Source organism: Rousettus aegyptiacus, unplaced genomic scaffold, assembly GCF_014176215.1.
Source record: "Rousettus aegyptiacus isolate mRouAeg1 unplaced genomic scaffold, mRouAeg1.p scaffold_m13_p_8, whole genome shotgun sequence".
NCBI lineage: Eukaryota > Metazoa > Chordata > Mammalia > Chiroptera > Pteropodidae > Rousettus > Rousettus aegyptiacus.
In genome coordinates, this window is record NW_023416311.1 from 25,571,926 (window position 1) to 25,632,518 (window position 60,593).

General features: G+C 50.8%; 1 protein-coding gene across 1 annotated transcript; it reads left to right on the plus strand.

The window, feature by feature from the left end:
• Positions 1-6,773: 6,773 nt before the first annotated feature.
• CASTOR2 (cytosolic arginine sensor for mTORC1 subunit 2) lies at positions 6,774-56,355 on the plus strand. The gene is made up of 9 exons (XM_016153210.2): positions 6,774-7,129; positions 37,619-37,689; positions 43,430-43,623; positions 44,311-44,443; positions 44,975-45,098; positions 46,075-46,185; positions 46,637-46,719; positions 50,327-50,421; positions 50,503-56,355. Exons 1-9 carry the CDS (start codon positions 7,017-7,019, stop codon positions 50,566-50,568), a joined length of 990 nt encoding a protein of 329 aa, XP_016008696.1. The 5' UTR covers positions 6,774-7,016; the 3' UTR covers positions 50,569-56,355.
• Positions 56,356-60,593: the final 4,238 nt, after the last annotated feature.

The window sequence follows — 60,593 nt, forward strand, 5'->3', positions numbered from 1 at the left end:
AAAAAGGCTGAAAGGGCACAGGCTGAGTAGTAGGTATGAAGGTGGAGGAGACAGGAAGAGGGTATGCAAGGAAATGATCCAAGATAGAGAGAGGGAGACGAGGGAAAGATTTAGTGGCCTCTTGTCCTGCCCTTGCCCTGACCAGGGATGGCACCAGAAAAGGAAGGGGGCTCTTGCTCTTACACCTAATGTTTACTCACTGATTCAACCAACAGGCATTCCTTAAGTGCATCTACATGCTCAGTCCTGGTGTAGACCATGGGGAGACTCAAGAAAAGTTGTGTCCACAGGCTACTCTTCTGCTAACCTCCCTTAGCCTCAGTCTCCCAGTCTGTACTGTGGGCACATGAATCCCGATCTCTCCAGAAGATCAAACAACACACTTGGGAGCACCCAGGAAAAGGTCTGGACAGACCTATTTTCTTCCTCTCCTCCTTCAGTGAGGGGAACCACACAATCCAGGAAGGAGTAGAGAGTAGGAGCCACAGAGGGAGTCTGTCCTTAGGGGCCAGACTGACAAAACTGCTTATCCATTCATTCTTTCATTCATTGGACAAATATTTACTGAACATCTGATGTATGCCAGGAACAGCACTGGATTCTTTAACAGAGGCATTCTTTCATTTAATCTGCATGCAGACCCATGAATGTGCGCACACACACATACACACAAGCACATGGGCTTCAGCACATGCACATGTACATATGCACACATACCCACAGATGCACACACTTGGGCAGGTACTCTCACATGCATGCCCTATGAGAGTGGCACCATTATACCCATTTTACATACTTAACTTGCATAGAACAGAAGGGAATAGAGGCTAAATTCACACCAGGCCTCGCTTTCTAAGATGCAGAGTTGGTTGGTTGGTCGGTCGGTCAGTTTCCCACAACTCACACTGTCTATTGCAGTGGGGCCAAGTGATGCCTGGTGTCTCTGTCTAAGTGTGTATCTAGTATCTGGGGGGCTCCTGGCAAGTCTGGACAGGGAAGGAAGGCTGCCTTCAAGATCAGGATAGTGACTGGTGAGGATTAAACTGTGACTACTTACATCAATTCAGTCCGTTGTACTTTGGGTACCAGTAATCCTTTCCTGTAGGAGTATGGGGAAACATGCAGGTGGGGCATCATTAGTAAGGAATCAGAGAAATCTCTTCCTAGAGCCCTGTGGAAAAGTGCGGAAAAGGGAGGTGGCTGAGGCCTAGGATCCCTTGGAATAGACCAATAGAGCATCCTTTTCATCAGGCTCCTCCCTTGCTCACGAGCCCTCTTTGACTCCCCATGGCCATCACAGGTGTTTGTCAGATTCAGGGAAGGAGATTCAAGGTCAGCTCATCTGGGGACTAGATAAGGATCCAGAAAGAACGAGATGCCCCAAGGCCGAATAGAATTCTCCTGACCATCTCCTCCTTCTTCTTTTTCCCACTCCCACCTTGTCTGAGCAGCCCATGCTGATAAAGCCCACACTAGGCTTTAGGAGGCAGAATGAGAAGTCCTGCCTATCTCTGGGCATTGCTTTCTTGGGTCCCGAGACTCCAGACTTAAATGGAAAGGGGTTTCTAGAGTACACATTTCCCTATCCCATCCCATCTCATCCCATCCCATCCCATCCCTTACCATCCCATCTCATCCCGTCCCATCCCATCCCATCTCATCTCATCTCATCCCATCTCATTGTAACAGGATGATTGAGGCCTGGGGAGACCATAAAAAAAGAGAGGCCTAGGCTTCTGGAAGCAGGATAGGGCCTGGGCCTGAGTATTTTTATCAAGTGCTCTTGGTTATTCTGACACCAACCAGAGTTTGAGAACCACTGCTCTACAGCTGTGCTGTCCAATGAAAAAATAATGCAAGCTATATGTCATTTTAAAAATTTTTAAAAAATGAACTTGATTTTGATAATATATTCTACTTAACCAAATATCCAAAATATCAGCATTTCAACATGTAATCAAAATAAAAAATTGAGATATTAATGAGATATTTTACGTTCTTTTTTCCACACCAAGTCTCTGAAAGCCAGGGTATATTTGACATTTCTAGCTCATTGCCATTCAAATGCTTTATTTTCATCCACAATACTTGATCTATACTTAGATTTCATAGATTTCCACAACTACGCTGTTTCAATGTAGTGGGACCAACTCATCCCAGTTTACTCAAGTTCTGGTTTTAAAACCTCAGTTGCAGGAGAACCAGGACAGTTGGTCATCCTATTCCAAACATACTTGAACAGGTTCTAATAACTGAATCAAATATCAGTTTTTAAATTTAATTAAAATAAAGTAAAAGTAAAACTTCAGTTTTTCACATTTCAAGTGCTCAATGGCCATGTTTGGCTAAAAGTTTACCGTATCAGATCAAGCATCCAAGAAGCCCCTCCCCTTTTACGTATGACCAGCCATAAAGGATCTGGTTTCTTAAGAAGACTAGTTTCTTCATGGCCCCTAAATGGCATTAACTAGAGGAGTAATGAAAATAGGGCCACAACATTGAACAACTATCCTGGCAACATGAGGAAGATGAAATGGGTGTTAGGAGGCCCCTGTAACCATTTGGGACAAGGGACTTATGTCCTGACACGGGATCATGATGATCAAGTGTCAGAACACCCTTTCCTGGACCAGCTTGCAAGGCCATGGGATGGAGAGGAGTAGTATATGTGAAACAAGCCGAGAGGAGTGGAACTAGAAACAAACAAATAGGGCCTAAGCAAAGAGTGTCTACCGCAACAGTAGGAAGCCTTCCTGGGGGTGGTAGAAGGTAAGCTGTGTGCCAAGTAATGAGGAGAGAGAAATGGATTATAGAGGTGTGCAATATATAAAATCATTGAGACTCTATGATTGATTAATTAGATATGGGGAGAGGGGGCAGGAAGAAAGAGGTAGCAATAATTCCCAGGTCAACCTAATATGATTCCCTGGTCAGCCTCCCCCAACCACCACTATTAGGTTGATTCCAGGATATTTCAGTTATCTTTTGCTGCTTAGTAACCAGCCCCAAATGTAGTGGCTTAAAACTGTCAGTGTTTTATTATTATTTCTCATGGTTCTAGAGGCCGACTAAGCTCAGCAGAGTGGTTTCTGTTTAGTGCTCCTCTCATGTCTGTCACAAAGGCTTACTCACCATATGCCTGCTGGTGATGCTGGTTGTCAGCTAGAACCTCAGCTGGGGCTGTTGAATGGAATCTGTTATGGACCAAATTGTGTCCACTGGCCTTTAAATTCATATCTTGAAGCCTTAACCCTTGGTACTTAAGAAAGTGATTTAATTTGGAGGTAGGGTCTTTCAAAAGATAATTGAGTTAAAATGAGATCATTAGGATGGGCCCTAATCCAATAGGACTGGTGTCCTTATTAAGAAGAGGTGATAAGGACACAGATATGCATAGAGGATATGCATATACATGAAGACCATGTGAGACACAGGGAGTAGGTGGCCACCTACAAGCCTAGGAGAGAGGCCTCAGAAGGAACCAAACCTGCCAACACCTTGATGTTGGACTTCTAGCCTCTGAAATTATGAGAAAATAAATTTCTATTGTTTAAGTCCCCCAGTTTATGGTACTTTGTTATGCAATGCAAATGCCTACCTGTATTCTTTCCTGTCGCTCAGGCTTCCTCACGTCATGGCAGCTGTGCTCCAAGATGAATGTCTCAAGAGGACCAGGTGGAAGCCATGTTACCTGTTATGACCTAGTTTCAGAAATTAGGAACATATTCCCATCTCCTAATGGGATGATTATCAATATCATGTTGCAAGAAAAGCACGTAGAACAGAAGATCTTGTCATGGACATCTTGGAAAATACAATATGTCAATACCACATCAGTAATTTGAGGGAATAAGAATGGTGTCGCTAACCAAGACAGGGATTATAGGAGGAAGTGGAGGTGATCTGACCTGGGCTAGATGATGAGATTTAACCAGGTTGGGTTGGTCAAGCCTGTGAACATTTAGGTGGACATAGCTAACCACTAGGAAGTTAAATGTGTGAATCAGGACTCAGAAATACGTTCTGAGCTAGAACTGTCAATTTGGAGGCCATCAATATATTGTAAGTCAGAGACTGGGTATACTCATTGCATGAGAGAAGGTGAGGATAAAGGGACTGTATCAGCTATTTATTGCTGAATAATAAACCACTACAAATGTTAGTGGCTAAAAATAATGATTTATTATTTTTGTTTATATAAATTGGCTGGGTAGTTACTCTTCTAGTTTTACCTGGCTCACTCATGTCACTGCACGAAACTGGACAGTGAGCTGGAAGATTTGAGATGGTCTGGCTCACATGTCTGGTAGTTGGTGCCAGCTGTCATCAGGGGGCTGATGAGCAGGAACATTTGGCCCTCTGTCTCCGAGTGGTCTTTTATCTGGGCTTCTTTACAGCATGATGATCTCAGGGCAGCATTCTCAATGGACAAGTCCCAATGCATAGGACTTAGCAAGCACATTTGCTAATACCTCGTTGGCTAAAGAAAGTCACATGGCCAAACTCAAAGTCAAAATGAGATGTCTTACCAGAAGGCATGATTCACTGGCAGCTATTACTATAGAATACACTACAGGAAGGATCACCAAGTGGGCCTCTACTCATTTTAGGGTTGGGCAGAGAAGAAACCAAAGATGGAAACCCAGAAGAACCAGAGAAAGACCAAAGGGAGCAGGAATTAAGAGGGGAGTGAATTCTACCAGGAAAGTGCCAAGCAAGCACTTGCATGATCTTGAGAGTAAATGGCTCACCCTAGTCTCAGGCTGAAATCATCATCTGGATTTGGTGACCCAGAAGCCAGTTTCTTTAACATCCCAACATTAATTTCAGTAATCAGTTTCACAAAAATTTTGAGCACCAAATATAACTCTATGAAAGCAATTCTGGTCAAACCAAAAGGGCCCAAATTTTTTAACTTTACGATGGCCTGGCTTGATTAAATAGAAAAACCACGGTGTTTCCAAAGGTTTTTGACCAAGACTCACAGTAAGAAATACCTTGAAATCCAGATCCAGTATGCATGCACATACACGCACACACACACATCCATATATGCACACATGTACACATGTGGCCAAAATGAAAGTTTCCTGAAACAGAAAAAATAATAGCAACTTATCATTACTATATGCAAAGCTCTGTGCCATTCTCCGTTCTTTTTTTTTTTTTTTTTTTTTTTTTTAATGCTAGTCATGCCTGCTAAATTGATTTCACCATAAACTCATGGGTCATGCCATACAGATTGAAAAATACTGACTTGGCCATCTAGAGTGGAAGGCAGAAAACTGGCCAATTCCTGCCTTTAGCCTTGTTTGTTTGGTTTCACCTGTTGGATGTTTATTTAAAAATTGAATTTTATAACTTCAGGAAGGTCTCCCTTTTATTGTATCATTTCTGACTGTCTGATACCACACTGCTTCTCACTTTTATGTTACTTGCCTACCCCCTGAATCCTTTTTTGTTTGAAATCGCTAGATCTCTAGATTCTAAATTAATAGATGTATGCATTTATGCATTCTATTAATATTGAATGCCTGTTTCACACAGGCCAGTCACATTGCAGGTACTGAGAATACAGCAGGGAACAGACAAAAAATCACTGCCTTCATAAAATTGAAATTATGGAAGAGGAAAGCAGACAAGGTCCTAAAAAGTACATATATTCTTTATTAGAGGATAATAAATCCTTTAATGTAATAAAGAAGAAGAGGATCAGCATGCTCTAAGAGCTACCAGATTGCAATCTTCACACCCTTTTGTGAAAATGAGGGAGCCTATTATGTTCCCACCTAACAGAAAGGCTGAGAGAATGAAGGAGCACAGCCAAAATTTCCCTCAAAAAGAGAGTTCCCAACTTGCCCCAGCATGTGTAGACCTGATCCATCATATCTCCAAATTAATATGCCAAAATAATTTTAAGATGGAAATTTTCAAAACCGGTCAGCCAATCGTGGGATATGGTTATTGGTACATTGGCCCTGGCATGGTAAGCCCTTCAAATGTATTTCAGACTTTTCCTCAATTTGGCGTTCCCAGTGCCCATCACCCCCGCTTTCCCTCGGGATAAACGGCCCCTTTATTAGCTCTGCACACATGACCCCTCTCGACCGGACTCCTGGTGACTGTGCCTGCCTTATCTCTGCCTCTCCTCCCTCACATTTTCCGCTCCAACAAAGCCAAACACAGCACCGTGGAGGCTTTCACGCTTCTGTGCCTTTGGACACGCTGTTCCTTCTGCCTGGAAGGTCCCTGGCCTCCAACCCCGCGCGCCCCCGCTCCGCTCCTCAGCGAGCTCCCATTCATCCTTCAGAACCCAGCCTGGACGTCCCCTCCTCCAGGAAAACCCTTTAGACCCCACGACCTCATCACTGTTTCTAGCACCCCTCTATATTTTGCTTCTCTGCACTGTAATTACTGGTTTCACCAAATCTCTTCCCTCCCAGATTTGGGCCTCCTCCAGCGCTAGAGTTGTAGTGGCTACTCATTTTGCACCCCAAAGCTCCCTTTCCTGAGCTCTAAGACAGAGCTTGCACCTAGGCTCAGGCTGGCTCAAAAGCCCCTATTTCTGCCCTCCGCCTCCCCAGTGACCCCGCGGGGACCCTCACTCATGCCTTTCTGGTGCAGCGGGCCGACCCCTCGCGCGGGCGCCCACCCCTGATGTAAGCAGCAGGCAGCGCCAGGCGGAGCGCGACTACAAGTCCCGGCACGCCCCGCCACGGCCGCGCATGCCCAGCGGGCCGGCGTTTGAGTGGCAAGTTGTTTGTTACAGCGAACACCAGCTGCTCTCCGCGCCGGGCGCCGTGCGCCGCCGCTCCGCCAGAGCTGCCGCCCTCACCCGCCGCCCGCGGCCCCTCGCGGCTTGGCGGGCCTTCCCTTTGTCCGCCCGGGCCCGCCCGCCTCCCAGCTCCCGGTTCCCGGGCCGGCTGCCCGCGGCGCTCGGTGCCGGCTGGGCGCGCAGGGGGCGGGGGCCGCGGCTCGCCCCCCGCGGATGAGCCGCCGCGGAGCGCGGGCGGACGATGGAACTCCACATCCTGGAGCACCGGCTGCAAGTTGCCAGCGTCGCCAAGGAGAGTATCCCGCTCTTCACCTACGGCCTCATCAAACTTGCCTTCCTGTCCTCCAAGACCAGGTGAGCGCGCGGGGACGCGCCGCCGGCCGGGGTGAGACAAAGAGGAGCACCCGGGCGTCTGTCCTCATCGCCGCCGCTCGGAAAACAACTTCGAGCCCCGGGGAGCGCCCCCGCCCCGCTGGTCTCCTTGTTTTTGACAAAGCCACCCAATCTGCCCTCAAACAGGGTCCTTCCACCTCGATCCCTCCAGATGCACGCCTGCCACTGTCTCCCCCCCCATCTCAGCCTCCTCCCTCTCAGCCCCTCCCTGAGATCCGGAGGGCTGGGGAGGCTGCAGTGGCAAATCCGTGAATGAATGAACGAACGAATGAATGAATGAATGAAAAACAGGTGTGGGGACGCGGCAATGGAAAAAACAAACTACCACCTCCCATCCCCCAATCCCTCGATTGGGCCGGCCCCCGTCCCCAGAGCGGTGGGGAGGGATTCTGCTGAGCGCGGCTACCCAGAGCAGAAAATCATAAAATCATTAGTGGGTGTTTATCTCAAGGTGCCGGAGGATTGCGGACGGTGCCGGGGAACTGGGGGAGGGCAGGAGACGGGCTGCGGGTGAGCGTCACGGTGGTTCTTAATCCTCAGGGTCCGGGAAGGACGGGTTGGGGGGGGGGGCGGTTGCCGAACCGTGGAAGGAGGAAGAGCAGTCGTGTTTATGGCTCTGCCTTAAGGCTGGGCTTGGATGCTGTAGGGGGAAATTAGTTAAAGGCCTTGGGAGGTTGAAAAATAACAAGTTGGATTTTCCCAATGCCAGGTCAGATCTGACTTTGTGAGCCCCGGTAGATGCTTGCATTAAAGTGTTTTTTTGTTTGTTTTGGTTTTTTTGTTGTTGTTTTTTAAGGTGCCCTAGGCCAGTGGGGTGTGAATGAGAGCTAGCCTCTGTAACTTAAATCCCTTGTTTGTCCACCATTGTGACTATTCAAAGGGATGAAGTTGTTGCTGGTTGGGTTTTTCAGAGACTGGGGCGCGGAGGTGGTTCTCCCTCCCTGCAAAATGAATGAATAAATTAGTGGGCAAGGTTAACGTTAAAATGAGGGGGCCCGGAATCTGCCCTCTTGGACGCTGAGCTCAGAGGAGCTCCAGGGATGCAGGGAAATAATTCAGTTTGAGCCTCTTATCTGGTAAAGTTCTTGCCTGGAAATCTCACTTTGATGTGTGTGTCAGAGCCAGGGAGCTCAGTCCAGCCATTGTTTTCCAGATGGAAGGAGATCTGCCAGTGGCATCTTGTTTACTTTCTTTTCCAGTGGGGTATGAAGGGTTGAAATCCTTGTCTTTGCTGAGCCCTGGCTCCTTTGAATGCAAAGGTAATTATTAAACAGGTTATTTGAAAACAAAAGCCCATAGCTCAGATTCTGAATCTCCCCTTCCCCCTCCCCCACAGCCCCCTCTGGCTGTTGACACCCACCATCCTAAATCTATCTACCTGCCACCTGCCCCCCCCCCCCATCCCCACTCCCAGCCTGTTTTGAGTCCAAGGCTGGAGTAAGAAAAAGCGACCTCTTTTTCCAACCCTTGGCCCTCAGCCCCAGGCAGCCCCCTAGCTGGCTGATTTCTCGGCTACCATTCAAACCAGGATGATGACTCAGGCTGCGGCTGTGCAGGGCCTGGGTGCCAGGAGGAAAGGGAATGGGGGGCTTCTTGGAAAGACCGCAAAGGGCCACTCCCTCTGCCCCTATCCCTTTGTGAAGGGACTGGCCCTCTTCCAGCTGCACCTCAGGTTCCACTTTGGTGGGCTCATAGATAGGCATGGCCTAGGGGTGAGCTCCTGCTGATGTGCCCCTCGGTGGATCCCACTTTTCTTTCTCCTGCTGGAGGCAGCTCGCCTGAGGCCCAGGTGACCAGTCCAGTCCCAAGATGACTCAGAGTTCAAAGGTCATCTGCATGTCTCCAGGGTCTGGCTGAAGAAGGTGCCGAGTTCATTTATCAAATGGCTGAAGGTTGCCTCCATGGCATTCTGGGCTAGGACACTGACTTCAGGTTGTGATTAGCCCCCTCACTCCCTGTGTGACCGTGGCAAAGTTCCTTTCCTTCTTTGGCTCTCACTTTCTTGGTCTGTGATGAAAAGAACAACCATTTGGCCCACTAGTTTTCACAGAGCTGCTGTGTGTATAGCATGGAATGATTGTGGAAATGGGCTTTTTAGCAAATATAAGACATCGTGGGGTGTGGACATATTGTGTAAGCTATTCTCAATAATCAGTCACCCAGGTAGAACTTTTGGTCCTCTTTGATTCTTCCATTAGCATCTGCCCCCAAGTGGTAGCCCATAGCCCTGTCATTTCCCCCTCCTACCCTCAACCTAAGTTCAGCACAAATTTGTGTAGCATCCTCCACCACCACCAGGGTCTCTGTGCTGCCTTTTTACAAGTTTTCAATCACTCACTATAATAGGGTGGATCTGGATCCAGAATCCTCCTCTTTAGCCACTCGCTGGCAAACACTTTGGTGACCTACTATCTACTTTATTCTTCCCTTCACACCTCTAAGCTTTAGTGCTTTCATCTCTACCTGGAACCCCCACCCCAGTAAATTCCTATTCAATCCTCAGGATCTAGTAATATCACCCTGAAACTTTCCTGAACCCCGCCTTTCCTCCACCCCCAGCAGTCTTAATCACTTTCTCCCTCTTGTGTCTACCTTGGGGAGGAGTATAGCATTGAAAGATACACACTGTGTAGGGGCGCATCTGGGTCCAAGAGATGCTGAGATCTCCTCCTCCTCCCTCTTTGAAGCCCAGAGCCTGGTAGGAGAGAAGGACAGAGGTGATCACAATACAGCAGGTGGAATCAGGGAAGGGAGTCCGGTGGGGTGGGGGAGACATTGAGGGACTGCCTACGGGAGGCAGGTAGGGTTCCTACAGGAAGTGGCACTGGGTCTTAGGCCTTTAAAATTGGAATTAGCTAAGTGGGAAGGGAGATCCTGGTCCCAGATCCTGTGTATACCATGGTACAACTCTGTGAATTAGGTTTTACACCTGCTTTGCAAAAAAGGACTTTGAGGGTCAAAGGTTAAGTGACTTGCTCAAGGTTACATCAATGAGTGGTAGAGCTACGACTCGAATCTGCATCTTTCCTGCTTAAGCTCAGAGATTTGCTATTTCAGGTTGCAAATGATGCCTGTATTCAACAGTTATGTCCAGTCTTTCTATTTGCAGCCCACTGTTCTAAAGACTTTAGGAGGACAGAGTGGTACCTGTAGGTCTTCTGTATTCCCTCTACCCTATCTTCGTGGGCCTTTTTTTCCATCAGGAATATTTGTCCCTCATCGCCCCTTCATCTAGACTTTCTGCATCCTGCCCCTCCAGCTCAGATGCATCTTCTGCTAAACCTTTCATCACTTCTCAGCTTTTGTCCATAACAGTATATTGTTTGCTGTCTTATTCTCCCTCCTAGATTATAAACCTTATACTCAGGCAGCTTTTTGTGCATCTTTTTATCTACTCACCCCCAGTACCAGAGATAATAAAGCCACCATCTATCACAAAGAGGTGAAGAGGTGAAGACACTGGGTTTAAAGAAGTAAAGTGGCCTGTTCAAGGTCACACAGCTGGAAAGAAACAGAATTGGGATTTGAACCAGATCCTCTCACCTCTGTGCTTAATACACTGCTTTGTAGGCACTTAGTAACTGCCTGTTTGATAGATGTCCCACTCGTGCACAGAGTGACCCAGATTTTAGCCAGAGTCTCTTATGAGTACCCTGGGGGCTGGAAGAGGCAGAATCACACCTGGAGAAGCAAGGCCCAACACCCCTGCCTCAGCTCTCTGCCCCAACTCAGGGCAGTATCTGGGTGTGACCAGAATAGGGGGCAAAAGGCCAGCTGAGTGCACTTATTGCAGGTGTAAAGCTAGATGGTGAGACCCTGGGTGAGCAAACCAAAGGCTGTCCGCGGAGCTTTTTCCTCCACCCTTGTGATCACCTGAAGTTCTGTATCCCACCCGCCCTTCTCTCCAGCCTCATCTCTCATGGCTCCCAGCCATACAGACCCACACAGCCATACACCCTATGGTTTCTCTAGCTTCATGCTAGTTCTCTTTGCCTGGAATGTTACCCTTTGCCCTACCCCCTTTGTCTAACTGCTCATTCTTTTAAATTCCATTTTAGCCTCACCACCTCCAGGAAGTCTTCCCTTACTGCACAGCTGAGCTCAGACCCTTCCTCTGGTATAATGGGCATAATCTCAAGAAGATGAAATGCGACTAACCATGGAATATTAGCAGGATGCTTGGGGCTGCAAATAACAAATAACCATGACTTAACTGTCCTAAACAATAAGAAGTTTGAATTTTGTATGACAAGACATGAGTCGGACTGCCCTAGGGGTTGATAACTTAAGGATTGATGGTGTCATCAAAGACCCAGGTCTTTCTATTTGGACATCCTTGGCATGACAGTGGCTCCCTGTAGAGTGGCTAAGGCAGCTCCAGGTCTTATGGGCAGTTGGGAAGAAACCTAGTGGAAGGAAAGGGCTGTTGCCTCCAGTTGTCTCTGAGAAAACCTTTCTGGGAACATGCCCAGCTCCTGCATAGACGTCCTCATCTCACTGATCAGACTGGGTCTCGTGAGCATGCCTGCACCAATCACATGGACAGGGAATGAGACCATCACAAACCAGTCAGGATTCACCACTGTAGGTGGGGCTTGTGGCCACCAGGTGATGGAGGCTAGTGTAGCCCTTCCTGTTCTCAGACTTGCTCTCTGTGATCCTGTCAGGCAAAATGGAACAGTTAGTAAGCATAGAGTAAAAACGACTATGACAACTGCAAGTTGTCTGGATTATCCCTTTACAAATGAGGGAACCAAAATACTTGAATGCCCAAGGACACACAGAATTGACAGAACTGGGATTTAAACCCAGGAAGTCTGGTTGTAGAACCTGTCTTGATGACCGCTAGGCTAGGCCTAAAAGCACACCAGTTTGGGCATGCCTTTTCCAGGAGCCACTCAGCAGGGGTGACTCCTAGAGGCCATAGCACCCCTCCCCCGAGCAGTGAAGGGGAGTGTGGGGGCAAGATCATTATCCCGAAATGTGTTCAGGTGCAGGAAGCTGCAGCACCCTTTTTTTGGCAAGGGTTGGGGGGTGGGGTGGGTGTCAGTGAAATGTTCTTTAAATTCCATCCTAGAAAGTCCATTTTGTTTGAGTGGCAAAAAAAGCACCTAGTTGAGTATGCAGTAAGCTCATATCCACAGAAATCTACGCTGCCTGCCTGGGCAGATCCACTGTCTGCTGATCCCCAATCCATCTATCTCCATGGCAGTGCAAATAGTTAGCTCAGCCAGAACCCCACAAGGCAAGGCTTGGAGGCTGGAAAGAGAAAGGTATATGCAGAGTAGAGTACAAGCTGTGACTGTGGCAGCTGTGACCACAGCCTGGGATTGGTGCAAATGGGTTTGTTTTATTCACACAGAAACACTGCTGCATGTACCTGCCATGTTGAGGGCCCAGTTGGAAACACAAAAGAAGCTTCTGTCCAGTGGGAAGAAAAAGTGTGTATCCACCAAAGGTAGAGGGTAAGAGGCCCAAATGCCTGGAGGTTAGGGACAGCTGGTACTATAGGGACTAAGTGGAGACCATGGGGACCGACTTGGGGTGTGTCATGGTTCACTCCAAATCCCTGAACACAGCTCTGCCTTGCTCAAAGCACTTCTCACACTGTACCCTGCTCCTGGCTCGCTCTCCTTACCTGGCATTGTGAATATTCCTTGATCTGACTTCTGTCCTCTCTGGCTTTGTCCTGTCTCTATACCACTCATGCCCTATTTTTAGAGTAACTGGTAGTTTTTAAATATCTCGAATTTTTTGACACTGTTCCATTCAAAAGCTGGAGCTTCCCCTGCCTTTAAGGGAAGGCAGGGTCAGTGACTTCCTTCTAACAAGGAGAAGGTGGCAGAAGCGAGGCTGCCAGGCTTCCACCAGGCATTTCCACAGCAACTGCACCATTTAACGTACCTGAGGAGTAGGAATTTGAATCCAGAGCCTCTGGCTGTAGAATCTCTGTTCGTAGAGCAGTACACTATCTGCGTGTGGGTCGGAGCCTGGAGGCCCTTACTAGCTGAGTGACCACAGTCCGGATTGCTGAACCTGTGGGAGACTGAGATTCTTCGTAGCAAACAGGGTTATAGGGAAATGATGGCTTGGATTAAGAGCCTGGCCCACTGCATGCTTCTCCCATAGTCCTCCTGTTATGGAGAAGGCAAGGAAGTGTCATGTATGTGTGGACTCTGGTGGCTCCTGGGGCCTTTGGAGACTGCTCCTGGGTACCTCCTATTTCTCACCCATCTTAAATAGGTGGTTGCTAGAATGGTGGGCTCTAGGAGGTATGTCAGCACTGTGGCAGCCACACCTGGAAGCCCTGATGAGGTTATCGGTATCCTTCACTGGCGCAGCCTAGGCTGTGGCCGCTTGATCTGAGCTGAGGCTACCAGGAGACGAATAGCCCTGGCAGTGGGGAAAGGAGAGAGGGAGGACAGGTGGGCTTCTCCTCCTGGTAGGCCCCTTGCCCTGGGCAACAGTTATGTACTCGTTCTCAAGGTGGGGTCATTTTCCCCTCAAAGGCTGGCTTTCCACTGACACCAGGCTGGGCCTCCTGGATGCTCACCTGGACAGTTCTCTCCACCCTCAGGGCCTCTGAACCAGGCCTGCCTTCTGTTTGATCCCCTCCCCACACCATGATTTATTCCGTTTCTTGAGCAGAAGAGGCAGTAAGTGGAAATTTGTTGTCAAAGTTCAATCTTTCTCCTTCAGAGTTCAAAAGGTGCTGATGCAATGACTGATATGATGGATTTAGAACAAACAAAGCTTAACATCGGACACCTTTCTTAAAAGCCTACTATGCACCAGGCCACCCTGAGCCTTTCCATCATTTTACCCTCACCAGGGCTCTGTAGGAAAGACAGATTGTCCACCGAGGCAACAGGGTAGACAGCTTCTCAGTAACTCGCCCCAAGTCATGTGGCAGACACCTAGCAGATTGGAGTTCATGCCAGCTCCCCATTCCCGGCCCTTCTCTGCATGTGCCCCATTCTGCTCATTCCCACTGTTAACTCTAGACAGAAAATCTTATGCCAAAGGCCCTTTCTTGGGAGATGTGCACATAACAGTCAAGAAAATGTGTTTTATCCAAAGTCCACCGCTTACCAGCTGTGTGACTGTGGACAAGTTTTTAGGAACATCAAAGGAAGCTCAGTTTCTTCCTCTTTAAAATGGGTATCATAATATTGATCTCTTTGGGCTGTGGTGAGGATTAACTGGGAAATTTTATGTCAAGGACTTAGGTGTCTGACACACAGTGGGCAGGTCACTCATATGAATTCAGCGTATGTTTATTGAGGGCTGAAGTGCCCTGAGCTGGGCAGCAAGCATTGGCAAGGGAGAGGTGGTAGCCTCTGCCCCCATGGCACTGACAGTCTATCCTGCTTCAGACTCATTGGAAAAGTCGATTGGATGGTTGTAGGATGAAATGACTAATTCTGAGTTTTACTTGACAAGGGTCCCCCCACCCTCCCCCCGATTGGGAGATCTGCGGGGACTGATTTAGATTGCCCAAGGTCCTGGGGACGGGGAGGCCAGCAGGGGAGGAAGGGTCTGTGTACTTGCAAGCACACAGACCCAAGAACACTTGGCTAGGAAGGTGGCTGCTGTCAGAGCAGCTGGTTAGAACCAAGCGCTCTGGTGTCCTCTAGTCAGCCTTTTAAAGGTGTGAGCTCTGTGCTCCCAGCAGGGTCTTAGGGGCCAGTGTCTGCACCCTACACTGGGGAGCTCTGCCTCACTGATCCTTGGATACCCTACACTTGGCATGTTCCAAATGGTGCTCCCACCCAGACGTGCTCCCACCCACATCCAGTCCCCACATCCACCTCTTTCCTTCACATCCAGCTAATCTCCAGTTGCCCTAATCCACCCCTCCTCAGCACACTGAATGCTTCCCGTTGGACCCCTTCCTTCAAGCCCCTCCCCTGACGTTGGAGCCCTCTTGCGCCCTCTAGGCCCTCTTTCTTGGCAGGCGGGCAGCTTCAATCTGCACAGAGGTCGAATCCTATCCTACCCATGTGTGAACTGCTCTGGGTTGAAGTCCAGGCCCTGAGTGTAGCTCCCAAGGCCCTGGCCCCTGGACTTGGCCTCCCCAAAGCCCTCCCTGCCTTCTCTTCTTTCCTACTTTGTTCTTGCTACACCTACCCCTGCAGCTCCCCTTACCCTCTTCTCTGACCAGGATACCCTCTACTTTGCTGCAGATGGTCTTGCCTTCTGAGTTCGGTGCCCCAGCTCTGCCATGTATGAGCTGTGCAGCCTGGGCTGGTCACTTCCCACTTCTGAGCCCTGCCATCCTGTCCTTTCTGTAAGATGCGAGGCAGTTGCGTTTGTGCAGCCTGGAAGGTTTGGCCCAATGAGAACAGGTGTCTCTGAAAGCCAGGCCTGACAAGGGTAGGGGCTGCGTCTGCCATCTCAGTGGGATTGAATGTGAGAGGCTCTTAAATGCTCATCCCTCCCAATAGTCCCCACAGGGAATGGCCCTTCTCCATGGTCCTCAGGGCACCAAGAAGATGTCCATTCTGTATTTTCTCTGGGAGAGTTTAAGTCTGACATCAAAGGCCTCAGGACAGGTACAGAGTTGTCATCCCAGCTGTGTGGTGTGACAGTGCCTGTTCTGGAGTCTGAGCCATAGAAGTTGGAAGAACCCCACCCCACCCCATTCTCAGAGTTAAAGTCGAGGCCCAGAATAGGATCTAGAACACTGAAAGGGGGTGGGGAAAGTTTGAGAAGGATCCTTGGACCCACCCCTCCTTACCTGCCTTAGGGATGAGACTGGGACAAGGCTCTAGGGACAGGAGAGTTCCCCGTTCCCCGCCTCCTGTGCCCCTCCTTGCCAACAAGGAGGTGGGACCTGTCTCTGATTTCTCCCCTTCCCTGGAGCAAGGGAGCCTCCTCCCTCCTTGTTTGGCCCTGGGCCTTCAGGTAAACTGTCCCCGCTGCCCAGGGCCATGGCAGGTGCACTAGCATGGGGAGGATCCTGTGGTGGGTGAACTAATTAGGAAAACTCATGCACTCACCCATTCTGGACCCCCAGAGCTGAGCAGTCCTTTGGGATAGATAGTCCACACTGTGTCACAGTTGGGAGTGAGAGGGCCGGAGATGTGTTGGGAAGGTCATCTGTAAATGACAGGGTGCCCCAGTGGCTCCTAAGGCAGGTTTTGCAGGCCCAAGTGGGTAGCCCAGGTGTAGGGAGCGCCGTGCTTAAGGACAGTGAAAGCACGTTTCTTTTTTGATCTTTCCTTTTCTATATACTTTTCAGTGTAGTTCTATTCAGAGATTTCCTCCTCTGCTTCCTTCTAGCCATTCCCCTCCCCCAGTGCCTCAGTCCCAGTTAGCCCCATTGAGCTGCCTTTAGTTGTCAGTTTCCACTGAAAAACAGAGAAGGCCTAACACCTGAATCCTAGGGCTGTCCCGTGGCTTATATGAGATCATATAGATAAAGTACTAGGTCAGTGCCTGTTCTGGAGTCTGAGCACCGTAGAGGTCGTAGGGCAGGGAGACGGTGGCATTTGTGATTCCACAGTGTCCCCCTGCACTGTGGGCCTCACTCCGTATACCCCTTGTGCTGTTAAAATGTCCTGTGAAAAATCAAACCATTGAAAAACTGCCCATGTTAATGCCCCAAGGAGTGCTGGCTCTCCAAAATCAGGATCCTTGAATCCTCACGTAGAATGAAGGTTCTCACATCCCACTCCCATCCCCCCCACATCCATCTGTCTGTCTGCCTTGCGAAGGCAGGTTTCCTCCATACCTCCTCCCTGTTTCCAAGGAGCATTTCAGACAAGTGTATGATCCATCCTCCCAAGGGCTTGTTCATCACCCCGAGAAAACAAATCTAGGCCAACAAGAATGAGAAGAAAGTTGAGGAGTGAGATATTGCCGGGGGTAGGGAATTGTCGGTGAGAAAGAGCATAAATTCTGGAGTCTTGACAGATCTGAGTTTGAATCCTCACTGTGCCACCTGTGTTAGTCTGCTTGGGATACAGTAATCAATACCACAGGTTGGGTGATTTAACAAGAGAAATTTATTGCTCACAGTTCTGGAAGCTAGAAGTCCAAGATCAAGGTGCCGACCTATTCGCTTCCTGGTGAGGGCTCCCTTCCTGGCTTGCAGATGGCCCCCTTCTCTCTGTGTTCTCAGATGGCTTCTCAGAGTATGCAGAGAGGGAAAGCAAGCAAGATCTCTCTCTTCCTCTTCTAAGGGCACTGATCCCATAATGGGGGTCCCATCCTCATGATCTCCTCTAAACCTAATTACCCCCAAAGACCCTGCTTTCAAATACCATCATATTAGGGGTTAGGGCTTCAACATGAATTTGGGGAGACACAGACACTCAATTCATAATGCCACTTTTGGAAAATTATTTCCTTTTAGTAAGTCTCAGTTTTCTTATCTGGAAAAGTGGGTGGTGTGCCTGGCCCCCCTGTGGGAATCTCATGTGCTCATGTGCTTTCAGAGCCCAATATCTAGGAGGTACTCAGCAGGCATCGCGTCACCAGTGAGGCCTCCCTGAGCACCTGCCAGTCTCCATAACCCTCAGGAGCCCCCAGGCAGTCTGGGACTCTGGGAAATGCTTGTTTCCCCACTAGCCTGCTAGTGGGGAAACAAGCATTTGGGGCCTCTCCCACCGGGCCCGTTGCTCTGGTCTTTAAGCAGGCTGAGCACAGGTCAGCCCTCAGGAAGACTTGTGCAGGTTGTTGGTCCTCATGTTGAATCTGGGGATCTTGGGAGACCTCCTCACCCATTATTTACCCACCTCTGCAGGGCCTAGGCTTACTAGGGGGGATCCAGCAGCTTCTCCTGGGAGCGACGCATGGAGAGATGGCAGAGTGCCAGGGGCAGCTTTTGGTTGAAAGGATACCTGGCTTGCGAGGTGGGTCAAGGTCAGAGCCCTCCACCACCACCAAGTAGAGGATTGCAGAGGCGTGAGAGAGGCAGGGAACCCCATCATCTTTTGATGCTCTTCCATTCTTCTGGCAGCAGGCTGTGGCTAGGACCTGCCCGGGACAGGAATGAGGGGAGGATTGGTGACTGCCAGGGTCAGGCGCAGGTAAACAGCAGGGTGGAGTTTGATCCCAGGACTGTCAAGTTTCCTACATCGTGCCCCTAACCACCATTCTCCTCCTTCCTGCACCTTCTCAGCAAACCTTACTCTTACTCTGCTCTCCTGCCTTTGCAGTTCACCCCAGTGCCTCCTGAAGGAAGGCCTTCTTGCCTCTCTGTTTTGTTTTTTTTCTCATTTAAAATTTTGGATAGATAGCAAATTCACAATTTATTAGAATTCCAAAGCCATGTAAAGTTGCCCAGGACGAACTCCCTTCCACCCGTTCTTCAGCCACCCAGTTTCTTCCCCCACAGAGAGTGAGATTCATGGGGATTCTGGGTGATATGTCCTCTGTGTATACGCAAATATGCATGTGTGTTATTTTCCCTCCTCTTTTTTTCTCTCTCTCTCTCTTTTTTTTTTTTTAACAAATTAGTGTTAACAGTGCTCATATTTCTTGTCCCGCACCATGTCTTCTTCACTCATCTTAGTGGTGATTTATATCCTTCATTTTAACTGCTGCATAGTTTTCCACAGAACAGGTGACCATCGTATCTTTAACCTATCTCCCACTGGTGGACATTTGCTCCCAACCTTTGTTGTTGCTTGCAGTTAATGCTGTAATGTGTAACCTGGTGCACAGACCTCATTTTGCAAGTGCGGGAGTGTTTAGTGCACACCTAAAAGCAGACTTCCGTGTCAGAGTATCTGTGTTGGTGAAGTCCTTACATGGCGCCTCTGGAGAGAGATCCCAGTTTACACTCCCGTCGGCATGGCCCCAGCCCCCTTCCCACCGCCTCACACCCAGCATGTCATCAGACAGCCTGGCAAGTGAAAAGATCCCCTTTATGTCACCTTCCATCTTGGAGGTGCGTGTATGTTTGTGCATTACCCATGCAGGCCCCGAGTTATTTGATTGTCTTCTTGTTTGGGGTTCTTTGGCATTCTTCATCTTATCTCCCCGGCCAGCTTGGAGGCCCCTAGTGGGCTGCAAGGATCTTAAGAGTCTTTCACCTTCAGAGTACACAGCCTGTAGCTGTCCCACCATAGTTAAGACCCTGATTTTTTTTTGTTCTGGTGTCTGGGTATGTGTAGCTCCTCCATCCCCCACGTGCAGGTGCAGGCAGCTGTCTGCCAGGCTCTGGGGCCCAGTAGTCAGACCTACACTTAGCCATCACCAGAGTGCCCAGCCTTCGAAGCTGGTTCCACCCCACTCAGAGTCTGTCCCCTCCCAGGTCCAGAGATCTCTCCTCCACAGATGTTGGAAACTGTCCCAGATCCCGGCGCCCCAGCATTCCCACCCTCCTACTTCACTTAGCTGATTGGGAGGCTCCAGGCTCTGGGACCAGCTGGGCCTGAGCAGCACCCTCCCCAGGGCCTGCAGGCCTGCTAGAGCTGAAGTTGACAGCTGTCCCACAGGTAGTGTGCCAGACCCCATAAACCACCTTCCTGCTCCAGGGCCATGAGTAGGCAGCTTCTGGTCCCTTCTACCATCAGAGGGCTCTGGAAGAGGCTCCTCAGTGCTGCCAAAGGTGATGACCTGTGAGGTCACTCACCTCCTTGTGTGGGCAGACACTGATGCCCAGGCCCCTGGAGACCAGAGGTTCTTCCCCGCTTTACAAGTAAGACACTCACATTCTGTCCACTTACCAGATCTTGGTTTTTGGCAGAGTTTTTTTTCTCTTTGAGCCTCAGTTTCTTCATCTGCAAAATGGGGTGATAACGTTGCCATGGCCAGCCTGTCAGAATTGCATTTTATGATGTATTCTGATTACTTTCTCTCTCTTTTTTTTTTTTTTCCTAAGGCCATTGTATCCCTTACTTTCTCTGACTCAGTGACTACAGCAAATTGAACATGGCCCCAGGGATGTTGACCATAGCCAAATGAGAATTTTAATAAAAGGGAAATATTTGGCCTGAAGCCCATGGAAGGCCCTCGGGGCTTGGTCTTGTGGGGCAGAGCTAGTCAGCCTCTGGACTGTCACCAACCTGCTCTGGGCAGCTTGAAGAGGTGATGACAGGCGTAAACCAAGCAAAACAGAGCACAGTTGGTGAGAAGGTTGTGTTGTGAGGGTCCGAAATGGCCTGGGAGTGTCTGTGTAGATTTTAGGCCCTGACAATCGATCCCACCGTTAACCAGGAGCACAGGGCAGTGGAACAGCTTGGGCTGGGGGTTTGTAGGTGTGTTTCAGCCATTACTTGTCCCTCTCCCACCTCCCCAACCAGGCCAGGTGCTTGAGCACTTTGGAAAAAGCAGGGGTTCCTGACCCCAATCCAGGTAGTAAGCAAATCCCTGAGCTGACTGAGCCCGCCCTAGCCTGGGAGAGCCTGAGGCATGTTGGGGAGAGTGGATCTATGGGTTTCCCACAACAGGGCAGGGATGTGCAGGGCTGCTGGCTGGGGACAAACTGGTTCATTGCAGCCCTATTCCTGCCCCAGTCCTGAGGTCTGGGACAGCACCTTTGGGGTAGGCAGTACCCGTCCTGGTGGAGAAGGATAGCACATTGAACACCTGGTTCTGGACTGCTCTGGGCTGGACTGAGCCTGAGATTTTTGTCTTTAGTTTGACTCTTTTATTTCATGGATTTGGAACCGAGTCCCAGAAGGAAAGGACTTGCCGTGGCATGCAGTGGTCACAGTGATCCCCCAGGGTGCAGACAGGCCCTGGGGAGCCAGGCAGCTGGTCAGCTCAGGCTGTTCCCAGGCCCAGCTCCAGGGCCTTGCAGGTGGCATTAACTAATAGTTGTGTCAGGAGGGCTATGGAAATGGACCTGTGGCAGCTGAAATGGAGGACACAGACTTGGCGGCTTCTCTCTTGGCCCGCCCTTATGTTCTCCCACTGCCCACTGTCTGTTTTGCGCCCTTTCCTGACGGCCCCACCTTCTCTCTCTCTCTGCCCTCCCTATCCTGAGGACCCAGAATCGAGGCCCCATAGGAGCGGTCGCCTTCTGGGAACCTTCCTGAACCTTCCACCTCCCCTGTGTTAGGCTATTGATAGTTCCTCTCCTTCAGCTTGGGAATCATCTCTATGTTTTCATGGGCTTATATTCATTTCAGCTCTTTATTCATCTTCTCTGGTCTTTTGTCTGGTTGCTTCACAAGTGTCTATTCTCAGGAGCCTGCGACATTCTTGAGGGCCTTGTTGAGGTTCCCAAAACCGTGGAGCCAGAGATGGAATCTGAGACTGAATGTTTTTGTCCCCTTAGAACTCATATGCTGAAGCTCTAACCCCTAATAGGACTGTGCTTGGAGATTGGGCCTTTAGTTAGGAGGTAATAAGATAAGGTTAAATAAAGTCACAAGGGTGCGACCTTGATCCTTATAAGAAGAGACGCAGAGAGCTCACTCACTCTGCATGTGCACAGAAGGAAGGCCATGCAAGGACAAGGCAAGAAGGCGGCCGTCTGCAAGCCAGGAAGAGTCCTCTCCAGAAACCTTGTGGCCTCCAGAGCTTTGAGATAATTGACTTCTGTTGGTAAAGCCCCACCCAGTGTCTGGTACCTTGTTCTGGCAGTCCTGACTGTTGCTCTCCTCTGTGTCTCCTTGTCACCCCAGCCCTCTTAGGCCCCTAGCTTTGCAGTGAGGACTGGTGCAAAGAACCCAGAATTTGAGCTTGTTCAGACCTCTTCCTCTCGTTAATGTGTGCCCATTTCGGCAATGGGAGGGTGAAGATAGAGGCAAGCAGGTCAGGTACTCATAGGCACAGTAACAGTTTTCCAGCCTTTTTTCCTGACTCAACCTTGAGCTCATTAAAAGTGCTCAGTTGTCAGGGCTAAACATTTCCTCCCATGAGCTAAGCAAACAACATGGAGACTTTTCCTGGGAATAGTAGGATAATGTGAGTATCAAACTCAGACCCTGCCTCATGCCAGCAGATAGTCATTTATTCTTGAGGGCCTTGTTGAGGTTCCCAAAACCGTGGAGCCAGAGATGGAATCTGAGCTGAAACAGTCTCAAAGCCAATGGCCTGGGGGTGAACCACAGCCAAATGGCCAGGCTGGGGTGGGTCCTGAAGCTGCAAGCCAGGGAGGATCAATGAGCTCTGTTTTAGGTGGGGGTTGCTTGCATTTGAGTGACTGATGGGTTGAAAAGTTCCAAAACCTTGCTATCCAAATCAGTAGCCTCTTGTTACGTTTAGCTATTTAAATTGAAATAAAATGAAATAAAATAATTCAGTTCTTCAGCCTCACGAGCCACATTTCAAAGTGCTCACTAGCCAAATGGGGCCAGTGGCTGTACAACGGGACAGTGCAGGTGTGGACTATTTCCCTCATTCCAGGAAGCTCTGCTGAACAGCCTTGTTTTAGAAGGTTGTTTGGGCTCAGTGAGAGAGAATACTGGTTTATTGTGGCTATCCTAACTCAGTGTTGGGCAGGGTGGGGTCACACCTGGCCATATTTGCCATTGGAGGGCAGGGGCTGGGGGTACAAGCCATGGGCCTCAAGACAGAGCAGTTGCGTGGAGTGGAGCGAGATAAGGTTGGGCTTGCAGTGGCTGGGCTGGCAAGAGTTGACTCCATTCTGAAATCCCAGCTACTCACATACTTAGCTCTTCAACTTTCTGCTTAGGCACTGCCACCCCCAGGACGACTTCCTGAGCCCCAGACCCCCAGCACTCCCCAGTCACCCTCCTCTGCTCATTCCTTGCATTTACCCCCCTTATATAAATACATTTTCATACCTGCCTCCTCAGCACTCACAGTGCTGGGCTTATGGAACCATGGTGGACAGGGCAGCGGCTTGACAGAACTGGAGCCACAGTTCTCCATAGCAGGCCCCATGTTCTGACAGGGAGGCACAGGACATGCCCATGGTCACTGGCTTGCTGGGAGTCGAGACTCACCCTCGTTCCTGACTCACAGCTGAAAGCTCTTTCAGGAGGGTGAGAGGGGAGTTGCTTGCATTTGAGCCCAACATGCTGGGCAGGGCTGAACAGGCCAGGCCCTGAAATGCTGCTGCCCAGGCTCTGGACTTGGGCATCTAGGACTCCCGGGTTAGTATCCAAAGCTGGCAGATGTCACAGGCCACTTCTGTTTTACCTGGTTTACACTTTGCTTAACTTACTCCTGAGCTCACCTCACTGGCAGCCTAGGGAGCTCTGGGGAGTCCTGCGGGCCCTTAGCTTGTGCCCTCCTTGGCATTCCAGGCACTGATCCCGTGAGTGGTCACACACACAGATACCTCTTGCCATTTAGGAAATCACCCCTAAGACTGAAGACACTTGAGAACTCCAAGGGGGACTCCGGGGGGTCTGGGAAGGGAACACAGGGTATTTATAGGCCAGAAGTGTTTTCTTTGGCCCGCCCAGTCTGTTTTTCAAAAATTACACCAACATTTCAACATTGAAATAGATCTCAAAAATCTGGATTTCCATCTTTTCTTGAAAAATTGGAAGCTCTTGCAATTCAGGGCCCACACGATAACAGCTTATCAGAGCTGAGTGGCACCTGCTCCCATTTCAGCAGGGAGGGAGCCCCCTGCTCCTAGTGGCCTCAGTCCCTTCCACTCCCAGGTGTCCTCCCACACTGAGACCAGGTACTGGGCCCATTCGTCGTCATGCTGCTACCGGCCTGTTTCTCCCTAAAAGTGCAAGGAAGAAAAAGAGGCTGAAAGGACCACACATTTCTTGGTACAAATGAAGACTGTTCCTGGGTATTTAATGTGGAAAGCATGTCTTACTCTTGGTTCTCTTCATCCCAGGATCTTGCAGGCCTTTGAGCTAGAACCCTGATTCCAGACATTTCCAAGCTCTTCCTTGATTGAGATCCTTTCACCATCCTCTCTCCAACCCCCTTTTGTTTCTTTTCCCTGGGGGCCCCTGCAGAAACACAACTCTCCATGTTGGGGGACTCAGCCAGATATTGCTGGCTTGGTAAAGACGATGGCGGCTGGCCTGGGCAGGACTCCTCTTGGGGCTCCTGACCGTCTGTAGGGACGTGGGGGCTGGACGCTGTGTTGGTGCTAGTCTGACATTCCCGAACCCATGGGCTTTGGTTTCTGGGTTCTGCATCCCAGGATCTTCTGCCCACCTCCCCCCTGCAGATCTCAGTGGGTGGAGCCTGAGCCCCGTTTCCTCAACCTAAGAGAAGAGGAGACTCAGGCAGGAGCAGAGAGAAGTGTGCAGAGATTGAACAGCAGGATCTTCCATGAGATGCAGGACCAGATCTCCATGCAGCCAAAGTGAACTGCTTAAAACGTAGACTCGATCTGTTGCTCAAACACTTCAAAGCCTTTTTTTCTTTTTTAATGGGTCTCAGGTGCACAGAATTTGATTACTTGTCATTCTTGGTTCGTGACATACTTATTGATCCTGCTTTTACTTTCCTCTTGTTTATTCTTTGAATAACAGTACCCCCCACTGCAACCATGACATTGATAACTGCCATCGACCCACGCTTGTCCTTCCCTTGAGTCTTACAGTTTTGTCCCCGTATATATCTGAAAAGGATATCTGGCTGTGTGTCATCTTCTGGGGCTCGATTTTTTTCTACTCAGCATTTCATTACAAACTGTAGAAGATATTCAGTGTTTCCATGGCTGTAGATGATTCAGCCACACTCCCATTGTATATTTTTCTTCCTTAAGTTGGGGATCTCCCCTGCCTGGATCTGTTCCTCCAGGCTTCAGCTTCCAAATCTCTCCCTGAACCCTTCCCAGGCACCCTATCTAAGGGAGGCCTACATTGCTCCCTATCCAAACCCTTCCTTGTTTCACAGCCCTTAGCACAATAGACCATGATAATGCTTTGTGCTGGTTTTTGCGGGGCCCCACACCAGCAGGACTTGGCCTCAGCTCAGGGTGTTTGAGTGCCCAGCTGCAGGACCCACCCCCCATGGAGAGGGCAGGGCTCAGGCGGGCTTGGGTGGGCCAAGGTGTGCAGAACAGTTCTTTGGGGAAAGCTTAAGCTGCCAGAATTATAGGAATTGGGGGACATAGGAAGCCACCCAGGAGATTTTTTAAGAAGCATGTTCCTGGCAGTTTTATTCATAATAGCCCCAAACTGGAAACAACCAAATGTCATCAATAAAAGAAAGTATAAAAAAGAATATAATACATATAAACATGAATATATATCCATTAATAAAAACAACTACAGTACATAAAATAAATCAGATTCATCTCAAAAACAGTACATGGAACAAAAGAAGCCAGACACAAAATAGTACATATTGTATGCTTGCATGCTCAAACAAGCAAACCAAAACCCGTGATAATAGAAAGTGAAGGAGGGGTCGCCCCTCATTAGGTGCTGGGATTAAGGGACAGAGAAAACTGCCATGAAGCGGAATGTTCAGTGGTTAAATGGGGGTATACACTTGTCAGAACTCGTCAGAGTGTACCCCTAAATCCTGCGCTTTTTATTACAGTAAATTATGCCAGAGTTTTAAAAAAAATTGAGAGGGGGGATGATATCTGGAAGAAATATTCCAAACCCAGATTTGATCTCATGAAAAGCATTTCTCGCCTGAAATGACTAGTGTTTTATGGGAGCTGCCGCTCGGCGTTAGCCCAGCAAGCGAGGTGTCGCCACAGGCATGGTTGGGAATCCTTTCTCCTCATCCATCTTCACATCACCTCCTCACTAACTCTGCCCTCTCAAGTTCTTGTTCGGAGAACCCCTGAGGCCCACCCTGGGGCATGAGCCATGTGGCCGCCTCCAAGTGGACCACCCAGAACATTGGCTCGGCTGTGACAGGAAGACCCAAGGAGGATGGGAAGAAAGGCTAGGGCTTTTCTCTGCTGTGAAGCAGCAGCTGCATGGGGCATGCACACACAGTACGCGTGCAGCTGGTGAACCCCACACCCTGACCATACGCGGGAACCAGCACCCAGGCAAGACCCAGAAGAGAAGGTTCCCAAGATTCCAGAAGGTGCCCCACTACCCCCTTTCAGCCGTCACTCCCTCTCCCGCACGCTCTTCCAACATCTGTTGTTACCTTAATGTGATTCTGCCTATTTTTAAAGCATTTTTCATGCCAAAACCAGGACAGTCCCAGGCAAACCAAGAAAGTTGGTCCTCCCAGTCTTCTCCCTGCTGGCTTCAAAGTGAATGGGCATTCCTGTCCCCAGGTTAAACACATCACTTGGGTGCCAACATTGCTGGGGGCGGTGGCGCTTCAGACTCAGGAAGCGGCTTGCTCCCAGAAGTCTAATAGGCATTCTCAGTTTTGTCTTACTCCCCGCTGCATCCAGTGGGGTGGTCGCCTCCATTTTATAACTCAGGGTGCTGAAGTCCCCAGGCTTGGTTTAATGGTCACAGAAGTGGAATAAATGTGAATAGCATTTGGGAGGGGGCGGGTCTCCCCCTATCTCAGAGAGCCAGAAATGCCATCCCCACAGCTGCCTTGGGCAGTCTGCAGACATAGAGACAGCAGGGCAGAGTGTGGGACAGACCTAGGAGGGGCAAGCAGAGGCTCCTTAAATGAGCACTGCCCAAGGTGGGCCACCAGAAGTTGGCGGCAGATTCACTGTGCCAAACCCCCTGGTCAGTTGAGGCAGCTTGCCAGTGGCCTCTCCTCTCCAGGCAGTCCCAGGCATCCAGCAAGGGAGGCTGGCTCCGCATCTCTCTGGTTTTCCATCTTTATCCATGCACCCTCAGCAGGCCCGCTGGGAGCTTCTTGGAGTTCCCCAGGTGAGTTCAGTATGCAGCCATGGCTGAGAACCAGTGCTTTAAGCAGTAAGGAGCTGGGGTTTAAGCAGTGTTTTTGCCCACAAACCCTGTTCCTACTGTGGAAAGAGGTGGTGGTCCTACTGGACACCTTCCCTGTCATTTGACCAGCTGGAGCAAATATCCATGGGTCCCTGAAAGGCAGAATTAAGACTATCCAGGTATCAGGTAAAAGGAGGCTACATTGATAGAGCTTTCTAGAAATAAACCACCCCAGGATGGAATTAATTGCCCTGCAAAAGAGTGTGCTCCCCCTCTCTAGGGATATGCAAATAGAGGCTAGGTCCCTATCCATCTAAGGTTCCATTACTGAAGGAGGCAGTACACAGTGGCCTCCCAGCTTGGTTCTGGGCCTCCCTGTGCACTGCCTTTCTGCCTGGATGACTCTAGGAAGGTCTCCCCTTTGTGGTTTTGATGGGGAACCTGTGGTAAACTGTTCCACAAATTAAACAAACCCTTGCAATTCTCTTCTCTCTGCTGACTTATCTGGTTCATAAATCCGAAATCTCAGAGTGGGTTTGCTGGATGAGTTTACTTGGAAATGGCCCTCCCTGACTCCAGCTCCCCCTTCGCCTCCCTCCCTGGTTTAAGGTCCGTTGCTGGAACAGGGCTCCAACTGGCAGGGGCACCCAGGATGCCGGTGGAGAGGCCCATGCAAGGGCTTCGCTCTGTTGGGTTAGGAATCTGAGAGTAAACAGATCGAGTTTCCAGTGTCAGCCAGCCACAGCAAATGAAAATGAGAATGTTCTCTGAGATGACTCAGCCTCTCGCCCCAGGGTAGGGGCAGCCCCAGGCCTTGGCTCTGCCCAGGTGGTTGGCTTCAGGCCAAGCCCAAAGGGAGCAGCAGTGGGTTTTTAGAGTCAGTGACTGGTGTGCAATTATGGTTCATCCCATCAGGATGAGGGCACATGCTGCTATCTCGGTTATTGGACAGGTTGCTGTCCTTGGTTTCCTCATCTGTGAAACGGGGATCAACAGTTAAACTCTCAGAGGGTGGATGTGAGAAATGAGTCCAAGACATTTCCAGCCAGTGTAGGCAGTGAAGTGCAAGTGTGAAGCTTTGGGGAGGAGAAAGCATGGATCACAGTGGCCGGAACCCTGGGAGTGAGAGAACTGGTGGGGGGTGTGTCATGGGAGGCCCCCTTGAGAGCCACCTACACAAGAGGTGACTACAGGAAAAAAGAGGAGTGTCAGTGTCGGAAGTTGGAGGAGGCCATGTGGGGTCCAGCCAGTTTGGCTGGAGGTCGTTGGTGAGCTGAGCAGGATCCGATGGAGGGTCAGGGCCAGCTAGTAGCAGTGGCTGGAGGGTTGTTGGTGAGCAGCTGGAGGCCTGTCTGATGGTGAAGGGGAGGGAAGAAGGTGGTGGCTTAAGGAGGAGACAGGGATGAGGGAAACTTTTTTTAGGTTGGAGGAAACTCGAGCCTCTTTGTTGTTAAGACAGAGAAGCCAAGTACGAGAGTGGCGCCTGTGGGAATGGAGAAAAGGAAAGTTGCCTTGGTACTGTTTTTCTGAGGCCAGAGAAAAGGGCTAAGATAGATAAAAAAGCAGAGATGTTTTGAGAGGGGGCCTCACCAGTTGGTCTAAATGTTAGGAAACTGGAGGTGCAGGTTTGGGTTCAGAGTGGGACCATGACAGAGAGACATGGGAAAGAAGGAGGGTGAGCTGATCCTGCAAGGCAGGGTGAGCAGGAGCCAGGCCCCTGGAGGGATTTCCGAGTGGGAGGTCATTGCTGACGAAGATGGCGCTGGATGGGGATCATCTAAGGATGGGGTCAGCCAGGGGGGCCACACAGGATACCCTGCCCCAGAGCCAGCAGTAGACTGTACAGAAGTGGAGTGGCCACAAGAGATGAGAGGCATCACTCATGTGACCCAAGAGCCAGGGGTACTCAAGACAGGTCCACACTGTACCCCAGCTTGGCCCCAAATTCTGGGACTGTCAGTTCCCAATTAATAGTGTCAGGGACTTGGAGGGGGGGTGGGAGTATGGGCAAGGACTCCAGGTTTAGGGTCATATATTTTGATTATTGTTTTCAGTGTGCTGATAAAAACCTTTGCCTCCTTGGAAGGATAGGAGATTGTGTGTCTGTGTGTGTCCTCACTGCAGTGTGAGGAATGGGGGAAGCTGAATAAGCTTCTAGTTATGTCAGGAGAAAACCAGGGGAACATCAGTGCCATTATTGTACTTGAAAGGAAGGAAAGGAACTGGTGTCGTTGGAGCATCCATGTGAGCCTGATGGTTATATTATCTAAAAAGAGATGCTAACCTCTCCCCTGGACTAGTGATTGGTGGGGTTATGCTCCTCTTTACAAATGGGGAGATAGGCTCAGGGGCTGTGTAAATGTCTGAGGCCAGGGGCCTGATGCCATTACTGAGACTCCAACCCAGGACCCCTGACTCCAATTAACTGTTACTACAGCACTATTAGAGTTAGATAGAGGATGAACAGTGGGGATCAAGTTGAGGAGTAAAGGTACATATGTGGAGCCGAGTGAACCCCCAAATCACTGACCAGCCAAAGCCAAATTGAATGGCTCGGATGGTGGAGATTACAACCTTGGGACCACTCCTGCCCATTCATCCTGGGATCCTTGCCACATTCTGGCCCCTGGACTTTTCTCTGGCTACCTCCTCGGGGATGCTCTTTAGCCGCATTTCCTACACCTGTCTGCAGCCCAGTGGCCTGCCCCAGCTCCCGTTTCGTGGCTGGGGCCTCCACACCTTTCTGCTGAACGCCAGGCCCATTCACCTGCTGCCCATACTCCCCCTGATCCACATACCCAGAGAACAGTGTCTGCCTTCGGGACAGGAGTGTGGCCCCTCACCTTTGCCCCAGGGGACCTCTGCTCAGGTTTATAACCCTTACCTATCTAGTGTCCTTGCACGGCCTGCCTTCATTCATTTATCTAACTAATCAATGTTAATAATGTAATCAGTTTATGTGAAGCCAGAACAGAATAGGATCTAGACAATACCTTACATTTAACCAGAGGTCTCCCTGGTCCCCCACTCATGCTCAAGGGAACCTGTGTTCTTCTTTGCTTCCTTTTTATGTAGTTATGTCGCAACTACATACAGTTTTAAAGGTGATTTGCTGCTTTTGAACTCTAAAAGGACTACCATGCTGTACATAATATTCGGGAACTTATTTCCCATCTAGTATTATATTGCTGAGACTCATTCATATTTTTGCAAGTCACTATAGATTGTTCATTTTGACTACCAGGTAATGTTCTCCTGTCACTGTTGTCTTCTCAGTGATGGGCATCTGGGTTGTAGCCAGTTTTTGTTACTGGGAAGAGGCCGTTATAAATTCTCTTGTCCAAGTCTCCTGTTAGTCATGTGTGAGAGGGTGAATCCTTACCAGGGAAGAGCTGGGTCATAGGGAATATGCCGCAGACCACATCTGCCTTTAAGTGCCCCAGCTTTGAGATTGCACAGCACCGTGGACCTGAGGCAATAACCGCCTTAACTGAAGTGTCAGTTTTCCTGTCTGTGACATAGGAGTGATTAAAGATACTGCACATTTATTCAGTTAGCACTGATTATGCGCAGACCCTCTGCTAGGCATGAGGGACCCAGATGAGGAAGACTCGGCCCTGTCTTCCAGGAGCAGATATCTCAGTAGTAAAGACAGACCTAGAAATGGATAATCTCCGCAACACAGTGGATAATTGCTCTCACTGGCGGGTATGAGAGTGCCCTGGGACAGGAGCTGGGCCGGGCTCATTGGTCCCTGGGTGTGACTGATTTTATTTTCAGTAAGATTTGGGGTGGGAGCCACAAGGAATGGGGAGATGAGAAATCAGGCAGAGATCATTGAACACAGAGAAGCCTAGAGCCTATAAGCACAAGGTGTACTCCCGCCTGGAAGCCCTGAGCACTCCCCAGACGGGAATGCTGCTGGGGACTTCCCCAGGCCAGCTGCTCCACTCACCTGTGTCAAGTGACCACATATGCTTAGGCAGAATCTCGAGCACCTCCATGTAGGTTCAGTACCTCCTTAAATCCTAAACTACACTGCAAGGGAGCCATTTCCAAACAGATAAAGAACCTGGGGGCAAATTGAGGACCAACAGGTTGTTCCGGCCTCATCTCAGGTGGGTAATAAAGCCCAGATCAACACTTAGGACTTTTCCATCTTAGTCCCCGACAAGGAAGAAAGGAAACCACCAGTCAGCACCTCATATGTGTCCTGCCCTTAGGTATGTAGTTGTACAGCAAGAGGCTGGCCTTTACCAGACTGTGTTTCTACCCTGGCATGACCCTCTGACTCCAGGGCACTGGGCGGGGCAGCCCTTCACAGCTCTCCTGTGGCCTGTGCTGTGGCCCCTGGGGCAATGCAGCCCCAGGTCTCCACAGAGGAAAGAGCTGAAGCAGTCACTTGGGGCCAGATGTAGAGATGAGTAATTTCTGCTAATTCAGGATCCTGCCTCTGCCTGCTGACCTCCCTCCTGCTGCCTCCAACCACAGCGTTGACCATGCAAGACAGTTGTTCCTTGCCGTGGCCTCACGTTTCTCCCCAGCCTCACCTCCCCCAATTTGTTGAATATCATTTCCTGGCCACAAAAAGACCCACACCTACCACCAGCAGCCCAGTCCAAGCCACCATCAGCTCTTGCCAGCTCTTTAAAGAAGAAGAATAACCTCCCAGTCCTCACAGTGGCCACAAGGCATCATCCCTCCCCTGTTACCTCTGATGTCATTGCCTGGCATTCCCCCAACCTGCCACTCAGGCGCTCTGACCTCTGTCAGTCCTGGCATGTGCCTACCTCAGGGCTTTGCAGTCTCCTTCCTCTGGCCTCCCTGGGCCAACAGCATACCCACTCTTCCACCTCCTGCGGGTCTTGTGGGGAACTTCCCTTCCCTACTTGACTTTTTTTTTTTTTTTTTTTTTTGTGGCCAGAACACAAAATTTATCATCTTAACCATTTATAAGTGTACACAGTTCCGCGGCATTAAGTATATTCACATCGTTATGCAATCTTCCCCTCCATCCATCTCCAGAACTTTTTCATCATCTCAAACTGAAACTCTGTACCCATTAAGCAATTGCTCCCCGTTTCTCCCTCCCCCAGCTCCTGGCAACCACTCCCTGCTCTGTTTTTAAATTGCAAACCCCTATTCTGCCAGCCTTTGCCCCCCCTGCACTTTATTCTGCAGCGTGCACCACCATCTGATAGAGACCCACTATCTCTTTTATTTGCCCCCTCCCCACAGGTAAACTCTTTGTCTTCTTTAAGGTGTGTCCCTAGCACCTGAAATGGTATCTGACTAGTTTGTCGAATGACTGATCTAGCCACCGCTTTAGGATGTTGCCTGGGTCTCAGGGGCTTTATCCAGACCCTACTGATTCCTTCTGCCCTACCCATCCCCTTTTTGTGATCCTGCCTGTGCTAGTACCCCTAGAATTTACGAGTGGTATTGCCCACACTGTCTGATTCTCCTGGCCTCCCATGACATAAGCAGATTTTTTTTTTCTGTCTTACCAGAAAAAAACCTCCCCTTCAGTATTGCCCTTCAGATCACTGAACCAATGCAGGCCTTTTTTCTAACTACAACTTGAAACAGCTGCCTCAAGTTGCTAAAGACAGTAGAAATGAAATGCAAATAACACGAGAGATCTGTTGACCCAGGAGAAACAGATGAAAATGCTGCGGCTGGTTCAGAGAACAAAGCCTGACACACACTATCTACCCCCAGAACGAGTGAGGCCAGCACCCTGAGCGCTTGCTCGGTCACTCGCCGCATATTGTAAAAGGCTGCACTGCAGAAAAGCAACATCTGGGGCCAGCAGGGCAGGGCGGGTGGTCTTCGAAAGCAGGTCAGACTCTGGCCCTTCCATCTCCTCACGTGACAACCTGCAGAGGAAAATGGAGCTAACCCTCCCTCATTCCAGACTGTATGGGCTACACTTTGCAAGAAACACTGGCTTTGTAAGCTGGTGCTGAAATTCAGAATGGGCTCTTGGACATTTAGAGGCCCGACTTGAATGAAGGAACGAGAATGGTTTGTAAACAGGTGCTAGAAGCTTATTCTTACTCTTGTTTGCATGGCCCATCGGGTGTGCGTGAAGGTTCAGGGTACATTTCAAAGCCCAACTACCCAGGCTCTAACTGCAAAAGTGTAGACTTATTCAGTGAAGAGCCAGCAGGTGACCTCAGCAGGGTCTGGCTGGCCCAGGGTATCATGACCCTGCAGGAAGCAGCCCCAGTCCCAGATGAGTCTGGCCCACAAAGATGGCTCCACTCCTTAGAGACCTGGGTTCTCTACATGGGATTCCATATACAGGCAGCTTTTGCTGAGCCCTGACTACATAAGGCGGTCTTCGTGGTGTCTAAGAACCAAGAGGAAGGAGTGCAGCCCAGCCTAGCAGGAACACCGCTCTGCTGGCAGGTGAATGGAGAAAGCGAGACAGATGCTGATGGGAACTCCCACCTGATGGCATTATGTCAGGCCACCCCCTGGTGGTGCCCCAGTCAGGACAATCCCAGTGCTTGCAATGCTGAATATCTGTGAAGACTGCTGAGGTCTCAGTGTGGTGTGTCAGGGAGCTAGGACCATGTGGGGTGAGGCCCAGGGCTGCAGGTTTGGCTCCAACACAGATTCTTTGGCAGCGTCGGGCTGGGTTCGTCTCCTCAGTCGTAAACCACCCCCTCTTCCCCAGCTAGCCAATGCATTGAGTGCATACCATAGTCATTCTGGATATTCACTCATTTATTCTTCTACAACAACTTTATGAAGTAGATATTATTATCATCTGCATTGTACACATGAGGCAACCAAGGCACAGAGATGTTAAATAACTTGCCTAAGATCACACAGCTATAAGCAGCAATATTGCTTCCATCCTGTGGTCCACAAGAACCACAGAGATGTGAAGGTGGCAGCTGGAATATTCCCTCAAGCCAAAAGGGTAGTCTTGAGTTCCCTCAGTTCCTCTGGGCATGTTCTGTGTTGGCCATGAGGCCCTGAACAGACATGGGCTTCCTGGTGTGGCCTGCCCTTGTGTAGTACTCACGCTTTGTTCACAGAGCCTAGGGATGCATTGGCACCACCTAGACAGGAAGCCGGCATGATTTTGGGGGTGTGTCCTGAACCACAATGAGCGAGGGCTCTCCCCTGAGCTGCTGTCATCCAGTGTCCCTCCTTCATGGCTCAGGGCTCTAGAGTTTTGTATCCCATCTGCCTGACTGCCCGCTCCTGTAGGACCTGTCAAGTAACCATTACACACAGTCGCACAGGTTGTGTACTGCCCAGCTCTTCATGTAGACTGTGAAATGATGAGCCCTCTCCCCAGAGCTGTGATGCATCAGCTGCCCGGATCCCTGGGCAGCAGATCTGTCTTGGGTTCTGATTGAAGCTGGTTGGGGGTTTTACCTTCCCTCGAAAGATGTTTTCCAGACATTCAGTGGTTCTGTAATCATTTCTCCAAGCCTCGTTTGCCAGGCCCCTTGAGGTCCACCCTGCTGTGGAGCTGTCAGGATTCCAGGTGGCCCATGCACTACCCAAGCTAGAACTGGAAGGGAACTAGTTCACCTTGAACCTGCCCCTCATTGTGCAGAGGAATGAAGCAGCCTAGGCCTCACTACCCCCAGGGGCCAAGTGGGGATTGGAACCCAGGCTTCTTGACTCCAGGACCATGGTCTTACTCCTCCAGGCTTCTCTCTCTTCTCCTGTTTCATCCTGTTCCTAAGTACCATGAGGGCATCTAGAGGGCAAACAGATCTCCTCCTCCTACTCGGGTTTCCTAACAGCACTTAGCAGCAGGCTGGGTAATTGCTGGCTTTTGGTCCTCTTCCCTGCTCCGTACAGACAGAGTACAGAGAGGCCACAAACAGTGGGGGCCTGGCATTTGGGGTGTGGATCTAGCCATGACTCATTAGAGAGTTGGGACTGGAGACTTCAGTATCTCCTAGAGGCAGGATAAGCCAAGGCAGGGCAACTAGGGTTTGTTCTGATTAGGGCTTCTCTGGCTTTGGAGGTAGATGTGGCTTTGATCACTTTTTGCTCATCAATGAGTGTTGTCCAGCCAGTGTCAGTACTAGGTGTGTGTACAGAGAACTCACAGCCCTTGCTTATGAGAGTTTACAGTCTACTGGAAGAAACAAGTATTTATAATCATGGGAAGTACTCAGGACCATCATGCACAGTTACATAGGTTGTGCACCGCTCAACTCTATAACTTCACATACACCGTGACCTGAATGAACTTTCCCTTAGAATTGCAATGTAGCATCAACCTAGCTGCCCACAGTGGCTCAGCTATAGGCTGTCAAGGGAGGTGAGGAAGAGAAGTGGCTGGTGCCAGTCAAAAATGGTTTTACCCCAAAGAAGATGCTTAAACTGGGTCTTGAAAGGTGAAACAGATTACATCAGTGACATATTTATATCCCATTTACACAGAGGCCAATGTTGCCTTCTGCTGGTATTTGCCTCCCGGATGATTTATATAGTCTATTTCTGGAGCATCCCTCATAGCTGAGAGGGCACTGAGAGCAAATGCCACATCTGTTTACCTTCACAGGGCTCTCTTGGATGCTGGGTGGCCACTCCTCAACCCAGTGAATACCTGCTGATGGCAATCCGGTGATGGGCTGAGGGGAGCCTTCTGAGGCTCTTTCTGAGTGCACAGGAGTCCCCAAGAAGGAACTAGGCCAGACCAGCAATTGCCACTTACTAAGGTGATAATTTACCATTGTCCCAAGCAATTACAGATTTCATTTGTCCAGGCAATAGTTGCAAATTGGATATGGGACAGGCAGGGACAAAGATGTCATTTGAAAACCAAAGAACTTGAGGGGAATGGAAGAGTGTGTGCTGTTGATTGAGCAGAATGTGAGAAGGGAAGAGACTAAATGCCTTCTTGTTTACAATTCTGACATAAGCTTTTTTTTAAAGTCAGGTTCATTGAGGTATAATTTACATATAGTAAAATTCACTCTTTTAAAAAGGGTACAGGTCTGAGTTTTGACAAACATATGTGATCTTTAACCATCACTATCATCAAGATAACAGACAACTTCTATCACCTCAGAAGTTCCCAGGGATCCCTCTAAAGTCAACCCCAGTCAACCCCTGGCAACCACAAATCTGTTCTCTGTCTTGACAGTTTTTTTTTTCCTCTTCAAGAACGTCGTGTAAGTGGAATCATATAGTGATGTAACCTTTTGAGTCTGCTTTAACTTGGCAAAATGCAGTGAGATTCATCCATGTTATTGCACTATCAGTAATTCATTCTTTTTGATTGCCGACCGGTACCCCATGGTGTGGATGTGCCTTAGTTCATCCAGTCCTCCAGTTGAAGGGAGGACATTTGGGTTGTTTCCAGTTTGGGCTGATTACAATAAAGGCTGTAAACCTTTGCATACAGGTCTTCGTGTGCACGTTTGTTTTCATTTCTCTTGAGTGAATACCTGAGTGTGGGATTTGCCAAGTCATGTGGTCAGTGGATGTTCAACTTCACGAGAAACTGCCTAACTGTTTTCCAAATGGCTGTACCGTTTTGCATTCCCACCAGTTCCTATTGCTCTCATTCAAGAATAAAGTTAAAAAGGTAGCAGAGCAGGGTAAGCGGGAGAGGAAGGTCAGGAGACGAGGGGTTGGTGGACATTCCAGCCCCCGTGACTCCACAGCACTGCATCTACAGGACTCCTTTTCCATTGTAATCTTTGTGGAGATGATATTCGTGCCCTTGCTGGGGTTACCCTTTGGGCCTCTTTCTGTTATGGCTGCCTCAATGGATGAGTTTTACACACTGGGCATGTAGCCCATTGCGGGGCCTCATACTTGAGAGCAGTGATGCCAGGAAAATGACCATGGGCAGTATCCTGCACACCAGGGTTTATATGCACACTGTTTCTCCCTGTAGCGGTTCCCGGGGTGTTCTGGGGGCCAGTCTGGCTGGATGGGGGACAGGCAGACATTGAGGCATGGTGACCCCTCTTACTCTGTGATGGACAACCTGGACATGGAACCCCTGTGTCTGCCAGGCAGCGAGTGTGCTCAGGGTTGAGACCAGCAGGGATGAGATACAGGGGGGGTAGAGTGATTGCCTTGGCCTTGACTAAATTGATAGTCTTTTTTGTTTGGGGGTGGAGGTGCAGGTAAACAGTATACATCCCTGGCTAACAGTATTACCAAATTAGACATGTGGCAGTTCAGGGACCCATGCCTCAAAACTGGCACAGATGGTCATACCTCTCTCATGAAAGGAAGAAAAAGTACCCTGAAGGCTGGATATCAGTTGGGTCATGTGAATTAGACCTCACATGACAGTGGGGGCTCTCCAGTTGGTGAGGAAAGGTGCCAGGACTGGGGTGAGGGGGCGGGGCATGGGCGCTGACAGAGGCCTGGGAGTCAGAACGTGGGGGACCTATGGAAAAGACAGTTCATCTGCATGATCCCTGCCAGTCGCCCTTTAGCCACTTCCTCCCCGAGAAAAAGTGGGGTCTAAGATCCATGGGTCTGTATGGGACCCTAGAGGCTGGCCAGCTCAAGGGTCTCCAAAGATTTGGGGGTACAGAGGAGATAATCACCATCTCTAGGCTTTTCGGAGACCTAAGTCAGAACTGGAGGGGTATGGAGGGAGAGATGAGCAGCTTACTAGAGGTCAGCCACAGCCAGGCGTCAGAGCTCCGGTAAACTGAGTCATCTGCTGGGTCACCGAGTAGGTAGCTGCCATGGCGTCCTGTCGAGACTAATGTGGGACTAATGTGATATCTTGTATATGTCTGTCTGTCCATTCACCCAGGTGCAAGTTCTTCAGTCTGACTGAGACGCCGGAGGATTACACCATCATCGTTGATGAGGAGGGGTTCCTGGGTGAGTGCTTCTCTCACCTGGGACTTGGCTCCTCTGTGTCCTGCGGTCATTGCTGGCCGCCCACCTTCTCATTTCTGCCCCCATGTGCTGGTGGGTTAGGAAGTAGGCCGAGAGTCTTCCTTCTCTTCCTGTGTCCTGGCTGACCCCCCACCTCCACCCCTCTGCTTATGAAACTGCCCTGGGGAAGGCCCCAGAACTAAAAGGGTCAATGAGACACAGTGCTTACCCAGCCGAGAACTAAAGCAGCCAGGAAGGAAGGGATGTGTTTCATTGAGCATCTGCTGCGAATAAGCTGCTTTAAATTGTCTTTAGTTCTTGTTCCCATTGGAGCAAGCCCCAGTTACCATCCTTTCATGGTTTTCCTTTACCATTTTTCTATTTTTTCAATTGACATATATAATTCATGTACCATAAAATTCACCACTGTAAAGTACATGACAGTTCAGTGGTTTCTTGATATCCACAAGGTTGTGCAGCCATCACCACACTGATTCCAGAGTATTGTCATCACCCCAAAAAGAAATCCCGTTACATGTTAACAGTCATTACCCTTTCTCCCCTTACTGTATCCTTTTAGTTTTATTATTAAACTTTATTGCATTTTTCCTGCTCCAGAGTAACAGCAAACATTCACTTGTTTTGACTGATGCACTTTAACTTATAAGGAGATAGTGTAATTTGCACAGTATCCAAGGGAGCTGGGGAGAGAAAGGGGAAGTCCTGTGTCCAGGTTCACAAGCAGCAGAGCTTGACTCCCCCCAAAGTTGTATCCACTCTGAACCACTGAAATACAGTGTTCAAAACGTGCAGAAGATACAACAAATTCAACATTTGGAAAAAATCCAGTCCCACCCCTAAGACAGCTACTAGTAACTTTTTAGCTTTTTCTTTCCCACTTCTTTCTGTGTGCAAATGGTCTCTTTTTAATTTACTTATGACTATATGTAAAGAAATGTTTTCACTTAACCTTACAACTTAAAATTTCCTGTGATTTCACAGCAGCCCTGTTCCTTTGTGCCTACAGTTAGAATTAAAGTTGCTTTAATTTTTCTCCAGGGATAAGTTTATAAACTCTTTACATGTATAACATTTATTCCTAAAATGGGGTCTGAGAAATGGTGTTATGGGGTCAGAAGTTGACTGGTTTATGGTTGTCAATTCGTGTTGAAACCTCTGGGAAGCGACCTCCCCAGCTGTGCTCTGTCACCCTTACCGTCACATGCTCCAGGCACCAAGCCAGTGTGAGGGGGTGCCCAGCCCCCCGCATCTCAAGCAGACAGTGTCCCTCCCTGTCTCCAAGGGGGCAGCTGCGTGGCCAGAGCAGGGACAGGGCAGGCCCCACGGGAGGCCTTGCCTCATCATCTCAGGCAGCCACCTAGTCACTCACTCACTGATTCAGCAGATATTTTCCGAGTACAGGAGCCACAGACAGAACTTCTGCCCTAACCATGAAGCACAGTCACATGAAGACTGTATGATGGGCCACCCAAACACAGTTTCATTTTTTACGGACACACATGCCTTTATGCAGAACTGCTGAGAATTGTACCTCAGACATAGAAGGAATGCACCAGAGTATCTATTCTCTGTGACTAGATAGATAGTCACTCTAAACATCCTCCCCAGATGAGACTCACTCTACCTCTCAAGGCAGCAAATAAGAGAACACCATGAGTAGGGACAGAGGGAGGCAGTGGGACCTGGTGAGCCGGTTTTTCAGGCCCTAGAAGGCCGTGTTTGCAGGACTTGTCAGTAACCAGTGGAGTGGAGTGGCCGGTTGTCTGAGCCAGCCCCTTGGGTTTCAGGAGGCACTATTGACTGAGCACCTGGGATGTGGCAGCACCTTGCTAGGCCCTGGAAATGTGCTTGGAATGAGAGATGCCACCTCTTACTCTAAGAGCCTCAGGGTCTGTGACTGCTCCCTTCCAGGCCAGCAGACTAGGCTGCTTGAATAACTGTTACTGCCCAAGAAAAAACTGTGTACCTTTAAAGTAGTAAATATCTCTCATAGTCCTATTGTGAAGCTACAGAGGGAAAGTATACAAAATAAGACTGCCCTGAACCCGCTGAAGAGATGCATCTCCTGCCTGGGATCATTTCAGTGGCCTGAGGGTAAGACGTAAAGACTATTTTTCATGAGGGAAAACTGACATTAACATACCCAGAGTCGCTGTGCGCTGTGCGCGATGGCCCATTCAAAGCAGGAAATGCCCACAGGGTGGTTCCAGCAGAAACTTCTGAGAAGTGCCGTGATGGTTCTCAACAGACCAAGCTCAGGAGCAGCTCAGAGCGTGGGCCGGCGTGTGGCCAGGGAAGCCTGGGGAGGTTCTCAGAGGGCGGGATTTGGGCTGGGGCTGCAGTGAGAGGCACTGATGCCAAGTTCCACCCTCTCACCTCAGCTCTGAGGGGGTTCCTCTCAGGAGGCTCCTCTTCTGAAAGGAAGTTTGGTCTGTAGCTGCCCCAGCGGGACAGAGAGGAGTGCTGGCTACACCATGTGAAGGATGGCCCCCCTTCTCCCAGTTCTGCAAACATTGTTTCTCACCCAAGGTCCCCCATTGGCCACTGTTACTATCAGCCAGGGTTCCTTGCTTATTGTTCACTGGCGATATTGCCAGCATGAAGCTTTTCCGTTAGGAAGCAGCAGCTATCTGTGGTTCACCTGTACATTAAATGCTGAGCCTTTCCTGAGAGGATGGGGTGATTGTCAGTAGAGTAACCAGATAGCTCCCTGTTTAATGTGGAATTTTAGAGGTTCTTGGCTCACATGGATGCTGAATGTCTGTGTGGCAAACAGAAGGGGTGTGTGTGCATGTGCGTAATTTGATACTTTACATATTTAATGAGCACTTAGCTATGTGCAATAGTAGATGTTGTCAGAGACCCAAAATAATATGAACAGGAGCCCATTCCCTGACCTCTCGGTGGTGGGCAGCATCCTAGGTTTGCAGTTAGAGGGTACAGTGCCTATCAGGACCCCTTCGCCAGCCCTCACCCATCACAGTCCCTGTACCTGCATTGGTGGGATCTGTGACACTAGGACAGGCCATGCTGCTTGGACCATGACTGGCTGAAAGGTGGAAGGAGCAGGATGTTGAGAGGTGATCTCCTGGATTCACGCCGGGGTGAGACGGGAAGACCTTGGTTCAGATCCAGCTTTGCTACTCACTGCTCGTGATTCTAGGCAAGCTGCTCATTGCCCTGAGGCCCTCATGGCCTCATCCCAAACACAGGATCACCTCCCTCCCTCTCAGTTCAGTAAGCCACACTCAAGGTGTACAAGGCATGTAAGCAGACCCATGCTGTTCAAACCTGTGTTGTTCAAGGGTCGTCTGTACCTTACAGTGAAATGGCACATTTTTAAAACTCTTGGTACATTTTACCCAACTGCCGTCCAGAACCAGCAACTGCCACCAGCAGCATAGTAACAGAAAGGCTCTGGCATTTGATGAGCATTCAGATGGACACCGGGCATTCCGCTAAGCACTTGATGGGGATTATCTCATTTAATTCTCCAGGCATCTTCTGGAGTAGATACTGATTTCATCATTCCACATTTGAAAACTGACAAGCCAAGGGGCAATGACTTTGCTCAAGGTCACACAGCCAGGATTAAATCCTCCTGCCCTACCCCAGGACTCTCGACCCTGTTGCAGGCAGGGTAGGAATTACTGAGAACACAGGCTCAGAAACACAGGCTCTGTGCAGAGGGCGCAGCCACGTAGCACAGGGAACCACAGGTCCTATGGCCAGAACAAGGGACTCCTTGGGAGGTAGGACGCTCCACCTAGCAGCAGAGTTGCCTGACTTTGTGGCTGGAGGGTGGCAAGACACTTACCTACCCTACCAGGGAGCATCCTTGCTTCCAAGGCTATTTTTTAGGGTCTTGGACAGTGGGCAGTGACAGAGATAATTCATTTCATTCTTGGAATGGGTCCACTGTTCCTATAGGGAAGGGCTAGTTTGCTGCTTCCTGGCAGCTCATCCCTATGGCCCCAAAGCAGCAGCACCTTGAACACCCCAAGGCTTGGCCTAGGATGAGGTTGGAGACAGCCCTTCCCTCTTCCCTGGGATGCTGGGGAAGTATTTGGGGTCTGTGGGACCAGAAACAGTGAACGCCATGGTCTCCATCTGCTTTTTCCAGCTGCTCTGACAAAGCTTACCCTCCTGGAAGCCTCAGAGGGGTAACCATTGGTTTAGAGCTGACCACCCTCTCATTCCAGGCCTGCCACTTAGAACCTCAAGGGCTTCTATCCAAGGCTGAGAGCCAGGAGAGGGATTATTAAAATTTCAGAACTGTGCTGTAACTCCGGTTCAGGGGAGCATTTTTACACTGAAGGTCCTGGGGCCACGAAATCTCTTCTGACACCCTGAGACCCAAGGCCTTTTAAAACCTTTGTCCTGCTCTTTCTCCCAAACCTTTTCCCTTTTCTGAGAAGCCATCTGCCTCTCCAGCCAGCCTGGCCAAGGACTGGCCTTTCTCAGCCAGCAGGACCAGTGGGTTCACTGGGCTATGGTCACCGTGGTGATGGGAGCTGGGCAGGTAGGAGCCTGGTGGGATCTCACTCAGTTTCTCCTCCTCAGGTGCTGTCTTGCCCATGGCCAGTACAGCCTTCCCTGGGGCATTATCATCATCACAGCCCCCTCAGCTCACCGTGCCCCTTTTCTTCTTAGCCTCTGTTCTTCTTGGGGACCTGGCCCTTCTTCCCATTAGGTGCCCAGGACATAGCATGAAGCTTTCGGACCGGGGTTTGAATCCTGGCACTGTTACTCCTGAAGTGATCTTGGGCAAATCACCGCCTTCCCAGAGCTCTGGTTTGTGGTGTCTACAGTGGGAATAACAGCCCTGCTGTGAGGTGGATTTGAGCAGGTGCCTGTGATGCATAGAGAGTCCTGTGTGCACCCTGTGCTTGGCTCTGTGGCTGTGTGTTCGTGGAAACACTTGCATACCCACATCCTATGCACATGCTACCCTGGGGGCTCTCCGCAGGACAGGGCAGACAGGAGGGTCTGAACATTTGGGATCCAGGCCTTCATGAGCTAGTCAGGGAGACTCAGCGATTGCTGCTGCTCTGAACCTCCCCCACTTTGTCCCTGCTGGTGCCAACCCCCAGGAAGCCTAGGATCTGAGGAGGCACTTCGATGATAATCACAGCCCCCCAGAAGATGGCATCCTCAAAAGCCTTCCCAGAACGAGGTGTTCTTCCAGAGAAGCCCAACGTGCAGGTCTCATTAAACAGGGAGGAAATCTAGGGCCCTATCCTGTCTTCTCCTGGTCTCTCCTCCAACCCCAATCTCCTGGGAAGTTCCTAGGAACCTAGTTTGAAAGCCACAGAACCCGTTTCACTAGTGTGAGGTGGTGATGGTAGTACCTGGTATCTAGAAGGGTAGTGAGGACTAAAAATAACAAAGTCATTACTGACTGTTAAGCACTTACTATTTCATGGCTGAGGAAACTGAGGCTCAACACAGTAAAAGCACATGTCCCCATGGTTCTTGCCCTGCTGAGCCTCCTGGCACATCCAAAGTCCTCTAAGGGCCTTCCACGTTCTGTCCTCCCAGCACAGGGCCTTTGAGGCCAATCCTATCTTCCTCTGACAGATGAGGGCACTTAGGACCAGAGGACGGGGCTGGCCAAGGTCACATAGCTAGTCTCAAGTCTCAGTCCCTTCTCCGTGGCCTGTCCTGCCCTGGGGATCTGAGGCCTGTTGATCACAGCCCTGCCTTCTGTGTCCCCCTCCAGAGCTTCCCTCCTCGGAGCACCTGAGCGTGGCGGACGCTACCTGGCTAGCCCTCAATGTGGTGTCAGGCGGTGGCAGCTTCTCCAGCTCCCAGCCAATTGGCGTGACCAAAATCGCCAAGTCAGTCATCGCCCCGCTGGCTGACCAGAACATCTCCGTGTTCATGCTGTCCACCTACCAGACAGACTTCATCTTGGTAACTGCATCTTTGTGCCCCAGGGTCTTGGGCAACATGGATACCCCTGCAGATGTGGTCTGCAAAGTTCTATGGCCTCCATTCTCTGATCAGATCAAAGAGAGATCAGGGGTACCTCAGGGTCATCAGTTAAGTGTTAGCATGACCCAGGCTGGACTCCAGCTCTCTATTTCACTCCACCCGTCACCTGCCTTTTGTGTCGGACCTGGAGGCCAGGAAGTGAATGCTGGGGAACCCGTGTGGGTAGGGTGCCCTCACAGCTGGATGCCTTACTCCCGACCCCCCACCCCTTCCCTGGGGTGACAAGTGTGTCTGGTCACAGGACCAGTGGCAGTTCCTGGCCACCATGTCATTTATTACCTTCTCCCATGTGGCATGGCCACCCTCAAGAGCATGGGCCGGGGGAGGGGCACGGACAGGTCTAGGCACAGCACTTAAGAGGGTAGACTGGGTGACGGACTTACACCGCCTACCTCTCAATGTGGTGTCTTCTCTCTCCATCATCCCTGCTGCCCTGGAGACGTGTGCCCCTAGTCCTAGGCTCCCATCTCCCACCAGGACGGCAGGAGGCAAGGACAGGGGAAGCTGGTTCTGGGGACAGAATCTCAGAGTAAAGGAGGCATTGCCCCCAAGCCCACTCCTTCCAAGGACCACAGGTCACTCATGTCCTCAACTCCCTGTCTCTAGGTACGTGAGCGGGATCTGCCCTTTGTCACCCACACCTTGTCATCAGAGTTCACCATCCTACGGGTCGTCAATGGTGAGACGGTGGCAGCCGAGAACCTCGGCATCACCAATGGCTTCGTGAAGCCCAAGATGGGTGAGTGGCGGGTCGCGGGGTTCTGTTCAGGGAGACCTGAAGAAGTTACCAGGTCCTCCCCAGAGCAGCCCTTTCTCAGAGCATCAGTTGAGTGCCAGGCATAACACAGTGCAACAGTCCTGGTCAGACCCTGTTCTCAAGGTCTAGCAAGGGCGATGGATGTGGACATAGCCAGCGATGGCCAGAGGCCACTTCTCACCTGGCCCAGGGTGTCAGGGCAGACCTCCCAAAGGCAGTTACTCAAACTGATGCTTGGAACACAAGTAGGAGCTAAGCCAGGTGGTAAAGGTTGGGCAGGGCATTCCAAGCAGATGGCACAGCATGAGCGAAGGCCCAGGCCCAGGGCCTAGGAGTAAACCTGGAGTATCAGGAGAGCTGGAGAAACGACAAGAGCCAAGTCTCACAGGGCCTGCAGCAGGGCCTTCCCAGAGCACCTGCCGATGGACCTCACCCCTCTTCCTGAGCCTCCACCTGGCCCACAGTGCTCCTCTTCTCCCGGCCTCAGCATCCCTTGTCTTTGTGCCCTCACAGTCCAGAGGCCTGTCATCCACCCACTGTCTAGCCCGAGCAACAGGTTCTGTGTCACCAGCCTGGACCCCGACACGCTGCCTGCCGTTGCCACACTCCTCATGGACGTCATGTTCTACTCTAATGGGTAAGGCCCCCTCGGGTGTGAGGGGCTGCAAGGTGGGTGGAGATGAGACATGGCTGTGCCGAGGAGCCCCTGAGGGGGAAGACACAGCCGTGCCCAGGAAACCAGCCCTTTTCTCATTTGCCCCAAGAATACTTGCTAGTGACGCTTGAGGCTGCAGCATTTACCCCAAGATAACTCGTGGATTATAGTGTATTTATAGTCTTTGGAAACAAATGACATCATTCTATTTATAGCACTCTGTTTTTAGTAGTTCGATTGCTGAAAATGTCAATAATCCTAGGAAATGCAGCATTCCTACACGTGTTAAATGAACGCTGGCAGCAAGCTGCACAGGAGAAGGGCTAGTCTGGGGTGGCGGGGGGCATGGCTTGATCCAAGAGCCCCATTCTGAGAAGGGAAACATTCTTCCTCTGGAACCTTAAAACTTGGCGAAGACCAGGCACACGTGTAGACATCATAAATACCCCCACTGAGCTCCAAGGGCAAGCTCAGTTAGTTAAGGAGCTGGGAACTCAGGTTTTTTCATTCTGTTGATGGCAGTCTTTGAAATTTTCTTCAGAGCAGATTTTAAGTCTAGTCCAGCACCAAGTTGGGTGGGGCCACAGGCTGGTGAGCTGTCAGTGATCACAGACTGTACCCTGAGATGTGGGTCAACACAGGGACAGAGAAACCCTGCCTGTGAAGGAGCAGATATAGCCTGTCCTGGGGGCCAACTGGGTCTCCAGCACTGATAAGTGCTGTGCTCGCCTCCACAAATGCCGTGGAGTCATCTGCATCTCCAGATGAGGAGACCAAAGCAAGGACACCGGCTCAGGGTTACCCAGCAAGGCAGCATAGGGACCGGGACTTGGCCCTCCTCTCCCAGGCCAGTGCTCTTCCCAGCACCTCATGCTGAGGCCAGTGGGCAGGGCAAGCAGGTAGGGGTCGGGGTGCAGCAGGGCCCCCGTTCCACCTCTCACTAGCACCTGATCCCCAGGGTGAAGGATCCAATGGCTGCCAGCGACGACTGTGGCCACATCCGCTTCTTCTCCTTCTCCCTCATCGAGGGCTACATCTCCCTGGTGATGGATGTGCAGACCCAGCAGAGGTGAGCCGGCCCCGAGGGTAGGGATCAACTTAGGATGAGCCGGGCTCCGTGATGGGCACATCACACACTTTGTCCCTAGTAGGTCTTTACTACAACCCTTCACTGCACGTGAGCTGGCCCCATTTCACAGATAACAGGCAGCTCAGAGACAAAGACCCTAGGTCATCCGAGTACCCTTTGTCCCTCAGCTTCTTCTCTGGAGCTGGGGAGCGACATCCTTACCAGCCTTAGCAAAAGGGATGGTTATTGCACAGCCAAGCCCCAGCCTTGCCTTCCCCATACAGGGAGGGTGCAGAGTGGGCTGAGAGCTCAGGAGTGGTCCTTGGGGTCCCTGAGCTCAGGCCCATGTCTGGCAGGCAGAGCCCAGGTTGCAGGGAAGGTTCTGTGGGCTGCTGGCCAGGGCACACCATTAACATCAGCCTCCGGGGTTTTTCTCTTGCTCCTTTTTAAGGTTTCCTAGTAATTTGTTGTTCACGAGTGCATCTGGAGAGCTCTGGAAGATGGTGCGGATTGGAGGACAGCCCCTGGGATTTGGTGAGCCCCGTGGGGTTCAACACTGGGGGATGCGGGGGCTGGCATTGCCCAGTGCCTCCAAACACCAGGGCACTCAGGTCGTCCAGAGCCATTGTGTGTCTGTACCCTGTAGTATAGGTGGGGAGACTGAGGCTTGGGGAGCGTGAGGTCCCTACTTCCTGAGGTCCCTGACCAGTGAGTGACAAGAGGTACAGGCCTCCAGAGAACAGCAAGAGAGCTTCAACCAAAGTGCTCTTATTTTTACTCCACTAGAAAATTAATACCTGCTTACTATTAGAACATTGGGACGTAATAAAGATTGAAGAGGGGAGGGATAGGGGGGTAAGAATCACTCCTTACTCCTTAGCTCCATTGCTCACAGGTATTGACTACTATCATTTTTAATGTTCCCTTCCCATAAATAAATGTACTGCTGAACATCTCACAGTAAGTCTCAGACTCCCAGCACTTAATTTTTTCTGTCCCAGGAAAAAGCTCTTCCTCCTCCAGAACCACAATGACCTGATCCCACAGGAGGACATTCATAGTAATTCCCTAAGACTCAGTCTAGCGTCATTTTCCACAATTGCCCCAACCGTGTCTTCGGTAGACAGGTTTTTCATAAGCATTTTCCTAGAGGCTCCAAGCCTCAGACTCATTGGTTAGAAGGGCCACCCAGCACTGATCCCGCCAGCACTGGGTGGAGGCTGCTGGTCCCACTGCGAGTGACTGAAGAGAGCTGCCTAGGAGTGGAGCTCTCTCTTAATTAAAAATGATTTTCTTAGGCTAGACAGTTAAACCCAAGGGCTTGAACCCAGAAGAGTTCTTGGTAAATCACAGGGCGATTGTTTCCAGGGAGTACCCTCGGCAATCCCCAGTGGGATCAGTGAACCCCAACTTTCCATGATCAGCACTCAAAATGTTCTGGATAAAGCTCAGACTATTCCATGGGCCATTGGATCAGCCCTGAGGGTTCTGCTCCTGGGACAGGCCAGGGAGGGGGTGGGGCATTTTGACCTGGGGGCGAAGGGTCAGTGAGGAAGCCAGGTTCTGCCACCTGTCTGCGCCTTTATCTGGACAAGTTCACAAATGGATGGTAACTAGCAGGGCCAGACAGTGCCCCCTAACTCTGCCCACATCAAGGCCAAAGCCAGAGCCATCCTGGGTTCAGGACCATGGGCTACTTTCTTGAGAGCTAAGAAATGTACATGGAAGGTTCCTGGTCCGACCTTAGGCCCACCCTGTCTCTCAGGGCCTCCTTCTCTATGAACTCCAGCTTTTCTCTGGCCCACATTTGCTGTCCAGTGCAGCAAATGGGGTTGTGGCGTCGTGGGGTTGTGAAGATAAGTAGCCTGGAGGAACTTACCAGTGAAGGAGGCTGGAAGAAACCAGTGTAACCTTGGGCAGGTTGCTTAATCTCTGAGCCTCAGTTTTCTCATCTGTAAAATGAGGATGATGATAGATGGCCTTAAGATTGCTCTGAGCACTCCACGAGGTGTCAGTTATACTGAGTGCTCAGCAAGCAGCTGTTGCTGTCACTGTCAAAGCAGGTGGCTTAAAGAAGGTTCAGGAAGGGAAGGCTCTGGAGCTGACTGGCGGATAGTCGCTGGACTGACAGGAAGGAGAGGGTAGTATCAGCAGAGGGAGGTGTGACAGCAGTTTCTCTGCAGCACCCAGGTGGCTCCAGCCACCTGGGCCCTGGGTGCAGAGTCCAAAAGTAGGTAGGCTGGGAGAAGAACCTTGCTAGGTAGAGAACCAGGGTCCTAATACCCGACCAGGGGGGTCTGCCACCACATCTTCCTGAAGGTGAGGGTAGGAGCTAGGGGCTACCAGGTGAGGAGACACAGCAAGAGGCTGGAAGGCGCATATACCTCCATATCTTTTTATCCCCAGTTTTAGATCTAAGTTGATCAAAATACACTCAGTATAATAATATTACCAAAAAAGTCCAAATGATAGGTAAATAAAGGTTGGATAGTAGATGAAACTCAAATGGTCTCTTTTGACAAATGTCTGCACGTTGCTGTAGGGGAGTTTTATCTGTGTCTCATGCCTTGTGGACGGTGATGGGGAAGGGAATGTGAGCTGAGCAGGCAGCAGCTGGGTCTGCATTCCGGGATGCTGAGCATTTTGGAGCCATGCTTATGGCTGTGAAGAGTCCTGCATGAAAAATAACTTATAATCTGAAAGATTCTAGAAAGATTAAACATCCCATATGTGTTTAACCATGGTTTGGAGTAATATATATTTTCCATCATAACCCAGCAGACACATACACGTACACAGACAACTTGAACAGTTTCATGAAGCTGCTCGCAGTAACCATATGCTGTGCTGTCTGACCTTTCTTTTTCCATTGTGTCATTTCATAAGATGCTGGTCACCAGCCTTCTAAATGATGTCGCAGTTCGAAACTCTCCATTCTAGACCCTAATCCCCTTTCCTCTTCCTTTTATAGGAATAGTTGTGTCTGTAGCTAAAGGTATCTCAGGACAAAACTAGTCTCCACCACGTAGCCTCACAGATGACCACCTGGAGTGCAGGCACAAGGCCTGCCCAGCCTCTAGAGGAGCCTTCTGGTTCAGCAAGAAGCCTCAGCAGGCCAAGGGAAAGCAGGAGCTTGAGAGACCTGCATTGTCACTGCTCGGGTCCCTGGGTAGGCTGGTGAAAGGACCAGGCCAGGGAGTAGAGGGGAAGAGGGGGTCAGTGATGATGGACATGGAGCCCAGGTTAATTCCCAGGCTCCAGCCTCAGAATCCCATGGGGGCTGCTGACTAGATCTCAACTCTTCCTCTGCCCCTCTTACCCTGCCCCCAAGCCAGGGACAGTGTTAGGAAAATGCATAATCACCAGTATTAGAATAGTAGCTTTGAGGAAAACAGCACAGGGGATTGTGTTGGTGAAGGAGTGGTCCTCAGAGGCTGGAGGTCTTCCTGTAGGAAGAAGCCTCGAGTGGTGCCTTCAAATCAGAGAGGAAGCTATGGCTGAGGCTAAGACTAGCCCTAGGCAAACCCAAGGCTTCCTTGTCAGCTAAGGTTTGGGGGAGGCTAGGAAGCACCCCAGCCCTCTGCTTCAGAGGCTAGAGGGAAAAGGAAGTCCCAGCCTCAATCAAATACTTGACACTGCCTTTAGTACAAGCCAGGGCTATTACCAAGTGGGGACTCTGATGAGGAAACTGAGGCTCAGAGAGAGGAAATGACTTGGCTATAGTCATCTGGCTAGAAAAGAGTCAATAACAGAAAAGAGGGCCTGAACCCATGTCCTCCATTGCCCACGCTGCCCGCAGCTCTGTCTTAAACAATTTGAAAGACGGCAGAGAAGATGAATTGGGACTACAGAGTGTGTAAACAGGCAGAGGGTGACCAGAGTTAGAACTGGATGGAGCCCTAAGCATGGAAAGCTCCTTGCTGGCCGAGGAGATCAGAGAAGGCTCCTGGATGGAGGGACCTTTGCACTAAGCCCTCAGGGGGAAGGGTGGGAAATATCTGGGTAGATTGTGGATTCAGGACAAGGCACTATGGGCAGAGGAGGGAAAAAGGCTTAGAAGCAAGGAGGGCTGGGGTGTACTGGCCAGCACCCCGGTGATGATACCACATGGAGGCTAAGTACAGTTCCCTGCTGTCTCCAGATGAGTGTGGCATTGTGGCCCAGATCTCCGAGCCCTTGGCTGCTGCAGACATCCCCGCCTACTACATCAGTACTTTCAAGTTTGACCACGCACTGGTGAGTGTCCAGCACTGGCCCCCTGGGCAGGGAGACTGGGTTCCAGGGACTCATGTGTTTGCCACCTCCTACCCCTTGCAGGTACCAGAAGAAAACATCAACGGGGTCATCAGCGCCCTGAAAGTCAGCCAAGCAGAGAAGCATTAGAAGGGCCTCTTCCACTCCTCCCCATCTGCCCCCAGGCCTGGGCCGGGCCCTACCCGAAGATTCTTGCAGTATTTCTCAACAGACTGGAAAATTGGCTCCAGGGCCCCTAAAGAAGAGGCCTAGGAGACGCCCCTAGTTGCTGACTCTACCAGCCCTAGCACTCAAGCCAAGGCCTCCCCATGCCCTCATGCCTTTCCAGAGCCCCTAGACCCTCTAGAGAACCTCCTACCCCCTCCCCCAACCCCTGCTCCAGAAAATGACATCTGAGGCCCACAGAGCTTGTGAGCTGACCCACCTCCTCGCCCAGCCCCACCCACAGCTGGGGGCAGATACTGAAGGAAGCTGGTGCCTCCTGTAAGACACTGGGGTACCAATTTGCATGTCATCATGGGGGCAGACTGAGTGGGGCTGAGTTCATGGAGCCTGGGAAGGCCCCTACGAGGCCGTGAAACTGGATACTGTAGTTGCTGGTCTCTGGTTCCATCAGCTCAGGGCTGGTTCCCGGAGAGGAGGCCATTGGGCAGCCCATAGGCATATGCTGGTGAGGTTCCAGTGGGGCATAGGTAGGGCCCTAAGCCACCCAGAACCTTGCCTGCCAACCACAGGGCCTATGCCCCAACTCCCAGCAAGACTGCCAAGGGACCCTGTCCAGACCCTCCCCACCACAAGCACTCCTGAGGCTGAGGGTGGGGGGTGGGGACGGTTCCCAGGAAACCCACCAGCGTGGGGCACGAGCTCCTATCCCCTCTGCTTTCTCTGGACCCTACTCAGGCAGGTGGAGCCTCGGTTTCCCCCAAGTGGGGGCATCTCCAGCATTCTTGGCCTGAGGTTTCTTTGGTCACCCCTGCCTCTCCAACAGTTGACTAGACCAGCACAGGGCTCCCCCGTCATCCTGCCCCCTCCCTTGCCCCATTTTGGGGGACATGAAAGGCCTCTGCTCCCTACTCACCTGCACACCCGCCCCTCAGTTCAGGGACAATGGCATTCATGAGTACTTGACCTGGGAGGCAGCTTATCTGAGCCTTAATAGAGAAAAAACCGTACCTTGTTTTAGTTTCTTATTTAATGTATTTGTGCCCAGGCTGCAGTTGGCAGCAGTTTCAGGAGACAGGGCCGACTGAACTCTGTCAGGGGGCCCAGAGGCCCAGGGTTACTTGGCTGGTCCCCTGTGACTCCAGGGACAAGGGGAGAGCTTTGGCCCTCTCTCTGAGCAGGACGCTGGGAGCAAAGATCTGTTAGAAGACAGGGGCCCCTGGGCTACCCCAGATAAGGCTGTCTAGCCAGGCCTCACTGATGGGTACCCAGGCAGCCTTGGTTCTATCTGAGCATCCGAGGGGACTTGAGGGTCACAGGGAGGTAGCCAGCCAGGCTGAGGTGGCTTGTCCTTCTAGAGGCTACCTTGGGAGAATGGGGTGAGCCTCCATGCCTCCTCTCTAGCTTGGAATGCTTTCTGAGTGTGCAGGACCCGCAGGGCCTGCTATGGCCCATGCCCTCCCGGTGCTCTCTGCTGTCCCTGAGAAGCTCGGTGCAGAAGAGATGTTCTCTTGATCTGGTGAAGGGCTTGAATGAACCTCCCTCCTCCCATATCCGAGCTGCGTGGGACCCTTTGTGCCCTGGAAGCCCCCAGATATAGGAGATGTGCATCGGGATCTTTGCAGATGCTTAAGGCCCAAGCACTGATTCGCAACTCACTTTTTTTTTTTTTTTTAAGTTAATTCATTTTGCACCAAACTCCAAAACAACCAAAACGTGTAACTTGTTCACTGGTTCTAAAATGGGGGTGGCCAAGTGGGCACAGCATCTTTTGAAGCCCTGAGTCCTCTTTCTGCCCTTGGAAGGCCTTGATTTTTTGTGGCGCACCTATCCAGACCCCTTCCTGTTGGTTCCCCCTAATACGTCACTTTGCCTTTCCTCCCTGTCAAGCAAACGTGTTGGCCCTGTGATCCCAGAAATGCGTGTCCCCCAGACCCCTAGAGCATATCTATTGTACACACGTATAAATACCTGTGTTTTATGTTGATATAGATATATACTGTAAATAGCATATATACTTGAGCAATATATATGTTAATATATACTGTGTGGGCGCACACACGTGTGTGCGCAGTATGTGGACACAGACCGCATTGTGTGTGCACGTGTGTGTGGGCCTGAGGGCCTGCACCCACCGTGTTTGCTGTGCGCACGGGCACGTTTGAGCCACCGTATATTTTTAATTCAAGTATATAGGCAATACGATTTTGAGAGAAGCCGGCCGGCTGCCTCATCCCTGACTTGAAGGAAGGGAAAAACAAAACCAGCAGCCCAGGAGCTGAGCTCCAGTCAGGGGGTATCGAGGGTCCCTCCCTCTCCTCCCCAGTCTCTCTTGAAAGCTGGATTCAGCCCCTTCCCACACCCCTGTTTCCACAGCCAAGGTCCCTGACACCCTTATCGTATTTTGGGTGGTGGTAGAGCAAAGGAAGGCGGAGTTAGAACCTCTTGCTTTTGAACAGAACACCCCCACCCTAGTTGCTCTGCTCAAAGACCTGGGCCAGCAGGGCAGTCGCCCCCAGCTCCCCATTTAGGTCTTCTTCTCACCTGTTGTGTTTTTTTTTTTTTTTTTTGCCTGCAAGCTTAGAAACCTCAGGTTCTTTTCCCAGGTCTGCTGGGGGCTGCCCCATCTAACTGACGAAAGGACATATGTATGCCCTCAATGTTGTGCCCAGGTAGAGTTTGGGGCAGGGGCTCAGCTCTCATCTCTAGCTGTCACCCAGGAAACGCCTCCCTGCATTTTCCCAGTCTCCGTCCTGCTGTGTGAAGAGGCCCACAGAGCCGGGCGCCTTCCTCAGCCACTGTGAGTGGCTTAGTAGCAGTCGGTCGTTTGATCTCCACAGCAATTTGGAGGCAAGAGTGGGTGGTCTTCCCAGTGGCCAGCTGCCCCTGCCATCTGCAGATTTTCTGGGTGTAGGGTCTCTGGCCCACAGGCCCCACTTGGAAGGAGCACGTGCTCAGTGGGGCCAACGTGGCTGAGACCCACCAGAGAGGTGGCTTGAGGACTCTGACCTGTCAGGGCTGAGGATTTCTTAGCTCTGCCTGCTGGGGACGAAAACTGGGTTTTGGGGCAAGACTTCTGAGAGGCAGGGTGAGCAGGCAGGCCCTGTGTCTTTGCCTCTGTGCCACTCCTTGGGAATAAAAGTTCACACCATCTACACGCCAGCTTCACCCCTTGTCCACCCCACCCCCATACACTACAGAATGGGGAGAGTGAGGGAGGGCATGCTGTGAACCCCCTTCTGCCTCCCCCAATTGTAAAACCTGCCTCTTGGTAACATCCTCAGCCTGGGCTCCCCTGGTTCCCAGGAAACTCTGTTCTTCCTCAGCCCCTAGTCCCGTCAGCAAAGATGGGCGTTGCCAGCTTTGCACCTCCCTCTCCCTAGGGATCTCCAGAGCCCCGAGAGAGGTGCTGCCCATGCCACTGCCCTCAGCCCAGGGCACACGACCAAGCTGGAGAGGTATGCAGACCTCCCCTCCGTAAGATTCGGGGGTCGAGAGCCCCCAAGCACCAGCATTCTCCCCCTCCCACTACCTCCAGGCCACAGGATCCTAGTGGGCAGGGAGGGAGCCAGGTGACCCAGAGCTGCCCAGGTGGCCTCCCCCATCAGGCACTATGGCCTCAGGAACCAGTGTGGTCTGAAGATGCATGGTCTGGTGGGGTTTGTCTCTGCTGAGATGACAGAATGCCACGGAGGTCTGGGGTCAAGTCTCCAAGGAGCTAGAGAGGGCCAGGGCCCCATTTAAAACCAAGGGCACCATTTGCCTGATAGTCGAAGATGAACGTGCCCACCCACCACCAGGTCCTCCTGGCTGGCATTTCATGAGCAGACCTTTTAGGAGCCCCACAACCACCCTGGGCCACCTTTCTGAACCTCTGGATCTAGATGTGGGGACAAGTAGGGCCCTTTCCAACCCCTAGCTAAGAGAGGGGGCCTTGGGGAGCTATCAGCTAACAGCAAAGCACTCCAGCCCTGTGACTGAGAAATTATTGATGCCACTTCCTGAGTGAACTCTGGGTGGAGGTTAGGGAGAAAACACCCCCAATATATCTGTGCCCACCATAAGTCAAGGCTGGGGAGCAGCCAGTCACTACTGTCATGGCCACTGAGAAATGGAGCTGACAGTTGGCATGAGAAAAGCTTAGGGGAGGAGGATGGAGTCTCAGGCAGTGGAAAGACTGGCTTTTCAGGATTCTTAGCTACTGTGCTAAAGAAGGGGCTAGGCGTGCAGTGGGCAGTAGCCCTGTATTCAAAGAGGCCGCCTGGGAGGGGAGCCAACCAAGGTGGTGGGGACGATGATTACCCAGTGGAGGGAAGGCTTAGAAAGAGTGGCCAAGGGTTGTGAGGAGAGTCAAGCCCTGATGTAGCTGGATACCTTTCCTACCATCTCAGAGCCCATTCCAGCGTTTTTCTTTCATTTTCAAATTAAAGGAAGCAAAAAGGACAAGCTACTTGCCTCATACACTGCGTAGACCGCGCTTCGGCCTTCAACTTTGATATTCTGGCATTCTTATGAAGCCTGCTCTCCTGGGAGGGTAAAGGATAAGAGCTGTTGGTTGAGGCAGCCTGCTGTCCTTGAGGCTGATGGCACCAGGAGTGGCCTGGAGTAGAGGCAGTAGCCTGCAGCCTGGCTCGTGGCACCTGTGGACTGCCTGGTGGTAAGGGAGTTTGTGACTCGGTTCAAGGGGAGAGGAGGCTGTGAGTTGAAAGTGCAGGGTGGCCCCTGCCCTGGGAGTCAGCACAGCGTTCTGTGCATGGCCACATGTGTGTCCATACACACGGATGTGTGGGTGTGTGCTGTGTCATGCATAATGTAAGAGCACATGTGTGCAGAGTCCAAATCTGAACTAAGGGACTGGCTCATTAAGTGTTTTGAGGCCACAGTAGCATTCTCACCCAGAAGCCTCATGTGGAGGTGGAAGCAGGGTGGGGAGAGGAGGGGGCGGCAGGCCCCGAATGAAGCCTCTGGCTCCACGATGGGGAGTGAGGCCACCCCAAAGGACTGCCCCAGCCCACTTGACTTTGTTAAAACTGTTCTGTGGTGGGGGCAGAGGTGTCCTTGGCAGCAGTTCTGTCCACACAACCAGCCTGGAGGGCTAGACTTGCCAAGCCAATTTTAGAAGCAGCTGGTTCTTAAGTCAGTATTCATAAGGAGAGGCTCTGGGTGCTGGTGCCCCTCACTAGGGAGGCTCCTCTGGGAAGGGCATCCAGGAAAGTCAGAGACCAGGGGTCTGGGGAGAGGAAGATGAAAAACAGGCCAAATTCAGGTCCCAAGACAGAGGCCAAGCTCAATACATTTTCTGTCCACTGCCTCAGTTTACCTATTCAGGAAATGGTCCAGGAAGAACTGAGCAGGGTTGGCTCCAAAACTGGGGTGGGGGACTCCTAACAAAATCCCAAGCCCTCTTGCTCTATGCCAAAATCATTTCCGTTATCTCGAGATGGGGGCGAGTGGATGTTGGGTACACAGTGGGGCTCCGAGGGATTTCTGCCCTGTCCAGGGCCTCATCCTGGGGAGTCTGGCCCTCACCTGGCATGCCCCAGGTTACCAGCAGAAGCAGGGTCTGGGCGAGGGGCAAAACTGGGCACCCCTGTACCTGGGCTCCTCATGCTTACTTTCTCTGTTGAAACAAACACAAAACCCTCGAGATTCATGTACTGTATGACGGAGAGAAAAAAAATACTTAATGTTCCCCAAAAAAGACAGTATATTTTGTACTTTGTAAAGTGTTAATTAAAATGGAGAAAAAAATGATGTCAGCTGACAGCTCTCTGATTTTGTGTGGATCTAAAGCCACGTCTCGTTTCCCCTTGCTCCATGCTGTAGTCAGGGAGTGCAGGACAGGGGCCTGGGAGGAAGGCAGCAAAGCCTTGCAGCCCAACACCCAGAATCAGAGTGGGAACAGTCCCAGAGCAGGATGAGCTGTATTAGTTACCTGATGCTGTGGAACAAGTTACCCCAACACTTAGTGACTTGAAATGATTCTTTATGTGTTACAGTGCCTGCGAGTGGGGAATTGGGGAGCAGTTTGGGCAGTACTGACTCAGAGCCCCTCATGAGGCTGCAGTCGTCTGAAGTCTCAGCTGGGACTGGAGGATCCACTTCTAAGGTGGTTCATTCACACAGCTGCTGTTGGCAGGAGGCCTTACTTCCTCTCCACAGGTCTTCCCAGGAGGCTGGCTGTTCCAGTGTCCTCATATTATGGTGCCTGCTTCCCTCAGAGCAAGGGATTCAAGGGCCAGGGCCAAAGCCAAAATGCTTCTTTTCCCCTAGTCTCAGAATCCATGCACCATCACCACCACTGTACTCTATAGTCATACAGCCCAGCTGATTTGACACAGGAGGAGACCACACAAGAGACCAAAGTTGTCCGGGGCCATCTTGGAGACTGGCTTCGACACCCACCATTCCTCCCCAGGCCTCTGGCAGAGATGGACCTGGGGGTCAGGGGGACTGTGGAACAGGACAGGGCCTTGCTGGTGGCAGAGAAGGATTGGTGTCCCTCCCACAAGTGCTCTGGTGTTTGACTCCTGCCGTCTTGGCTGGTGGGCACTGGGACTGCCCAGGTAAGAAACAGGCCTGAGGCCAGTAGACCCTGGACCTTGGACACCCTCCTACCCCTCTCTGTTGTTTTCCTTGGAGGCCAGGTGTGAGCAGGGCAGGGCTGTGCCCACACTCGACCCCACCAATCCTATCCCCACCCCCAGCTCACCCCCGTCCCTCAGGAAAAGTGGTGCTAGAGATGGAAGGGAGTGAAAATGGGAGCTGAAGCGCACTCTCACCACCCTATCTACTGTGAAGGCTTTTCTTTCTGGGGTCTGCAGACTAACGTCCCCTCAGTCCTTCAGATACCTCACTGGAACCACAACATCCATGGGGACTCTTGATTGCCCCTAGACTTTGAAGGCAGTTGCAAAGGCCTCCCTTTCCCACCACTCACTCAAAGTCACTGTCACCCAGCCAGTGTCACACCTTGTGCCGGGAACTGGGTCACGGGTGAATCTACCATGGCCAGACCTGAATTGCTCTAGGAGGCATAAAAACAGAAATGAGCTATTCTAGGACATGCCGTGCCAGGCTAGACCACCAAGAGACGCTGTGCCCTGGGGCTGGAGCCGACCACTGCCTGGAAGCAGGGGGAAGACCAGGAAGCCAGGACATTACTGTTGAGCTTGTAAGACAAGGGGACCCAAGCAGAGGGAACAGCAAAGATGCAGAGGGCCGAGAGGGAACTGTAGCTGAAATGGAAGGATGGGCAAGGGAGGAAATGGACAAGGCTAGCAAGGGAGGTGGAAATGCAAAGTGGGTGCTCAGGCTGGCCAGAGGCCTCACAGGGCATGGGGAGCTGTTAAGCACATCCATGCAGGAGACCACTTAGCCTCTGAATGGTGGTTCTGAGTTATTGACTATGGCTGATAAAAGGAGGAAAGTAGGATGGCCAGGGCCAGGGTTATGGCTTCACTTCTCAGGAGAGATGACCCTCGATGGCTCAAGGGCCCAGTACAGTCAGGGTGGCAGGGGCAGTTGTGGATGTAGATGTCCAGCTAGCCCTCAGAACCATGAATGTGCTCACTCCAACAAGGGCATAATTCCTGGGAGCAGCTTTGGCTGCTTCTTGGTGGGGTTCTCACCGGAGTATATAGGAATCCTCTGTGGGGGTTGTTACCCATGCTAGGACTCTACCCTGAAAATCTGATTCAACTGGTCTTGGCTTTAATATAATTTTGAAAGCTCCTTTACCAGCTCTCAAAAAGAAACACAAGCCCACAGAAAGGAAAGAGCTTCATTTGTAGTCACTTTGCCCCTCCTGATTTTATGTGAAATTCAGCTGGGGGTGGGGCGTTGGGTTGGAGTAGGTGTGGGGTGTCATATGATGGTAAAGAAAGCTAGGAAAAAGAATCTCTCCAAAGGGAATGTGTGGAATGAGAGCATGGTCTTGGTTGCACTACATAGGCAATATGCTCAAACCCACTGAATTGTACATTTTTAAATCATTTTTTATAAAAGGAATATGGTAAAAAAAAAAAAAAAAAGCAACAGGTGTGGATGTACAGTGTGAAGGACAGCCAAGAAAGAAATGTGAGTTACTCTGACAGCTCTTGACGGTTAAAGAAGGTTCCTATAACACAGAGAAGGAAGAGCAAGGTGCAGAAAAGCACATGGAGGTCCTTACCTTGCAAAGGTTGGTAATGGAGCGTCTCCTTTAAGATATTTTCCCAAGAGCTCTACCTGAGCAGAACCAGCGGAAGCTCTGGCAGCCATCAGCTAGACCCGTGACCCATCTCTTCACACTGATGAGCCCCAGGCACGGAGAGGGTCTTGATGTGAAGGAGGGAGAAGTGTAGGGAAGCAGGCAGAGAGCCCCTAACAAGACTGCAGGGAACAGCCCAAGTTGTAGTAAGGGAAATATTCAGTGTCTCGGAACTCAAGATTATAGAGAGTGTTATGGATTACAGGATACAAGTCTCAAACTTACATGAATGCTCCAACCATTCTGCTTTTAAATATATACCCAAGAAAATTGAAAACATTCATATAAAAACTTGTATGGAAATGTTCCAAAAACAAAAAGCTAGGCCAATGTAAAACATGTACATGAATGTTTGGGTATTATTCACAATAGCCCAAAAGTAGAACCAACCAAAATGTCCATCAACTGATGAATAAACTAGATGTGGTATATCTAAAAATAGAAATGAACATCCCCAAACAATCCTATGGTACAGCCAGAGTTGAGGAGCCGAGTTAAGGGGTAGACTCTGCCAACACTCTATCATGAACTCCACCTCCTTGGCTGCTCTGTGGGCAAGTGGCTTCATCTTATTTCCTCCACTTTGAACCCAGACTAATCAGAGACAGCCAGCCCCTATTCACACAAGCTGGAAGGGGTGCATCCTTCCCACCATTTTGTTCCCAGCACCTGGAAGGTGGTAGCATATGGTGGGTTCTCAGGAATATGGCTACATATCTGAACAAGCCTCTGCTTCACCCTCAATATCCTGCTGGAATGAGGGTCAGCAACTGCAGCTGTGGAACAGCTTAGGGGCATGAGCCTGAGCCTGTTGTTTTCGGCTCCCAGGGTGGATTCCAATGGGGTATTTTTCTGATGGCCATGTCTTCACGTGTTCTGTTCTCTGGTCTCCTGGCACATTAGCTGCCACCATGCTACCAGAGTAATAGCAATCATCTCTCTGCTCCCCCATGGGCAGCCCCCACCACTACCAGCTACACCCCATCTGTTTGCCTCCCTGGCAAGACAGTAAACTCCTGATTTGAGGCGGTGACAACAGTATCTAGATTTATCCTTTCAAACTTGACTGCTGAACATGCATCTGTGTGGCCCCAAATCTGAGAAAAGCAGTTAAGAGGGACCTCAAACATTATCTGCAGCTCAAGTTTAACCTCAGTTATTGCTGTTTCATGTTAGATATCAAGGTTTATGTGAAATAGACCCTGCGATTTCCTGATCAGTGAAGCGTGAATCTCTGAGGGCAGCTGGGTAATGCACCTGGAAGAGAGAAAGGCAATCGTTGGGTTCTGGGGAAGGGGGCAAATTCCTGGGGCACAGTCACAGGTCAGTGCGGGCCCAGGAGCAATGACTGCCTCTCCCAGCCAGTGCTGGATGCTGCCTCCAAGGCCATCTGAAAGGGTATGTCCATCCAGCAGGATGCATGGTTAGGTCGAGGCACTTAATTCTAATGCAGGTTGCAAGATAAGGGCCCTCAGAACGGTTTGAGCAACTCCCATTGCTGGTCAGGTGGCCAGGCCCCTTTAGGTGCTAGGGCCCAGGTGTGACGTGGGAGAATAGTGTGGATCTTCCCCAATTCAGCCTGAGCCTTTATGCTGCGTAAGAATATTGCTGGGCACTCCGCCAGGCCATAACCCGATGTGCCAACTCAGAGCACTATCATGACTGCGTGGCTCTCAGCATCTGACTTGTCAACACGGAACATAATAAGTGACATGTTTCCTGAATTCATGAAAATATGGGC

What these genes read in the sequence shown, in the direction of transcription:
- CASTOR2 (XM_016153210.2), top strand. Translation starts at nt 7,017, where the DNA reads ATGGAACTCCACATCCTGGAGCACCGGCTGCAAGTTGCCAGCGTCGCC. An exon ending in CTTCGTGAAGCCCAAGATGG is followed by an intron (nt 44,444 to 44,974) that starts GTGAGTGGCGGG and finishes GTGCCCTCACAG; the next exon opens with TCCAGAGGCCTGTCATCCAC. An exon ending in AGGACAGCCCCTGGGATTTG is followed by an intron (nt 46,720 to 50,326) that starts GTGAGCCCCGTG and finishes TGCTGTCTCCAG; the next exon opens with ATGAGTGTGGCATTGTGGCC.